The sequence below is a fragment of the Balearica regulorum genome, chromosome 3 (assembly GCF_011004875.1).
Source record: "Balearica regulorum gibbericeps isolate bBalReg1 chromosome 3, bBalReg1.pri, whole genome shotgun sequence".
NCBI classification, from domain to species: Eukaryota; Metazoa; Chordata; class Aves; order Gruiformes; family Gruidae; genus Balearica; species Balearica regulorum.
This window is the reverse complement of record NC_046186.1, coordinates 68216104-68288192: the sequence shown is the minus strand read 5'-3', so window position 1 is coordinate 68288192 and position 72089 is coordinate 68216104. Positions and strand designations below refer to the sequence as shown.

At 40.8% G+C, this 72089-nt stretch overlaps 2 protein-coding genes across 3 annotated transcripts; one reads left to right on the top strand and one right to left on the bottom strand.

The window, feature by feature from the left end:
• Positions 1-40849: 40849 nt before the first annotated feature.
• TMEM242 (transmembrane protein 242) lies at positions 40850-70289 on the bottom strand. Its single transcript, XM_075748340.1, has 4 exons — positions 70030-70289; positions 67798-67898; positions 62379-62516; positions 40850-42055 (listed from the first exon to the last, which is right to left on the bottom strand). Exons 1-4 carry the CDS (start codon positions 70163-70165, stop codon positions 41957-41959), a joined length of 474 nt encoding a protein of 157 aa, XP_075604455.1. The 5' UTR covers positions 70166-70289; the 3' UTR covers positions 40850-41956.
• LOC142601014 (uncharacterized) lies at positions 49055-57024 on the top strand. Of its 2 annotated transcripts, none has more exons than XM_075748339.1 (2): positions 49055-49539; positions 50616-57024. In XM_075748339.1, exon 2 carries the CDS (start codon positions 51920-51922, stop codon positions 53570-53572), a length of 1653 nt encoding a protein of 550 aa, XP_075604454.1. In that variant the 5' UTR covers positions 49055-49539; positions 50616-51919; the 3' UTR covers positions 53573-57024. The 2 variants fall into 2 exon arrangements, with proteins under 2 accessions (XP_075604454.1, XP_075604452.1); XM_075748337.1 differs by having other exon boundaries at positions 49055-49684.
• Positions 70290-72089: the final 1800 nt, after the last annotated feature.

The following is a 72089-nucleotide window of genomic DNA, read 5'->3' as shown; positions in this document are numbered from 1 at the left end:
AATGAAACACTGTCTGTAAGAATGTGCAGCTCCTGTTGCTTCATTTGCACACTGCTCAGGTCTCAAATCTATTAACACAGCTCCAGGAAATCTTGAATTTCAAATGTCTGACTGCATTGAGCTTTGCACTTGACTAATCAAGTCAAACATTGTCTCCTAATCAGATTTACAGGTGTGAACCTGTCAGCATGTGGGGATAGGCCACGTAAACATGCAAAGAGATTCAGATAGCTGCCCAGCAGTATCTGAAATTACAACCTGACCAAGAGAGCTGAGTATTGGATTCCTAGGCTTCAAGCACACTGATACAGGGATTGAGCGAATTATCCATATTTTCTTCCACATACTGTGCTCCTGATAACTGGTACTTTAAAAATTCTGTTCCTCGAAAAAAACCCAAACCTTCAATCAGTCCATACTCTTGGATACTCTGTACTTCCAAGTAATATGGCCAAAATCAGAGGCAAAAGCAAAGAATTATGGCCAAAGGAGGAAGAGGTTATGGGGTATCAAAAATGGAGAAGCTGTGAAAGAAGAGGCACTCTGGGATAAACTTCCCCTTGTACTGTTCACACACCGATGTAGTACTTACAGAGACAGTGACTAGGGTTCAGGGATTTTACAGATAACCCGGGAGTTATATGTGTGACAGCATGATAACTAATTTCCATCTGGATATTTCCGTGCTTTTTCTTGCTATAACTTCTCTATCTAGCTGCATCTCACAAACCCAAGAATTTTCTGCAAACAGAACTCATTTTGGTTATGTGCTTTGGACACTTAATTGGAGTTTGGCATAATGATGATGCAATCATACCAAAAAAAAGTTACTGTAAAACTTTTTGAAAGCAAATCAAGGCAGATTTACCTTAAAATACTTGCAGAGGCATCCATAAATGATGTATAGCATAGTACTCCAATTCCATCTATAGTTGCCTTTGATCATACTGTACGATCAAACATGTATGTTTTAATAACTACACATTATGAAATATCTCATATGTAGTCTGGGGGACAAAGTTGCCTTCCTGCTCCACATGTGTCACAAGTTAATGCTTTAAGATGCTGATCTAAGAGGAGTACCAGAAATGTAATGTAATCTGTATGGCATTGAAAAATATAAGCAAAATTATTAGATATGACTCTGGGTAAAATACATTTCTAGAAAATATTCCTGAGTGTAGCTGTGGTTCTGCTATATGGACAAACCTCACAGGTGAGGGGATAAAAGACACCTCCTCCATATTTATCAGAGGTACAAAGGATTTAACTATTCTATGCCTACATAGAATAACATGACCCATAGTCCATCGTGTTTCACTTTATTCTTTCATTCACTATAAAGTTGCTTTTCCTGCACTAAAAAAGAGTTCTTACTCTTAGAATGGAAGGCAATATTTAAATAGTGAATTCTGCCAACATAGACTATCAGCAGTCCAGGAAGCTAACTACACATAGAGGCAAGTGCCTGCCAGCGTGGAGATCAAGAGATAAAGATGGTCACGGGTCAAAATACATTCCCTTTGCACTCCTCTTCAAGTCTGGTTTACCACTGGCAGAGGTTGCAGTAGATCAAGGCCACCCCTTGCACATAATCCACAGCAAGGTTATTCTACTGCAAACTGCAACAGCTGAACGTTACTAGTTTCAATAACAGTTTAAACAGAGTCCATGCTTTGCTCTGTGACAACATTTTATGGAGCTTTTTTACATACAGAATTTAGTCTGCTGAGATCTGAGACATTTCAGTATCTCCTCCAGGACAATTATAGATTGCAAGTTTAATTGAGAAAGACTGACTATAAACTGATCCCAAGAATTATTACAATTACATTCCTCCTTTCATAATCAACAAACTCTGAAATATTTTGTACGTTAGGTGTTTGCCCTTATTTCCAATTAAAAACTATAATATGTTTTCTGGGGACAGGAATAAAAATTATATTTAAAGGCACTAATACAGTCTGATACCACCCTTAATATTATTTATTGTATAATTATTTGATAGACATTTTTTATGTTTGGGGAAGTTTGTAGAAAACTGGAGGTTAATACTGCCTACTTCACATTTCTCCATAACATCGGGGCAAGGGAAGGGGCAGAATTAAGCAAACCTCATTTCTCTTCCATACATAAAGCATACAGAGTGCATACTCACTGCTTTTTTCCAGTTTCTGACACAATGGTGGAGAGACGTATACAAATTTGTGGGTAATGATGAGTTCTTATTTTAAAGTAAATATACCCTGTCCAATACAGAAAAGATGTGACACATTTTGAATATTCATAGCCAGTCATACCCTGCCTTCTAGATTATGCATCTCTATTAATTTAGTGATGTTACAAAAGTGGTGAGGGCTTGATTTGACCTGTGATGGCCAAGCAACCCCCACTAAAATAGCTTAGTAATAAGACATGGCTAATTTATGATCAATAATTACTATGGACACTATTAAAATAATGCTTTGTAGAAGTGTTTAGCTTGACTGTATTAACTGTAATTGCAGCTGGCTAAAATTCTTTAAGGGCTAAAATTTCCTTACAATGTCTTTCCTTTGTGTTGTCCATTTGGGTTTTTTTAATGCTCAGTAATGAGATTGTTTGAGTTTTTGCATTTTTTCCCAGCAATCCATTCACAGTTTGCACAGATTTCCATTTCTTTTTCTGAAAAGAGAATTCACTAGATAGATATACAAATTCCACACAGCTATAGTTTTCCTCTTGAGATTGTAAACACAAACGCACGGTCATTCCCAGAAATGCGTTGCCAGTCCCAAAAAGTCTTTTCTGCTAATTTGGAAGGAGAGGTAGAAAAGAAGAAACATGAAATATACTGAAGATGAATAGAAAATCCAGAGTACCTGTTACCTGAACTAATATATGACACTGAACAACTGTTCTTGCTTCACTAGTTTACTGTAAACAGCTGAATCTTATGGTTTTAACTGTACAAACTGATAATGCTAAGCCAAGTAAAATCCCATGTGACTTGGACCTTGGCTGGTATCATGGTGTCATCACCTAGAACTCCTTCACTGGTTTTACAGTGAGGGTCTACAGAGGGTGGAAGCAAGGGCATGTCACCTGGGAGGAATACAGAGAAATTGTCCAAGTAGCCAGGGATCAGGTTAGGAGAGCTAAAGCTCTAATAGAATTAAACCTGGCCAGAGACATCAAGGGCAACAAGAAAAGCTTCTATAGGTACGTCAGTGATAGAAGGAAGACTAGGGAAAATGTGGACCCTCTCTGGAAGGAAACAGGAGACCTGGTTACCCAGGGTATGGAGAAGGCTGAGGTACTCAACGACTTTTTTGCCTCAGTCTTCACTGGCAAATGCTTGAGCCACACTGCCCAGGTCACAGAAGGCAAAGGCAGGGACTGGGAGAATGCAGAACCGCCCACTGTAGGAGAAGATCAGGTTCAAGACCATCTAAGGAACCTGAAGGTGCACAAGTCCATGGGACCTGATGAGATGCATCTGCAGGTCCTGAGGGAACTGGCAGATGAAGTTGCTAAGCCACTCTCCACCATGTTTGAGAAGTCCTGGCAGTCCGGTGAAGTTCCCACTGACTGGAGAAGGGGAAACATAACCCCCATTTTTAAAAAGGGAAAAAAGGAAAACCTGGGGAACTGCAGACTGGTCAGTCTCACCTCTGTGCCAGGCAAGATCATGGAGCAGATCCTCCTGGAAACTATGCTCAGACACATGGAAAATAAGGAGATGATTGGTGACAGCCAACATGGCTTCACTAAGGACAAATCGTGCCTGACAAATTTGGTGGCCTTTTACAATGGGGTTACAGTGTTCGTGGATAAGGGAAGAGCAAGTGATGTCACCTACCTGGACTTGTGCAAAGCATTTGACTTGTTCCCACACGGCATTCTTGTCTCTAAATTGGAGAGACATGAATTTGACAGATGGACCACGCAGTGGATGAGGAATTGGCTGGATGGTTGCACTCAAAGAGTTGCGGTCAATGGCTTGATGTCCAATTGGAGACCAGTGATGAGTGGCATTCCTCAAGGGCTGGTGTTGGGACTGGTGCTGTTTAACGTCTTTGCTGGTGACATGGACAGTGGGATCGAGTGCACCCTCAGCAAGTTTGCTGACAACACCAAGCTGTGTGGTGCAATCAACACGCTGGAGGGAAGGGATGCCATCCAGAGGGACCTTGACAGGCTTGAGAGGTGGGCCTGTGTGAACCTCATGAGGTTCAACAAGACCAAGTGCAAGGTGCTGGACGTGGGTTGGGGCGATCCCAAGCACAACTACAGGCTGGGTGGGGAATAGATTGAGAGCAGCCCTGAGGAGAAGGACTTGGAGGTGTTGGTGAATGAGAAGCTCGACATGACCCAGCAATGTGCCCTCGCAGCCCAGAAAGCCAGCTGTGTTGTGGGCTGCATCAAAAGAAATGTGACCAGCAGGTTGAGAGAGATGATTCTGCTCCTCTACTCTGCTCTCGTGAGACCCCACCTGGAGTACTGCATCCAGCTCTGGAGGCCCCAGTACAAGAAAGTACAATGACTTTTTTTTTTTTCAAGCTGTAGCTTTTGGCATCAGATAGTCAGCTTTCTTTTAAAAGTCAAATTTTTCATCTTGCAATTGTTGAATTAACGTGAAAACAGAATCCCTACTTTACTAGAAGTCTTATCCCAATTTATTATTATTTTTTTAACCTAATAATCTGTAATGCAGTCTCATATTTTCTTGGAACTCAACTGGATATTTTTTGTTGTTGTTTGCTATTTTGCTTTGTTTGTGGGGGGTTTTGTTTGTTTGTTTGCTGTTTGATAGTTCAATTGGGTGGAAATAATCTTGTTAATTTAGTGAATTTAACCAAATGGGCCAAGCAGCAGGACAGCAGAATGAGTACTTGTAGTTGTATCTTAGAATTTTTCTAATTATTAATAAATCTGATATCAGCACAAATTTACAATTTAACTCAGGCAGTGTATTTATTGAGCCTCCATCTCTGCAAGGAGCCTTCATCCTGTTACAAAAGGCAAGAGGTGGAGAGGCTTGAGAGGAGCAAAAAATCATTTGTGAACCCATGGTCTAGGGTATATGATTTTGAGTGCGTGGGGAGCATGGGGGTGTGCATCACGCATTATCCTATGGAGCTGCTAGGCTGGTGGCCATCCCCAGTGCTGGGCAGTTAACCGTGATTTAGGCTGTTCCTCATGTCTGTGCCAATATCATGGGCCACTCTGACTCCTGGGGTACAAAGGCGACGGTGTGCTACCCCTACCTCACTAGCAGAGTAGGAAAGATGGAGAAAAATGACAAGAGTGAGCAAAGGTAGGGAATGACTTCCAGATGAGAAATAACCACAGCAGGACGGTTCTGTCCGGGGAAGCAATGACTGAAGGTGGCGACAATCCAGATCTGTGACCCTGTGAGAGACACAGGGAAGCGGACAAAGGATTGTTGCTTTTTCCAATCCAAGAAATAGATGCTGCTATTGGAACTAGCAAATGGCCTGGTTGCAAGCCACAAGAAGAAATACTTTTTAACAAAATGTTGTAATTTGGAGCACCTCCTCGTGTAGCGGTCAGAAGCTTATATGAGTTCCAAAAGCAATTAGCTAGATTCCTACAAGAGGAGTTTGTGATGGTACCTCTGGCTTTAAAAGTACCTGTGTTATGTTGTGCTCTAGGCATCTGCTGTTAAGAGATGGCATTGCATGCTAGACAGATTTCTGTTATGTTCTCTCAGTGCTGCTCCTCTTAAGGTGCAATTGTAGCCTGCAGTTCAGATACATGATTGCAGCACGATGGTAACTACAGCCTCACAGGGTTTGACATAGGCTGCCGAGCCCATCAGGGATCCTGCATAATGTTTGGCAGCTGAAAGCTCTTATCTACAGGGGTTGCAGTTAAGCCTCTCAATTGTAGTGCGCCCTAGTGAATTCAACAGGCAAGTTCAGGCAGATCTAGCCAAGGAGAGGATAGCTATGGAGTGGAGCTGGCCTACACCGCCGCCGGAGGCTGCAGCCACTGGAGCAGGGGCAGCAGAACAGCCTGTCTGCACCTCAGAGGCTCAGTTCACAGCTTCCCACTGTGGCGCAAACCTCCAGTTACAATGCTGAGATGGGCTGAAGCGCGAGTGTGCATTGTGTTCTGCGTTAATCCAGGGCAGAGAGGTGAATCCAGACAAACATGGAATAACGTCCTCAATTGGTGCAGCTAGATTTATCAGACATCATCTGTCAGCTCCCTTAAATGCATGACCTTGGAAGAGTGCTTGTTATAGGAAGTGATCATTACTGATGCAGAGTCTCAGTGTTGCTTCTGCTGTGGCTTATAACGTTTTGACTGCTCCAGGAAAAGGGCTAAGCCTTCAGATTTTGCGGACTTATGTTTGTTGTTCATAGGATGCTGACTTACCTTTAAGTAATATACTGCCTTTCTTGGCATATTCCAATCCTCCACAGGGAAGAATGTGGAATGGCTTTTTCGAAAAACTGGGTGAATTTAAACTACTCACTGACCCTCTTGTGCTTACAGATCCGCCATGGTTCTCTTTACCACATGGTACCTGGTGCAGGCTATTAACAACTGGAGATTGTACTGTTAGCAGTGTGCATGCTTTCAGTTCTCCTGCACGTCATTGGTTTTCATCTGATTCTTGTGAGAATCTGTAATGTAAAAATTCACTTGGTTGATTTTAACTTCATGAGCTGATATTTCATTTGAGAGATAAACAGCGCCAGAGCCTCACTACAGAAGCTGCTGTATATCTTTCTCTCCAGAATGATACCAGTTTGTTGTGACACAGATTTCACAAGAGTTTCAAAGTTAATAAACCTTTTGAATACATTTTAGTAGCCATATTACAAGCTCAACATCTGTGAGAAGACAGGTTATTAAGGGAAAGACTTACCTGGCTGAGCACCAAAATAATGTTAGGCCTGTACAATGCAAACAGAGACTGTTTCATGTTATTTTTTTCCAAGAAAGGCAGTAATTGCTCAGCTGATCATATTTGTGATTCATAAACTATTTGGGGGGGGGGGGGGAGCTCTGGTCATCTCTGCACAAAGCCAAACATCCTCATTTCCTGAATTGTCAGTCTCCCTGTTTCAGAACCCAAGGCATCAGCTGAGCACATCACCTTGGGCAACTCCTTCAATCCCATCTTCCTGTATCCCAAATAAGTATAATAGTAACCTACCCACAGGATACTCAGTTGATCCATACAAATGTGTTATTACCTGCTCAGTATTTATTTTGTTATTGTAAAAGAGATGACATTAAATTTACGGTGCTTGGTGATAAGTTGTGCAACTAATTAAAAACTGGGGTGGGTTGTACTGCTTTTTTTAAATGCTTAATCAGTCACACAAATGCTACCTCCATTCATGAAAGCAAATGCTAAAATAAATAGCTTCTGATAATTTATGTTTTAAAATAATAAAAAGCCCAAAGAAGTTGTCAACCTAATGTTAACTTTGAGTATAAAACAGTTTGCTGAAACCAGGAAGCAATTAAAACATACTGTTTTATAGAGTCCTTTATAGCAAGATAGTTTTTATAGGTCTACGTCTGCTTTTTTGGAGGGTGAGCCACAGTTCAGTTTTGCCCAGGAAATAACAAATGGTATTAAGAACACATCAAAAGTGCAGCTGTTTTCAGGAGGTAAGTGTGTGGTGTTGGTTTTGCAGGGGGAGGAGGGAGTGAATAAATCCAGCACGTAAAGCTTGCCTGTACTGATTCATTTAGGAAGGGACTGCTCTTCTTTCAGGGCCTCCAATGTACTCCAGTGTAGACATACTTTTCACGCATACTGGCTCATCCAAAGCGTCCTTCTCACGCAGAGGGTATGGTTTTGAAGTACTGCCCTGTCTCAAAGCTCGGCTCTCGCCCTTCTCACCTAGTACTTAAGAGATGTGCTTTTCTTTGCTACCTCTAAATTAAATAATTGTCAGCTGTGCTTCTCAAGAGATACATAAGAATAATGATAAATCTGATTATGCTAATAAATATGAAAATCACATATAAGCAGCAGGCCAGATATAATTCCTTTTTATTTTTCCCCTTTAACACATATCTCTTATCCATGTAGGGAGCCAGTGTTTTCTATGGATTTAGACTTTTGGTATATGCTTTCTTGATGGGACCCCTGCAGGAACAAAAGGGATTTGAAATTAAATCATATATGGTATCGTAGCTGAATACAATATTGCTGTGCTGGAAAGCATCAGTGGCTGCTGTCACGTAAGCCTGTGATCTCTAGGCCATGGCAGCTCTAGCTAAAGCTGTGCTAAAACACCCCTAATTCGGGCTAAAGGGAAGGCTCGATTAAGCCCCTTTGTACAAATGAAATAGCTGGAAAAAGTAGGAGTTCCCTTCAGTAGCAAAAGGCTTCATGTTAGGGCCCAATTCAAGTTTAGGCTGTGTGCCACGAGGAGTTCTCCAACTACAGGTAGAGATATGGCGTGCTTGTTCGGCTTAATAGGGAACAGAAGAAAGGAGAAGACTTGCTGGGGCAGACTGGGGAGACAAACTTGGGAATTGTGAGCTTGAATATCACCGAGGTTTGTTCTGTGTTTGGAGATACAGGGCTGCATGTGTTTTCAATAACTCGGTAAAACTGCATCAGAGAACTGACCTGATTGCATCACTCCTTTCTCCTTTTAACAAAAGTGTTTCTTGGTTTTCTTTCGCTGCTAGCGCTAACATGTCCCTTGGGCCAAACAGCACATGCAAATGGCAGAGCTTACAAATTTTCAGACAATGAAAGAGTGTATCTGAATAGTTTGTGTTAAAATTAATTAGAAATGTGTCTGCTGCTAGCAATTAGTCACTCAACATGTGATTTTTGGGGACCCCCTAATAATCTTTACACAGAGTATTATAGGCTGTCCACATTTTCCCTGCAATTAAAGCTTACTGAGTACAGTGCATTGTTCGTATTTGAGACCCTTAGAAGAGAAAATATGGAAGGAAAAGTGTCTTATTTGTTGGTATACACTTCTGAAGTTTCCTCCTGTAGAGGCTGGCACATCATATCCGCAAAAAACCTGATCCTCTCTCAAAATCATTGCCATCTCCTCATTTTTTCAATGGGACAGAGAAACCTACCCACACATTCAGAATGACTTTTCTAAAATTATTGCTGTCACCCATTTTTCTCCATGCAACACAGATAATAGTCCTTCCTAACAAAGACTGGTGACTGTTCCCATTTGCTCCTTCTTGATGTGTCTCCTCCAGCACGTGGTGTCAAAAGCCAGTGTTATCCCTCCTGGATGCAACTTTGCTTTGCTCCCATTGCTTTAAGGGGAAAAAAAAAATCAAATAGAGTGTCCAGAAAGAAAAATAGGAGGCAGCAGTCATTTTGAAAGCATGTTTTGGAAAGAAAGCAATTCTTCTTGAGCTTTCCTGTATAGAAAAACATACAAAGATGAAAACCCCAAACTAGGATACCAAAATTATACTCAGTATTCTTCCACAATGGCAACCTAAATAAGGAATAAAAGAAACAACTCTTTTAAAATCTTTCTTAAAAAAAAAATATAAAAATCACACACTCTGATTTAATCCTATGTCTTTGATATATATTATACTTTATCACCAGTATGTACTCTCAGGCTTGATTCTTTCTTACTACATTGATTGGGAATTATTTTATATTTTTAGTTTAAAAGTTCTATATTAGATATTGTAGCCCTGTGCTATTAGATATTGCCATTTACTTCTGTTCCCTTGGTACATTAAATCAAAGAGATGCCTCATTTTCACTCATGCCACCATTCCTTCCTAGCACTTTAGCAGATTGTTGTCATATCCAGACCTGCAAAGAGTGGGGTCACGCGTGGACCTTACTCAAGGCTCCTATGAACTTCTGTAGAGTCATTCAGGTAAAATTAATAACAGTAGAGCAAATGATGTAGTAAATTTTATCGAGCAACTGAACCTTCTTCCTATATCTGTTCCCAAAAAAGTAAACTAAATCGTGCCAACAGAGTTGTAAATGAAGCAGACGCTACTATTCTCCATCTCGCTTGTAGGGACTACACTCTAACCCACAGCAACAGGCGGGCAGAGGATGGTAAGAGCAGAGGAAGCTGGAGTCTGGCTGTTTGCAACAGGGACCAGCATAACCTGTTAGCCACAAAAGCTCCCCTCACTTCTCTGGAACAACTTCACTCCGTGAGAATGAAGGAGAAAAATCCGGGCAAAATGAAAAACCAGGACAACTGAAAGGTGGAGAAAGAGTATGAGAGAGAAAAGGACCATAATGGAAAAGACAGAGTATATGGACTAAAGAAGGCATGGTAGAATTTTTTTTCTAACAGTGGAAAGTAATAAGAGCTAGTTAAGTACAACCAATGAAAGCTTTTCTACTTTTAAATATACATATTAGTTCTTAATGTTATAATTTTTACACCTCCAAATGAACTGACGGCATTTTTCAAACGTGAAGGAAAAGAATGACCTTTTACAGCCTATTGGCAGAACATTGCTAATGGCTGGCTTCTCCTAGGAACGTGTCCCATTGATTTTAATGGCACTACTCAGATGAAAAAGGTTTATATAAATGAATGCAGGTTTGCATATCTGAGTCTTAAATTAGAAAAGAACATAATGAGACAAACAATGAAGCAAGTTAATGAGCATAATAAAATATTTTAAGTTAATATGTTCCCCCTAATCTCATATTGTAAGGGTAAGAAAGGAATCATCTGCTCAGCTAGAAATTTCAAACATCCTTTTCCTAAAACAACCGATATGCTGCTATTTAGATTAAAGACACAAGCCTGAAGATTCAATGATCCATTCATCTTGAGGCTTTTGGAAAATATTTGTTTGCTTCTTAGATTTTGTATTCCAACTTTTCATTCAGTTGTCTTTCTGTTTTAATTCTCAACCTAGTTAAATAAAATAATTTAAAAAATGTTTGTATATATTTTGATAACAGCTAGAAATATTTTTTTTTCTTGTAGGAAAATATTGTCCCTGACATCTTTCTTATGGGAACAAAGAGCAAAGGAGGAATTACAGCAGCTATAAATCAGTTTTCTCTTTTTGATAATTTAATACATTTTTCACAGGTTGCTCTCTCTCTTTGGCAACCTCATAACAACTCAGTTGGCATGCAGCTTTGCAATCAATCTCATCTCTTTCCTCCACCCTCTCTTCCTTCCCAGTATCATATACTTAAAAGGAGTTTAGATTCCAAGAAGTGTTTTGCCAGGTGTACAATCCAAAGACTCATCTTTTAATCCCTGACATTTGCATGATCCCAATTCTGCACATCGAAAATTATTTCATTCTTTTATTGTATGGACAGAGCAAAGAATATTATTGTAGGGTTAGTAACTCTAAGAAGCTATGCTCATGAGCTAACTTAATCCTTTGAAAGGGGATAATAGGGTAATAAAGCACGAAGGAATAATCTTGGTCATGTCTCTCTGGTATTCTGACAATTGCACCCTGTTCTAAAGCAGTTTCCTGCAAAGCCACCGAAGAAAAAATGACTCTCGTCATCAACTGCACAGATGAGACAAACGTCCATGGCGGTGTCAGTCATTTTAATGAGTCACAGGAGGAGGGAAAGTGGAGGAACAAATTAAAAACAACAGTATTTTTCTCCCTTCCCCCCAACAGAAGAAAGTGAGAATAGTTGCAATTTCATTTGCTTTTAAAGCACAGCACTTGGGTAATAAACGTCCCCTGCAAATGTGCTGAGCAAACACCTCTGCATTCATCAATATGCGGGAGCTGTTTATTGCCTCATAAACTTGGAAGCAAGTGATATTGTCTCTTAAATCAATGGCTGCGTGGACATCCTAGGCACTGTAGGAGAACAGTACATCCAGACAATGCTGATACTTAAATTAATGGTTCTAGTAATGACTGAAAGGTGCTTTGTCACTACTAAAAAAGTTAGACATAGATTAAAGTATGCCTAGGACACAATGTATATATGTTGTGATAGGGATGTGTGTATGCGTGTGTCTCATTATAGTTTTTATTACTTTGGCATAAAACCGTACTACTCCATGCAGTTTTGATTTAAATGTGGGTTGGGCTGCCAGTATCTATAGGGTCAAACTTGGTTTAAGCCTAGTTTACGCACAAATCCAGTTTCTAACCCGAGGGGGGAGGTGGCTTGGCTTATGAAACTGTGTTAGCTTTATCAATTTCAAACCAGACTAAAGAGCCAATAATAATCTGAATTCCATGGCATCCATTATCTGAAAATGATTTATAAACACTACAGAATTAGCTGACATCACACTGTAAGTTTCTCATCTGCAGTGTCTCAAGCTGATTCTATCTATCTCCTTTATCTGAAAGGAAGAAACTAGGCAGCTGGAAGGCGTTGCTCCTGGTCTGCAACCGCTCCCGTTCAGGGTAGCAAGTCAGGCTGGGAGAAGCTGTGACAAGGACCGAGAAGGACTGACTGAGCGAGGACTGTGTTTCACCCTCTGCGTACTTGCGGTGTCTATATTGCAACATGAAGGACTAATTGCTTCCTGAGCAACCGTAACTTTAATAACAGCAGTGAAATGCAGTGGAACATGAATTAGACTCCCATGTAAACTAGCCGTCTAACTACATACCATGGGTCCCAGGCAAACGCGAGTAGCTTGTGTTGTTGTCCGTGCTGTTGAAGGAAACTAATTTAACCATAGTATAGGGACATTTACACTTGCTGCTGTCACATCTGCTCAAGGCAATCACCCATGGTGCTAGACCGTCCCCTCTTTTGCAGAGAAACAGCACAAAGCTAGTGAAGGAAAAAATATTCCTTCTCAGCCCCTTCTCATCTTTCGCCCTAGAATGATTTACAAATATTCATGTACTAATACAACACTAAGGGGATGTTTCCCATCTGCAGATTTTTCTGGGCAGACCCCACCTTGTGTATCTAAAGGGACAACAGTACTCTATTTGAAATAATTTATACATATTTATTTCTGGAGTGTTTTCTCCCAGTAAATTGCATTTCTGAAGATCCTATGTACGTATTTAGTGCCAGAACTTCCACTTCTGCAAGCAAAAATGTACTGGTGATGAAGTCCCAGGAGAGAGCTGTATAAACTCTTCACCAAGCCTAGGTACAATACAGATTTTAATCTTTAACTTCAAGTCCTCTTTGAATTAGTCATGTCCATTGGAGCATTAGAATTGTTTTCTAATTAGCAAAGCTGTTTCTTTTGTTCAGGTAGCTTAAGACCTGAGTGGGCTTTCTTCAAACTGTGTGAAGCAAAAACTTGTTTTCATTGAATGAAACTGTTAGCTGCAAAGGTAAATATTTGCTAAACGTCAGACCTCTCATAATATAACAGCTTAAAAATAAAATAAAGTTGTAATTTCTGGGTAAAGTCCACAGTAGCCCAATTCAGTTTTCAGATTTTTTTTTTAATGCCATCATTACAAACGTTCAAGCGGTGCTCGGAAACAACATAAACCAGCTGAATAGCCTTGTACCACCGTCTCCCATATTGTTAAGAGGTAATAGTGAACAGAAAATTAAGCGTGCATATGTAACATAACACAGCTGCAATGAAGTGTAGCACAATTTCAGGCTGCATGTGCAAAAGCCGTGCATCACTGAGCCCTGTCTTAAGAGCCCTCTCTGTGTAGTTCTGTTGTAGCCTGGCTAGAATACTAGGAATGTGTTTGATTTAGCGTGTGGCTAGAGTGAAGTTGATATAAACTAAAATAATCCAGAGAAGGACAACAGGAAGATGAACTGGCCTGGAAAAAATCACAGAGACAAGTACAGGCAACTTAGTGAAAGAGTAACTGAGATGAAATGTAACAAGTTGCAAATGTTTATAGGATGTAAATGCTAAGGAGAAAGGAAAATTACCTTATTGTAAAGCAAAGACAAAATCAAGAAAAAGACATTAGGAATAATGGAGTGTGCTCCCAGAAGAAGTAGCAGAAGACCTATCCACTGGGAATATAAACTACTTCTGACAAGACAATCGAAAATTAATATCAAATACTGTTCTCTGTTATCAGGATTTGGTTTTGGTGATGTAACAGCTTCCCTCTCTTGCTCCCTCTCAGGGAATTAAATTAGTGCTTTATTAGTGCTTTCTCACTACAGAGAGGAAAATAATAAATTTCTATTGCCTAGTGAAGCAGCAGTCTAATATTTGTATTTCTGCTTGGAGAAGCATGGCAAGATTTTTAACAGGTGAAATACAGCTTTTCACGTGAGAAGAGCTGCCCCTGGTGTTGCCTTCTCATCCTAGAGAAGGCAGTCTCCAGGCAGACTGCAGCCACGGCGCCCTTGAAACACGGAAGATGAGTGCTATGAATGCCGACTACGTAAGAAGTAGGTACGTTTCATACTTTTTGAAAACAAAATGTATTTTATAGCTACAAAGTGAACAGATGCAAAGCTATGACAATATTGTGTCAGGTTCCCAAGCACAAACACAGGGATAGCTCGCTCTCCCCAAAGACGCATCCTGAGCCTCACTCTTCCCTGTTCAGCCCACTTGGCAGCAACAGCCTCTGCTCTGCCTACAGTGGCGCCAGCTGAGTTCTCATTGCCCGCATCCTCCTTTTCACCTCCTCTGCACTCCCTGACAATTTTGATCCTCATCTGTTTCTTCCACAGTCCTATCCGGATATGCTTTCTCCTCCTCTCTTTCAGCCATGGTCCTTTCATCATCTTGCTCTACCTGTAGTTTCTCTGTCACTCCTGCCCTCATATTCATCAGCTTTCTGCGTTTTCTCCTCTGGTGCTTTTTTAAACCATCTAAATTAGATACATTCACACAGACAGCGTTCAGTCAGCTCCCTTTTAATTGGAAACTAGCTGCACTTAGCCCCACAAAAATTAAATGGATACGTTGCCTTTGACTTCAGTCCGGCCAGGATTTCAAGCTTACGCTTCTCACATTTCTTAACTGTCTCAAAAGCAGGAAACGATGAAGTCCCTAGGCAGTACAAATACAGTGATTTGTGCCATGCAAAATGTTGCCTGATTATAAGACTACTACTTGCTTGGCTTTTTAGAACTACCAGAATACTTTGGCAGGCTTTCTGCTAAGGTTAACAAAAGTTAGATAAACAAGGGCTTGGTGCACTTAGATACTTTATCATTCCGTAATGTGTCTCGCTGTATCTGTGTATTCAGCCAGAAGAATGTTGGCCATGTTCCTGTCTCATTTCTAAATGCTGGCAAGCTAACTGTAATCAAGGTATTCCTTTTAACAGGATTGATTTAAAGCTAAATGGAGCTCTCTACTCCTTGCAGCTTCAGGTCCACAAAAAATGAGGGAACATTGAACTTGGGATTAAAAGTAGCAACACTGTAGTTTTTTCCCCCGCTACCCTTATATTCCATCCTTTTTCTGTGTTATTTATGGAAACCTTCCCTCCTTTTCATAATTGTTACTCTACTTTGTTCTTTCTCATGCTTGAAGGCTCTGTAAATTCATCCCTTTTCTCTTCATTCTTGATGCCTGATTTCTCTTTTCTCTGGCCATAGCTACCATCATTTTATCTCGTTCTCTAACCTTGAAGGACAGATTAAGGGGGAAGAATAGAGACAATAGGTGCTCAGTACAAAATTTGAAAAAGAGTGGTTGCGACTTAATCAGAGAAAGAAAAGAATGAGAGAGCATAAAACAAAAGTGGTTGAGAACACCTAAAGAAAGAGGAAGAAAATTGACACCTAAAGGAAGAAAGCAAAGAGGAAAAGAAACAAAAAAAGAGGAAGATGTGTTAGAAGTGGGGACTGTGATCAAAGTTTATACAGAAGTAGTCAAACTTTATGCAGAAGGAAAATAAACCCGAGAAAATGTAGGAAAATCATGGAGCCCCCTTTCTGGTCAAAAGAAATGGGACGGAGCAAAGAAAGAAAGAGGTAAGGAAATCAAAGTTCAAATCATTGCATTGTGTTTCAGAATTTGATGGAAAACTTACATACACAAGATCTGTACAAGATAATAGGCATGTATAAAATCGTAAAAGATTTAATTATTATTTATGCAAACCACACATGTAATTTTGTCCCTGATTCAACACAGCACTCACTCAAGCACTGGCTTAATTCCCATGAAGTCAAGCAAAACTAAGTATCTTACTCAAAATGAGCCTAAGCTCCCCCCAGATTACTCAAGATGTGTTGGTTGAATACCCTGCACTGAAGGTTCAGGATTTGCCTTGTTCAAACACAAGAGCCATCTCAAGGCTTCTCAGTGATTTTAGCAAAATAAGTAAATAGGAAAGGGTTTGAAAGGTGGAGCTGGACTGGATAATGAAGGGTACAACTTCCTGCTCATGTAGCCCCAGGGGGGGCGAATTTGCTCTTTCCTTCTTCCTCCCAGCAGCACGTTACTCCAGTGTCTCCTTGGTGGCCAATCTTGCCATCCAATGCTCTGACATAGTCAAAGTAGATGGAATTTTATTGCTACATGGTGTTCCCAGCCACCTGTACTCTAGAGTAAAATTTTTTACAATGAGAACAATCAGCCATTGGAATGATTTTCCCAGGGAAGTGGTGGATTCCCCAGCACTGGTCACTTTGAAGATTCAGCTGGATGGGGTACTGGGCTGTCTTGTCTAGATGGTGCTTTTGCCAAGACAGAGCTTTTGCCAAGAAAGTTTGGACCAGATGATCCTTCAGGTCCCTTCCAACCTGGTATTCTGCGATTCTATGATCTGCTGCTGCAGGCCATCCCTATGCAGTGTTACTGCCTTGCTTTCCTGTGTGCTCCCATCCGGCTTTTGTTCCATGAGCCGACAGGAAAGCTGTGCACCAGGTCTGACAGTCCCGGGGAACGCTTACTGCGCTAACACAGAATTGAAGTTCACTGAATCCTCGTCCAGCTGAGCACTAACACAGCACTGAGTTGCATTTTTATCCTTAGAGCACTTCTAGTCCCTTCTGCACCCAAAACCTACTGGGGATGCCACTGCCCAGTACTCCGTCTCTGCATGGGCTCTGGGTCTATCGTACAGAGACCACCCAATAAACTGTTTGCTATCCGCAGTTATTCTGCACGTGAAGTCAGATTCAGCATTTCAGGAATTAAACTGGTACCTGGTTCACTCAGGTATGATTTCTTTTTCTGGGCTGGGTTGAGCAGAGCTGGGAGCTGGTTTTGGCAGAGATGAAGTCACAATCACAATAAAAGCGAATAAATGAAATTCCTTCTATTTATAACCAAAAAAAGACATCAACTAAGGGATTCCACAGGACAGTTCATGCACTAAACCTCACATACACCTCAGCACAAGCATTGCTAAGAAATTCATAAATGATTCATGGTGTTCACGTCAGCACCCATAGGGGTTGAGGGTCCCTCTGTCCTCTGAATATCAAGTCAGTATTTTCTTCCTATTCCCAAGTGAAATGAGGGTGACAATTTTACCCACTGGTCACTAGTTGACTACCTTGAAAAACTGTAGCTGTCTTGGACTTCTAAAGATCAGGAGCTTTCGCTTTCAATTGAGTGGAAAGGAAGTTTTTCAATGGGCAGCATGAGAGATAAGAAATCTTCTAATAAAGATTTCACTTCTCAGTGAAACAGGCATCCATGCAGGCAGGAAGCAGGTTGAAGGCATACAGGCAGCAGATAAATCCTCCAGCTCCACTTTCCTTATCCCATCTCTGCAGCACAATGCATTGAGTTGTCATCTGCCATTTGTGTATTCATTCTAATTCTTTCTGCCTTGTTATTCTGTCAATTTCTTAATCTATTTACACTGACTTTATTTGCAGTGTGTCTATTGTGACAGCAAATCCTAGAATTGCCTTGGGTGTTGTCTGAAAATGGCCATTATCAAATCATAATGCCTACCCAGATGAGGAACTGTAAAGGCCCCAGGCATCACTAGGAGTCCTTAACAGCTGCCTGCAGTTTAGACCTGCATATCAATTTCCACCTTGGAGGATCTGCTGCAGTATTATAAGGTGAACAGGCACTGTGTGTATTAAAATTTGGATTAGTGGCTCGCCCAAAACGTTCACTTCCCCTCCCTCTCCCTCTTTCTCTCTGTCTCTCTCTCTTTTTTCACATTAATAAACTTGCTAACTCCATCTTTTGTTGGTAAACTATATAAAAATGCAAATGATCCAGAATCCAATTAATTTCTGGAAGGTTGCAGCTGTTTTGGGCCCTATTCACAAAGACATGTGGTGTGCGTGCGTGCGTGTGTGTGTGCATGCATCTGTATGCATCTGATTGCTAAGAAAATCAGGCCTTATTATTGAAGCCTTGACTCTCAAAATTTGAGCTATTGTTCATTGCCAGTGCTGATGCAAACAGATAATTTCCAAATTGTATTCCATGTTTATTAAAGTGGTAGAAAATGTGGCTAATTTCAGACAAAGCTGAGAAAAGGTGGAGCTTGAGAGCTGAAATAGGAGATCTGGGAAATCTGTTTCTATTACAACAAAGAAAAGTTTATCTAATATCTCAAAAAGCATTAATTACTGTGAGGCACAGGCGAACACATTGTGGATTTCTTCATTGGTTTTGTCATTCTTCATTGCTTTATTCTACTACTGTGAATTGTTTGGCTTCATTTTGTGTTTTGTTTTTTGGGTTGGTTTTTTTTTTTTTTTTTGCTTATATCTAATGTGTAGTTATGAAATTGAGACCATCCTGGGAATATTTTTCATTACCCCAGCTCAAGCTTCAAACAGAAATTTATCTAGACCAGACAGTTTGAAGCAATGTATGTAATTGTTCCCATCATTGGTTGAACTTGGGCAAGACACTCAGGACTGATTCTTTCATCTATATTTTTATATGAAGGGCCTCCATTTATGGCTGCCCAGTTTGCACCTGCAGCTGGAACCACAAACATCAATGCACACAAAACTAACACCATTGTGAGCACATAGGTCTTGATTTCCTATGTATCTGTTCCCCCACATTATCACGTTATCCACGAGCAACAAATCAACAGCATCTAATTTTCTATGATATTTATGTCTTCATATGCTCCTGTTTGCCTTCTCTACTGTCTGATACAGGTTAAGCATGCTTCTGTCCGTGGGATATTAGTAATCTCTCTCCCCTACCTAATGAACCTCAAAGGAGCTTTATATCCAGGAGACCTCTTCCCCTGTGCCCTTCTATCTGCTTGTTTAAGTTGGCCAACAGTTCAAAATTTATGCAAGCGAACGGAGCCAGAGCTGATGACAGCATGATCATATACCAGGCTGAAAAGTGGATCTTTTTCTTAGCTGTAAATAGCCTGGCAATCTTATTTCATTTATTCTTAAAATAAGGTTTTGGTATTTTTCTACAACAGTTACTAAAGAAGCACAGATGCTGCTGACAATTAGAAACAAAATTTGCCATTTTTATTGTGCTACAAAAATTTGGTGACATTTTAGCCATCATGGAAATCCTACATTTAAGGTACATAGCAGCCTATTAGACATATGTAGAACAAGCCCCCCTCGATTTATTACAGTCAGCAGTTTCAGCAGTGAGTGCAGAGAGCCTTGCGCAGAGAGATTGTGTCAGGTCAGAGCACCATATAAATCCCACTTGAGCTCTAAAAATAGAATTCCAAAGCAGAATTTAAAGCCCTGTGATAGTGTCTGGTACAAACAAGAATTTAACAAAGAAGAAACATTTTTTTTTGCCACGGTTCTGATACCTGCTCTAAATACAGTCTTGCAAGCGTCGATCCACCGAGGCAGCAACTGGGGCAGTTTCACCGAGCGTGGCTATTCATTGAATAATGTGCTGAGGTGCCTTGATTAATAAGAACAGGCTCCTCTATGGGCAATAAGCTGAAGGCTGCTCTCTTCCCTGGGAAAGAGCCAAAGCTTGTGATCAGATAACTGGGGGTTTAAGTTTAATATTTTACAGTGAGAGCTTTTTTTCTTTTGGCTTTGTTGTAACTGATAATGCACAGAGATAATGCATATTGGGAGAGCTGATAACAGAAAGAATAAGCAGATCTATAGCAAGAAAAATTGGAAAGAGGCTCCCATCTCAAGCACTGTTCTGGAAAGACTGGGAGTAGAGATAGAATCAATAAGGTTATGTGTGGATCAGCTGTAACAGCTTGTCTTGCTGCCAAAGCAACATTGGATGTTAGAGCCTTGCAGGTGAGCTTGCTGTTGCAGGGCAAAATCAGTGTGGCAGACCCTGGGTGTAGTCCTTGTGTAGGGTACTTTATTTCCACTATACACATAGTAGTCTCTTTGAATAAAGAGCAGTAAGGGTTCAGGCAACATCTTCATTCAGAAGCCCCGAGAAAGCACCAAAGAGTTCCCAGTGTAACAGCTCTGATAGAGACACTAGGACAGACAGCAAACTCCCCTGCTGCTTGCCATAGTCCAGAGCACAGAAATTATTTCACAAAATTATGCAATATATAAGGTCTTAAAACTGAGAAGGTCCTTGCATGCAAAGAAGGAGAATTTAGAAGACTGTAAGTAACAGCTCCATCTGGTGATGCCATCTTTATAGCACTTTATTTAAGTCTCTTTTATATAGCCTCTCCCTCCCCCCCAGTCTTCTTTCAAATTTAGATCCTTTTCTTCTTTCCCAGTTGGCTTCATTATCTGAAATCATTCAGATTTCATTATAGTGAACAAAGTATAAATATTTCTTTAAGGTAGCGACTACACTGGAAGATTATGGGAGAGCCTGGCAAATTGTCCCAGATCACTAGATAAGGTGATCTCTGTCATAATTCATTTGAGAGTAGAAGGAGGAAAAGTGTCTCTCTCTGGTATAAGAAATGTCCTGTTAAAGTAATCAAAGAAAATAAAGAGATTCATTCATGTGAGTTAAGAAGAAATATGTGAAGCTATATAATTTTCTTAAAGGGCCTACTTCTGCAAAGTGTGCATTGCCTTCTGCCAGCTACTAGTTATCTTTAATCTGTATTGACATAAAGTTTGAGATACCTACCATTTGTCTGAATTGTATAATACATGTGTTATTCATTCCCTTATCTTTCTCCTCTCATCTTAGTCAGTCAACCACATTTTGAATATCCCAGATGCGGCAATCTGTTAGAAGAATGTAAGATCACAATAAGAGCCATTGCTAGTAAGACCAAAGGCCCATCTAGTCCAGCACCTGTCTCTGTGTGACACTTGCTCTTGCTGCTCTCCTGGACTCCAGCTATGTTCATCCTGAATAAATGTAGTCTCTGTATTTTTGGTAACTCTCAATAGATGATTGATTTACTTGTCTAGTTTCCCTTTTTAGTCCGTGCATCCACAGCACTATCAGGCAATGATTTTCACAGGTCTACCACTTATTGTACAAAGAAGCACTTGTGTTTGCTTAGAATGTGGTCCTTATTATCTTCATTTGATGTTCCCTAGTTCTCATGTGGGAAGGGTCAAGATCCATCCTCTTTGTTGTGTTCATGATTTCTCAGATTTTTGTCATATTCTTACAGGTCATCCTTTTTCCAGGACGAAGTGTGCTAGCATCTCCTGTTGTAGTTGCTGAGTAGCTTTTCTTAATAGGAAGGCTGCTCTGCAGCTTTGATCATCTTTGTTGCTTTCCTCTGAAACTTTCTGTTTTACTTGTATCCTTTTTGAAAGAAGGGGACCCGAAGGTATTCAGCGCATGGTATTCACTGTGGAGTTGGGTGATGTTTTTTTGTAGCAGCACAGTGATGTTCTCTGCTTTGTTCTCCATTTATTTCCTAATATTTTCTAACATTCGACTGGCCTTCTTGACTGCTATTAAGCATCAGGTTGACATTTTCATAGGACTATCTATCATAACCCCAGATCTATCTCCTAAGTAGTAATGATCAACTCCATCATATTAATATGTGGAGTTAGAATTGTTTTTCCCATGTGCATTGCTTTCCATTTATCTACAGTGAATTTAATTTGTCATTTAATTGTCCAGCCATTCAGCCTCATAAGGTTCCTCTGTAGGAATTTTTTGGTCACTGCTTGTGTCCTTGCTATCTTGAATAACTTTGTTCCATCATCAAACTTCCCAATTCCCTACTCACCTACTTTCCCAAATCATTTATGAATACATTGCCTATTCCAGGTGCCAGGTCAGATCCCACTGGAACTCCAAGGGTGGAACACACTCTGTTGCAAAACCTATCTATTCACTTTTCCTCTCTGTGTCCTGTCCTTTAACCAGTTACTTGTCCATGCAGGGACCGTTCCCTCTATCCCATCACTGCTCAACTTTCTTAAAACCTCTTGTGAAAGATTTTTTAGAAGGCCTTTGGAAATCCAAGTAGATTATGTCAACTGAATTAACACCATCCACATACATGTTGATTTCTTTAGAGAACTCTAGCAAAATCTGGACAAGTGTCTCCATTGTAAAAGCCGTATTGACTTTCCCAAGTGGATTAAAGTTACTACCTGCTTTTTCTTAGGTTATTACTAATTTTCTCAGTAGACAAATATGGTGTATTCAGAGTTATTCCAACAAATATTTCTTTAAACTTTATCTGAGATGGTTGGGCAGGAGGGCTAGTAATACGTTACTTGGTATATATTCTTTTTCCATGTTGAACCCAGTACTCTACTACGTTGTGGATGCCACAAAGATGGATATTCTAGTCAGGGTGAAGGAACTACAGGTATCTACTATAGCACTCACTGCTTGGGGGCATGTGCCTTGGTGATCCCATGTCAGAGCTGCATGCATCCCTACACACCAAGAAGATTAGGTCATCTCAAATGACTTTGTGACTTCTCTTACCACTCAGTTTAGCAATAGGGCTGTGGTGCAAAAAGTGATGTAAAAATCTACTTTAAAAGATCGTTTGTAATCCATGCACCCCACGTGTTATGCTAAATATTTCTGAGTATTAAGCACTTTCACTACATCTATTTACTTTTTCCATTTTGCATAATGCAGCAATAACCTATTGATTTGTCATGATATAAGTTTAGCTCTAGGATTAAGGCCTCTCTGTTAAATCTACCACCATTTTATTCAGCCTGGTAGAAAAGACATAGGAACAGTGATGAAAAATACCAAGAAAAAAAATACAGTTTGGAGAGTTAGTTCTTTTTTTTTCTGTATGTCTGCACCCTATTAATGTGCCAGCTGCTGCTAGGACATGGATTCATTTACCATTACAGTGTTCTAACATGATTACCTTTTTTTCCCCTCAAAAGCCACAAAAGGGCTAAATATAGATTTACTTAAAATTCTAGGGAAAGAGGCGGTCCTTGCCCTAGACACAATTGTTCTCTTGATTTTGAGAGCATTACCACTAGCATTAAGTGTAATTTACTTTATCTGATGACAGTTTGCTGAACAAGATCTTAAGTTTTAATAGGATCAGGACATAGATGGTAAGTGGAGAGAAGAGAAAAGCATTGCGGGTGGAATTCATCCCACCCCATTACCCCTTCCTTAACTAAGAACAAATTGAGCACAAAGATGAGATTGCGCCGTCTCCAGGAGGTGGGCCAAGTTAGAGGGCATCAGCACATCCAGTCTCCAGGCTGGAACAGAGTCTGACGCCCTGCTGCGCTTCCCCTGGGGGGTTGTTGCCCTGTTGTAGTGCAGTTGTGAATTCACTGCTCAGGTACATGCGTCTCTCCTCTCTATTCACCGCTGCGCTCCTAATTACCCTCTAGTTTACGATAGTTAGCACAGGCTCGTGCAGTTGCTCAGGGTACCTGTTCTGTAAGCCGTCCACCCTTTACACAGCACAACCTTTTTTTTTTTTTTTTTTATGTCTCATACTATCACGGGCAAATTTCATAGTATGATAAAGCCCTTCACCAATCAAAGCATCTACTGTTAGAGGAGAAATTGGTTTCTCATTCAGAGTTATGGGACTATTATGACCTCCCACATTACTGCTGGTTCATTTGCAATCAGCTTTTTCATTATCTTTCAGCTACACCGGACCAGAATTATGTTAATTGCCCATTAACTACAGTTGGGTGATTCATTTATTCTTTTAATTTAGAGTATCGAAAATGGATCTAACCTCTATTTTGCTTTTAAAACTTTCTGATACAATCTCTGCCATTACTGAGGTGAAAGTAAAAACAAGATATCAATAAAGCTATGTCCTTTGCTGGGTATAGAGCCTCCGTGGACAGCACAAGATCCTGTACTTCTTGCAAGGTATTCTGTGAAGAACAACAAATGAGTTTACGAGAAGAGTTCATTTCTTTTTCTATTCTTTTCTGCTGGAGTAGATTTTCCTGCCTGTATACCAGAGTTCCTTAATTTTGTTTTTCACTGTGCTATTGCTGCCTCTTAAAGGTGTTTGCACTTCAGGGTTTAAATCATCCTCTACCTTGCAAAAAATTTGGATAAACCTTCTACGTGGCAAGCTTATCAAGCATCTGTGGAGTTTTTTGCAGTTGGGATGTGTGGCCAGTCTCACCCAGAATACCAATTCCAATGTTGTTTTTTTCCTTTGAATTGTTGGGATTGTTGAGCTTTGTATTCCTTTGCAGGGGTGGGGATTCTTTCAGATGTTATTACCTGAATGTCTCATAATTGTGGACATTCTCATGTCCACAGCATTCTCATCTCTATTATCAGTAACAGATTGTATATTAAAATTTCCTCTGTAGCAACATGTAGGTGTTTGTGATAGTTGATGAAAGTAGAGTTCTCAGTGGAAGTGTAGCTGCAGTCCTACAAATACTTAAGTATAACTTTAATGAAGTGAATTAGCCTAACTTATATGACTCTGGCACTTATCTAAACAAACATATCGCTTATATTCATCCTTAGCTAATTGTAGACTCTAAAAGAAGAAGTTTCTACATTTTCCCAATTTGTACTATCATAATAATATCTAGGAACCTTAACCAAGGATCCAGATATCACTTTACTCAATGCCGTACAGGTTAGTAAGAAAGAAAACGCACAAAGCCTCTGAGAGTTTATACTCCACGTGGGAGAAGACGAAGGAGGTGCCAGAACAGGCAAAGTGGTTTGGGAACAAGAGGAGCACAAGGCAAGAGAGGGCATTTGTACCCTGTGCACTGGAACGTGGTTGAGAGGGCTCTGGGGTGGGGAGCCCCAGAGTGTCCGAAAAGAAGGATAAAGAACGGACTGAAAGTAGGTTTGAGGGAAGCCAGGGGTCGGTGTGGGGTGGAGTCACCAGGGCAGCTGGAAGGCCTGGGGAAAGTGTAAGAAACTCTGAATCGCAGCAGGAGGAAAAAGGAAGGTCACATTGATTCACACGGGTGTTTTGGTGTAGGCAGGGCAAGATTTCACTTCTTATTTTTATTGGACCAAATCAGAGCATTTGGGGGCACGGGTGCACCTGCAGGTTTGAAAAAGCTGAGATTTCAGCATGTCAGCTTTTCTGGTTTTTAAAGGAAAAGTAAGATGTAAAAGGAGGAAGCATTGGAGTATGAAAGAAGCAAATAGGCAGTGTTTTACTTTATCATTCCTGGGGGATTTAAAATGACTTAGATTATTAGATTACAAATACTATACACTTAAATCATAATCATTTTCAACAGAAAAAAAGCAATGAAATGGATGTGGGTTTTTGAGTTACATAGATGGATCTATGTATTTATGAAGAATGTCTAAATTTTACAATTTACAGAGTCAAACTTTTTCTTCTTTTTTTCATGCCATCCTTTTTTTCCTCCCCTTTTTAGTATTTTGCTTTATTCTCTCTCTTTCTTTCTGCATGTTTTTGTTGCCCATCTTTCTTTAACATCTGTTTTCTTTTCAATTAACTTCTAATTTCCCCTTTCTATACATCCTCAGGCCCTGGCTTTGCAAACCCTTGTACAAGACTATTCACATTGAAATTAACAGTATTTTTATCACATAAATAAAGTTAGTGTGGCAGGATTAGGAACAAAATACCACTGACTCGCTATTGAACCCTAGTTTTTCAACAGAATTAAAAGCATTATTATTTTTTCTCAGAGAAAGATTTGCAAATAAACTAGGAGTGTGTAGACCTTTATTTTTCTGAACACTGAAGGGTTGCCTACACAGGCAATTGAATTTTTGAGGGTTTTTCATGTCAAGATATTTTTTTATCAAAAAGACAGAGCAGAAATATATTTTATGTTATATTCTCATTTCCACAGGTGGCATGTTTTATCATGATTTTGCAGTATGGCAAAAACCACAAGATCAGTAAATCTGATAGTCAGTGTCACAAAACCATACATAAAATTCACAAATTTGTTCTCTGCTCAGTCAGCTTCTACCCATTACCATGAATTACATCTATGAAAAGCAGGTGTGTCTCACACAGCTATGGTGCACTGTGTAAGTCCAGAGATTAATTCAGCACCTTGAAACGTGGCTGTTGATTCCAGAAGTCCCTTTAACTCCTGTTTACGTAGCATCCCTTCCCAAACTCTTTTTTGATCTCCTAATCACAGTTGTTGTCTTCTTGGAGAGGGTAGCAGCCTTGTAGATTAATCATCTCTGTATCGTGACTGGAACATCCACGCCACTTGCCTGTCCTCCAGCATCTTTATAGTGAATGGCACCACCCCATCTGTAAAGTTAAGCAGTATCACATTGTAAAGACATAAATTCAGACACAGGGACAGCTAGAAGCTAGAAGGACGGAATACCACAGATCAGCAGAGTAGCTCCAGTGTGGCTCAGTCTCTCCATATGGGCAAATTTCTTGCAGGTACCCTCTATTAACGCAGCTAGATTAGATTACTGAAAGAATGAAACTGCAAAGATAATAAATGGAAACAATTAGGCTCCAAGAATTATACGAATTTAGCTGCTTTTGCATAGATAGATTGTTTCCCCACTCCCCTTTTTAAAAGCCAAGGGCCTAGAAGTACTTAATAAAGCTTCTCAGGTGTGTGTCTGCTGAAACACTCGTTGTCTCATTGATTTTATATACACACAGATACACACGCGTGTGTTCAACACCTTCTGAATTGAGGTCCCACTCCCTGATTGGGATTGATTGATTTACCCATTCCTAAACTGTCTATATTTAATCATCGCAGTAATCAATGTTCTAATACTGTCCGTGTTGTAAAATATGCAGAATGCAAGATACGGAGAGAGTTCAAGTCAACTTTGCTTCTGGAATCTCAATTATTTCCTTGCTGATAATTTTCATTCAAATACGTAATCTCACATCTTGACTTAACGTTTTTAATATAAAGCTTTTCCATATTTTATTAAGCGTAAGAAGGGAATGAACGAGTAAGAAGGGAAAATGCTGCGATTCCCAGGTTTTGCGAAAGACGCGTCAGAAGGCCCCGCTGAGCGGTGACATCAGTTTTCCGTATACGAATGCTGCCCTCTGCTGGACAGCCGGCACCTTACACCTTCGTTACTCCTCTGAGTAATTTTTCCCCGGCTAACTGGAGGTGCCAATGGTGTGGATGTGATGTCCCGATTCCCGGGGTTGCTTGCCCTGAAGAGCCGCCCTGGGTGCCCCCCGCCGGCAGGCAGGGCAGCTGAGAGGGCTCCCTGACTTCGCTGCAAGGCCGGGCAGGGTTACCTCTCACGCAGGTTTCTGCAGTTCACGTGCGTCGCGGTTTTCCGCTGCTGCTGAGGAGCTTTGTAATGGGAGGTTTAGTTACTTGGCTGTGAATGCTGAAGGGTACTGGCACATTGCTGTTGAATTAATAAACCGTACCAGACTGTTTCCAAAACTTCAGCCTAAATTTGGTCCTGTAGCTGGATAACATGGCTGCCTGAGGTTTGTCCCTGTGCCCGTGAGAAGAACCACCACGTGGTGGTGACACTCCACGTAAGCCCTTCTTGCCTTCACCTCAGCCCTGCACCATCAGAAGAGGCTGATCCAAATACTGACTTTCCTGCATCTTTCTATACTTGCATGGAAAGGATCTACTTGGATCTAATTTCACTTCTAGTTGTCCTGAAGTCTATTCCCAGTTTATCTTGTTGGCAGCCTACCCTCTTCAGCGTAACTGTCCCGTTCAGGAGGAAAATGAGCTGAGTGGACCTATGTATAAGATTAGTACCAGCCATTGGGATTTCTAGCTCTGACAGTCAAAGATTTCACTGTCCCTGAATTCAGCTTAAGCAGGACGATTTTTTAGTCATAGTTTAGAGGGTAAGAATAGAGTAGAGCCCTGAGAGAATGTAACGCAATGCTATCAACATGCCAAAGAGCCAAAACAAAGTAATTTATGCCAATTTGCACTACCTTGATGGATAAGCCCAGCAGACTATATTAACAAATGATACTTCTACAGGTTTCTGGTGCCATCTGCTATAATTTAATGTATAATTATGCCTTTAGTACAGAATGCTAAAGGATGGTTTAAAACCCTATATCAAATGTATCTCAGAATTACAGTGATTTCTATTGATCCCAATTATGTCTCATGAAGCACTGTTGTTGGGTTTTTTTTCTTTCTTAAAGTGTAGGCTGTTTTGGTAAAGGAGCGTTTGATTCTGGTTTGCAGACTTCATAAGCAGAAGGGCTCATATCACAATCAGCCATATTTATCCCACTGCTGCAATACGTATTCCTCATATTGGGCAGAAATAAAGCAAGGTTATTTCCTGTATGAAGACTCATTACATGTAAAGGTATAAAATTTTGTTTCATATTTTGTGATAAGCACAGAGCAACCAGCTTTCTTGCAGGACTCAGATCTGGTTTTGAATCAGCCTGTGCTGTTTTAGAGTTTGCCTCAGAGCCTGCGTGAAGTTTATAATTTTAAAATGGCATAAAATATGGAGGATTTTTATTCTTTGAAATTTTAAATAAAACTTGATGGGAATTAAACCACAGGAAAAATGTGCTCTATCATCATTAGAAATTGAATTATTTCTACTTCCCCTTATAGCTTCATGTTACTGGTTTTAAATGTTCTTGCTCCTATCTTTATCCAAGTTCTTGTTTACCTTGTGCATCAAATACAATGTGGTCCCTGCAATCACAGGATCTTGAGAACCCAGGAGGTCTCTTCCACTACTGTATTCCTAGAAATAAGGGGTGCATTTATACTGAGAGCAGTTGACTGTAAACGGCCATGAAAACTTGCTGAAAGACGATTCTAACATTTAATCCTGGCACAGTATTTCTTAACCTCTCCCTTCCCATGGTTTTCCATACCAAACCCCTCCTCTTAGTAGGACAAGATTAGAACAACCTTCAGGCATCCATGTGTCTTGATACCCAGTCTTAAAACCGCAGATCAGGCCATTGGATTGTATTATATACACCATAGCAGTGGATTATCTCCTCATGACAGAAGTTTTCTCTAATTAAAGGGAATTGAAGATTTACTTTCTGAGCACCAACCAGTAGAAAGAGCAGATTCCTGAATTGCCTAGAATGGCCCTCCTGTGACCCTGAGATATGTCTCCTACACCCCCTGGATTTCCAGATCCCCCCTGAATCTTGGGAACATCACTGGGCCCCAGATTTGGATTCTTATCTACCAGCTTTCCTTTTCATCTTTTAAAGTACAAAATTGGAAGGATTATGATCAAACCAACTGTTGAGCTAACTTTTTGGTTTTGGAAGGTACGGGAAGAGACATCCCCAGGTATGATGCAGAATAATCTCTTGCCCCATAAGCAGATCAGCTGTAAAACCTTCATCTGGATATTAATTTCCTCCTGTGGTCCATTTTATGGTGGCTGCAAGATATAAAAAAGATGGAGTCTGTCTTCATAATGCCTTTCTTTTTCCCCATCTGCATTTAGCAGATTTGAGCAGGCCTAAAGGTCACTCTGCATGTAGCCACAGTAGCTTTTTAAAAATCTTTGAATGCTAATCCAGCTCTGAACTGCTTTACATTTGCATATTTGCTTAATCAGAAGTGTGTAAGGTCAGCACGGGAGCTTCATTAGGATATTCACGGCTAAAATTGCTCTCCTCATCACTTCTCCTGCAGTGTGCAGCCAAGCTCTGCACAGGTTGCAGACCTCCCTCATGCCCCTGCGGGGAGCGACAGTGGGGATAAAAACAGATTCAGAATTAAGTGGGGAGGCTGGAATCCTCCAGCAAGTAGTGGGGCAGAGGGAGCTTGTATCATGCCAACCGTGTTTCAGGCTGTGCTATTTTAGCTATTGAGAAAATCAAAACAAAGTCTATTTGAGAAAGCAGAAGGACAAAGCTGCAAAGATAAGGAAGCTAAGATATGCAGATGGCTGGGAACAAGTTGTTTTGAAGAAACCTTAATTGTTAGACAGCAACGATGGAAGAATGCAATGCCTCTGGGGCTGGGTTCAAATTTAGCCCTGGAATATCCCTTCCAAGGAGGCAGTATTCTTCAGAAATCTGCAGCACCGCCTAATAACTGACTGACTCCCACTCGTGTAGCTGCGCTATCGAACGTACCAGTGTCTCTGACCAGGGGCAGCATTGTGTGAAAGAGAACCTCTGCATGTCTTTCCTTTTAGTACCTCTTCAGGAAAAGACAGCATCCTTAGTCTAATCACCCTTCACATTTACCTGCTGCCTTTCTAAAGATTTGCATCTTACTGGGGTCATCATTTAATCCATGTTCTTTGCCCACTGCAAACATCCATTTCTTCTTTCCTCTGCTGTTTCTACCCCTATTTCTTCTACCAGCCACAGGTACAAAGCCTAACTGTATAACTGTTTTATACAATAGGAGAAAATTTGGAAGTGGGAAGAGAAAATGCTAACAGATACATTAAAGGAAACAGGTACATGCCTATTTTAAAAAGCTTAAAACTTATGAATGTCAGGAAGCAGTTGTGCTGCAATATATGCCATATAAATGTTTGACCTTTCATACGTGTACCTACCATATGGGAGGCATGCATCCTTTATGTTCATTTGGCTGGCAAGATGCAAAATGGCATTGTGTGATACTTCCCTTACTTGTTTTACTATTAATCACACACATTGGCTTCTATCATGTGATGCAAAATAGTGGAAAAACTATTTCGGTCCAAGTGCAAGTACTATCAGATACACTCAATTTTTTCCTTACCATGTGAACAGACAACCCATTTCTTTTGTGACAGCTTGGAGTTATAAAGATAGCTAAGGCTTTCAATTTTATATTTCAGAATAAATGGCGACTCCAGGGATTACAGCCACTGCCCATTAAGGATAACTGCAAAGGCTGTTTTGTGAGGATGCCTGAACACTGTTTCCTCAAAGTAGGGAGACGTCAATGGAAGCTTTCTATTCAAATTTTAAGAAGATGTTACAGACACTGTGGAGGCAATATAAGAAAACTTGTAGTTCTGAGAGTACAAAGCCCATTAGTAGAGTTGAGAGGAATTACAAAACATACATGTAGAAAAACTGAACATCTGCTAAGGATGAGAAGATTTTTTTAAATGGAAAGTGGAATAATGCTAACAGATGGCCAGCAGGACAATTAAAAAAAAAAAAAAAGTAAAAGTTAATGCCAAACATTGTCTTACGAGATGAGATTCTGGTGTTTGTTACATAATATTTTGGTCAGATTTATTTTTCAAGGTTTTTCTAAAAATCAATTATTGTGCCTCTGCCGTTGTCATGTCTTGCCCCCTTCCTCGCTATTCACCCTTCTACTAAAGCTTTAAGTTTCACTGGATCAAGCTTTGCCTGTCTTTTGGTGAGACTTCATTGACTGCAGAAGTTCTGGTAAAAATTGACTAAAGCCTGCAGAATTTAGCTCAATGTGAAAGCAACCACGGAGGACTGTAATGAGTTTTCCTGTTCATTAAGGTCATGATTTTTACAATCAAAAGCTCCAGATCTTTCTTCAATGAGATGATGGTTTGCTTGCCCAAATATAGCCCCCATCCCTTCCCTACCTCGTGCGCTGTGCCAGCACAAGCGGAGGAACTGTGAGGCACTAGGTCAGGGAACCAGAGCAGCTGGGAAATCATCCTTTGGGGAGAAATTGTCTTTTGGCTTGAATCTGCTCCGGATTTGCACTGTCACTCATCTGCACAGCTGATGCTGCTAGCTCAGCTGAGGGGTGGCAAAGGATGTGGCTGCAAGAAGAGGAGGCTTACAGGCTACTTTTTCCTGCAGCAGTATGCCCTTAAAGAAATGTCCCATAAAAGCCTCGAGCGAAGCTAGCAGGAGTTTTGACAGGAATAAGCAAATGGTTCAAGGTTGGCACATCGCTAGAGACTGGTCATACGTAAAACTAATACATCTCTATTCTAACCCAAACCGTATCTTTTGTCAGAGCTTAAACTTGGAAGCAATTTGTTTTCTTAACAACATTTAAAGTGACATAATAGGAAAAAAAAAAATCATCATTCTTGAGAGATTTTTGCCCTTGAAAATATTTGGGCTGAAGCTTTTGCAGTTTCTGTGATTTTTGCCATTATCGTGCTCAGACTGCTTTCGTCATTTAGCCTTGAATCTGAACAGCCAAATACTGGCTCTGACTACTACCTCCTTACCATCTGAGCACTGCCTCCCTGACCTGTGAGTAGGGGCAGGTCCTCCACATCTGACCAATGAGGCAGACTGGACGAGTTTTTCATACAACAGGGTCTAGATTTATGAACCTTTAGGTTTTGATAGAACTGTTACTTTATCATGACAAATTAACAAAGAAAAGCTTTAGAAAATCTGAAACATAATTTTTTCTCTTAGTTTCTTTGACCGTAAAGACGTATTCTTACCATGCAATTCGGGGATCTCCGATGAACAAGAAGACATGATGAAACATTGCTAAAAACTGCATACATCCATGATTAAGTAAGCAAATAGATAAAAACTGAAATTCCACTGTTTGGTCAAATTTTTTGATAGCGGGCTTTAGATGAAAAACACTCTGTTTTCACTTACACAAGATGGTCCCAAGATTTTTTTCAGAGGGAATGTGGGCTTCTCTATTAAAAAGGCGTGGGCAATATTGCAATAAGCTGCTTGTGTAATAAAGGATTTTTCAGGAACATGTCTTTAGTTTAATGGTAATAGAGCTTACAACAGCTAAGGATCTGGCAACTCACAAAGTATTCCGTCTGTCTAGAGCTCAGCAAGGAAGACAGTTCTGAAATAGAAATCTTTTGATCTTAAAATGACAAGATCTGAATAGTAAAACCCCCTCTCATAAGAAAAACAGGCTGTAATTATGACACATCTATTATTTAAAATGTTCTTGAAAATTCACATAAAAGCTGTTCAAAACAAAGTAAAGCATTAGGTCAGGATGTGGTCTGTAATACTGGGAACATTTTTAAAAATAAGTTTCTGCCTTCTTCACTCAAGCAAGTGTTTGCTTGCAGTAATTGCCATGTAATACATAAAATGCTTGGTCCAAGTGGGTTCATCCTGTCCCTGTAAAAATAGATTCTAATGTATTCTATTTTGTTTTCAAGAAGACCCTGGGCATGCACGTGCAAAGTGTCTGCTGAAGCTCATGTCTTTCCCTTCCTATGCAGTCTCCTCCCTGGACAGCTGAGCTGTACTTGTGCCTGATAGCTAGCAAATCTGGCAGAGTCACTGTTAACATGTTAGCCACAGCTATTATAAACAAAATTCTGCAATGTAACTGTCTCAGAGCAGACATCAAATAACCTAGGAAAACAAGTGAGCTGGAGCTTAGTCATATTTGATAATTAATGTGTGATGGTTTCCAACCAAAATTAATTTAGTGATGGAGTAAAACATATGGAATAATGCTTAAGCTTACATCAAAGGCAAATACTGAATACATTAGGATACATTATCTCTACTCTTTCTGGAGTACATTATGTTCTATTAAGATGTGATGTTCTGAATTTCTGCCTGGGCTTCTCTGAGAATTTGTGTGATGGCTCACAAATGTGTTCCCCAGTGCCCTCCTCTCTAGCACTCTTCCAATTCAGCTATCATTTTTTGTTTCAAATGAAGCATTAACACTCATTATCTGTCAGTGGAATAAAAAAAGAAAACAAAACAAAACCAAAAAGACCCAACAACACTTTTTTTTTAGATGAAGCATCTTTCCTGGGTGACACTTCTGATGTTATCAGTAGGAAAAGCCTTCAAAGAAAATGGGTATCAAGCCTGAAACATTACATAATGCTGAGTTGAAAGACAAAGTGTTTTCTGGAATTTTAATTTTTTTTAAGCAGCTGCCTTTAAGTGAACACAGCCATCACTGTTATAAAATATTCAAAGCCTCATACATATCAAACAGAGACACAGTTACTAGGGCAAACAATCTCACATATCCATTAAACAAACACTTGGAATTTTTCCTGAGCCACTCTAGGTCCTCACAAAGCCTCTAGTTTTAACTGATTTTTATCCGGTATCCATTCGTTCTCTTTTTTTTTTTTTTCTGGTAACTTTCAACTTTCCGGGACCCTGCTAACTTTTTTTTTTTTTGGGGGGGGGTGGGCAGGTTGGCATGCAGTTGTGGGAGCCAGAGATTAAAAGACTTCTCCGTGTTAGGTCATTAGCCATTCCACTCGCTGTACCCCAGCTCATTTTCCCATTCCTAATTGATCACTTCATTGATCAGACATTATGGAGATGGCTTAGTAACCTAAGCCTTTGCTTTGAAACGCAGTAGAGACTGCAATTACCTGAAAGTCTTCAAGGGTGCCTGCAATTTTCAGACAGTCGGAGACTCAGTTAATCAAAGATTCTGGCTAATGGAAAGGAGGGAGAAGAGCTCTTTCAGCTGGGTTCCCTAAGGCCAGGATTTTCACGAGAGATCTGGAGAGAGAACAGAAATGTGCCTATAAAATTTTCAGTGCAGAAGTCTTGTGGGGTACCAGTGCATGTTTAGAGGAGACGCAGAAGCCCCTGTCCTGCAGACGGGTTGGCGTGGCTGAGAGCACAAACACCTGCTGAGCCACCCCCAGCGTTAGGGGCTGTTGCACCCAGGAGTTTGAAATGGTTCACAAAAGGCCGTTCTGCCCCCCGTGATCAGGTTCTTTCCTCCACTCGCCGCCGTATTTGTCTTAACGCATACCGTCTGCCTTGCAGGGTCTTGAAGGGTAGAGGGGCCCGGGGTGTTTGTTACGTGGAAAGCTGAGGAGACCCGATGTCTGTGATGGGCGCAAGGCTGGAGCAGCCCGCCCACGTCTCTGCGAGCTGAGGACACGGTCGTCACGCGATGCGTGCGTGCATGCATGCTCGTGCGTGCAGGCGCCGCCGCGATCCTCTGTGTTTTCCTCTCGGAATCCTTTACGGGGCAACAGCTTCCAGGGATGCAGACAGTCTCAAACTGACCACATGTAGTGGCAAACTGGGAGTGAGGTAGTGACTGGGACTGAAGTAACGTGCTGACAGGCTGCCCTTGCAGTTCCTTGAGTCCCCTAAAGATGCCTCTCTTTCCAGTTCAGATAAGCGTGCCATTATAAACTGAGGTCTTCACTGTTTTCTCTGGTATTATAGATCCTGCCAAATAATGCGTTCTTCTGTATTTGCTAATTATTGCCCTACTGCCCGTTAATATACATCATGCTACGGGTCATCATCTACTCTGAAGACTGGTTTTCAGTGGCGTGCACATTGTGGCATAGAGGATAAGATGCTTCCCTTTGAAGGCAGTTTATAAATCTTATTGGGCTTCTTCATGATGAAAGGCACTATAGATATATAAGAGATCAAAGCTGCATAAAGATCAGTGGTATTTGTTTGCATGAGGCTTCTCTTTCTGCTCCTTCTGAGGATTTTGAGCTTCAAAGTTTCAGCTTTAAAGAAACTCAAAAAGCAGAAGAAAACCCTAGCGAAACCCACCGTGTTACAGCTGGTTTGAGGTCAGGCCAGCCAAGGGCCACAGGATTCTGACATAAACCCAAAAACTCTTCTCCAACATTCTTCTATCTGCCCTCAAAAGCTGGTGCAGAGAAAATTTTGGGGTTTTCTTAATGGCGGTGAGGGCCCAGAGCAGTAAGTTTTGGAGAGGAAGAATGCTGCTTAACAACAAAGAGGGAAAAGCAGCTTAACTCAACACACGAGCGTTTCTGTTGTGACTTCTTGTCAGTCTGCTAGCAAAATTATTATCATTTGTGAGTATACAGTAGCAACTGGCCTAAAAAAATCCAATTAATTTCTTATACAGTTTGTGGTATATTTTTTAAGGTGCACTCTATTTTTTACTTAAGTGTTTAAATATTGAGAATTTCGATGTATGCTTCTGCAGATGTCTAGAGGAATTGGGAATAGAAATCCAGTACATTCATTGAAAAGCATTGGCTGCAGGTAATATTGGCTTTGACTGCATTGTACTTGAATATCAGATTAGTGTTTAGCATCGCATAAGTCATCCCTGATACGTGAGCTTTTATTTTTCAACAGGATCATGCAGTAAATTTTCTTTACTTCCTAGTGCGTTTGCACAAATAACATCAAAATAAACCCGTAACCCATAAAAACAGCTTTCTGTATTAGAGCCACGCTGTGGTCACACAGAACATACAGATGCATTACATAATGTAATAAGCCAAAATAAATTTTAAAAAGGCAGGTGACCCTGTGTGCCCAATCTGAAAATCCCTCTCCTTTAAAGGGCTGCAAAAAAGTGTTGGTCAGTATTGTCTGTCTGTGCATCATCAGTAAAGCTCTCACTGTGAGCATCCAAAATCCACACATCTAAAATGACTTGTCTTTTTGTTTTTCATTCTTTTTGAAGAAAAAAATGATCTAAATGAAAGGGGAAGGAGAAGTAATAAAGAACTGGTATGGATCTACGTGTGTCACTGTAGAACAACTGGAGTACGAAAACGATGAGCTAGACCTAGATATAGGAGTGAATCCCAGACCTTCTGCATATCATCTACACGCTACTCTTGAGATAAGTTGTACCAAATAATATATAAGCTGTGTAGCCAAGCAGAGCAGAGCACAGTAACCTGTCCAATACATTTTATCAATGTGAAGTCCAACAGCCAAGGGGAAGGATAGGAATCAGGAACTGAGTTTAATCAGTTGCTATTGCTTGCAAAAACTCCAGAGGCCTTACAGAAGAGACGAATGCAAATTAAGTCCAGTGGCACAGGATAAAAATAAGTTCAGTCTTGACGTGAAAATGTTTCTTTTTGGGGAGAATACAGGAAATGTTTTTGTACTGGAAGAATCCAACCAACCATCAAAATAAACGTTCCCATTCTGAGTTATTGACTCTATTTTTTTGTAAGGAAAAATATATACGAAGAGCAACGCTGAAAGCATATAATTTGAAATAGGTCTTCATGTCCCAGGAGGCTGTCCTAGGGAATACCCCACGCAGGAAGCATCCCTCTCCACTGTCAAAGCTGTCCCCCTTTATGTTAATTATTCTTGAACTTTACCCTTTCCTATCCCAAGTGAATAGCTTGACCACAAAACTGTCATATCAGCTTCTCAGGTTTTTTTTCTCTTTCTCTCCCGTGTAATAACTATTGTATTATTTACATTAAATGAAACAGCTTCAGCAGGAGCTATTGAGGCAGGTGGTGTTCCTGCGCGTTCCTCAACCCTATGTATGTAATAGAGTTTTGGTTTGGGGAACTTTCCTGTGTTTGAGAAGACTGGGTTTCAAATTGCTACTGCCTGTCAGGTCACATAGCTTTTTAAAATGTCACCCCAATTTAGACTCTTAGCCATTGGCAATGAAGTTAAATGGAATAAAACATATTTATCTGTTACATTATGTCTAATGGCTGTACAAACCTCTCTCGCTCTCTCTATGCATATATGCATCCACATGTATGCGTGTGCATGTCTCCACACACGCAGATCTTCAGGTACCGGCCCTGCTTTCAACAAACAACTCGTTCAGCTCCACGAAGGGGATCCCACCAGCGTCAGGTTGCGCTGCAGAGCCGATGGCAACCACTGCTTAAACTCTTTGGGGAGAGAGCGACTGCTGCACCTCCTCCCCCGCGAGAGGAAAGCCTTGCACCGGCAGGCGAGGGCCAGCACTCACAGGGGAAGAACTGTGGCCGTACCCAAATTGTGCATCGTTAACTATCTCCTCCCTGCTCAGCTGATGATCAGAGTAACACATCAAACTGGAAGGCAAGCAGCATCCCTGGTTGTCAGGTTGATGAATAACTGAACTGGTTCTCTTGAAGCTCCAATTAAGAGCAAAACCTCTTTCATAGAAACAAGCGTTCAACCAATTAAAACTGATGATTTTTGGACATGGAGGATTAAAAATTTCTCTTACACTTTATGCATAACCGTCTACAAAAGCTGATTTGTCCCCTTCTAGAATTTCAGGATTAGTCCCCAAATATGCTTGACTAAAGTCTCCGCAAATAGCTTTATTTAGATGTGAAAGGAAAAATAACTTGTCTTGTTCACTCCATTCTAAGTTTCTAGTGCTCAGCGCCCATGAAATGGATTGCTTATGGGGAGATAATGTCTTTTTTTGTGCCTTCCAAAGTCTGTGAAAAATGTCTTCCTGGTTAATAGCTTGATTAAAACTGTATATGCTCCAGAAGATAAATATGATTATTTATCATACTTGCCCAAGATAATGACAGTAAAGAAGACAAGGTTGAAATTCTGTACTATTTCCTCTCTTCCACATCCAGGGACATTCAGCACACAATACGCAGATGGTGTGCCACATAAAGGATCGCATTAACTGTTAAACATTTTTTCTTCCCATTAACTAATTTAACAATATGTCCCTGCTATTAAAGAAATAGACAAATTACAGAAAACTTCTGTCAGCTTAATCCTGATTGCTAAAATAGGCCATTTGCCCAGATGGGATTGTTTTCTGGCCTATCAGGTTCGAAGCGTCTAGAAATCCAGCAACCACCGGCCCAGACTCTTGCAGTGTTGATTCAGCTCTTCATCCTTAATTGAGTTTCAGGCATATAACCCTCTGGAGATTTTTGAATGACAGCCTAAATATCGAGGGCTACTCTGCTCTGCGTGTAAGTTAGGTGACCTGCATTTTCTAAAACGATGAGCTCTTAGGAGCCCGGTTTACGTCAGCAGATGCCGCAGGTGACAAAAATCACAGCAAAAGCCCCTGAGACTTTTTTGCCGGAGTGGATAGTGGACCAAATTAAACAAGCATTTCCAGCTTGTTTTCATTTGCCATGTTCCGCAGCAAAGCCACTGTTACTGACCTCGGGGCGGCGGCGGTGCGGAGGCTCCCTGGGTGAGCACAAGAACGGTGGCGTAGCTGGCCCATTGCTGTTTCTTGCACAACCGTTTGCCACAACTGGTCTCTTGTCATCACCCGTCTCCTATTCCAGTTTTTGCTTCTAAGCAACATAGTAGTATGGAGGGAGCTCACGTATTATCAAGTATTAGCCTACAGGCTAATTTTAGGAACACACATAGCTGCCATTATTCCTATAACGAAATGTGACCAGAAAGCTGGTGAAAAATCAATGTAAATGAAACACAGAGGTCAGTGGAAAAGTGACTTGAAAAGTGACTCACTGCGGCTATGCTACGGCACCCACTTCGAATAGCAGTGTTGCAAACATCCCCTTATTTCAGTGTAACTTTTTGCACAGGAAAAGTTGAAAATGAAAATAAACTTTCTTTTCCATGTTTTATTCTTACACTCCCTTGATGCAGAGAATAAGCAATTTTTTAAATAACAGAGAAAGCAATTAGGGAGCCACTGGACCCACCAACTTCTTTTGTGCCAGTGTCTACTTCTAGTGTTTGTCTTGAAACTTGATTTATTTTTTCAATGTGTATTATCTATTGTTGTTTTTTGCCTAATTTTATTTGCCAAGTTTCGGTAACTACATACACTATGGTATCTAGCTGCTATTGGTGTACTAGGTACTTTTCCCCTCTACTTGTTCGAGGTTTTGTTGTGGTTTCCAGTAACTCTGCCAAATATTTTCATACAGAGAAAAAAATGAACCATCACAAAACCAGCAGAACGTTCACCAACTGAAGAGAGCTCCACAGTGCAATAAAGAAAATCCAAGATCTCCTGTGTTTTTCATGTGGATTGAGACTTGATTTACTTTTACATTATGCTTGCACTCTTCTACACAAACCCTTATCTAGAGAAAACCCATTTCCAGCCAAAAGCACACAATAAAGCTTGGAATAAGATGATCTATGAATTCCTCTCTCTTGGGAAGATGTTTTACGTTCAGTGTTATACCTCAACATGGATTTACTTGATCACTCTGTGCTTGCCCTGTGTGAGTTTATTTTAAAGCTTTCTGTCTGTATATTTCACTATGTTAGGATTTTTTGAAGAGCACCATCTGGTATGTCCATATAACTGGGCACCTCCAGATTTAATTAATCCTATCTGTCATAAGGGATTTTTTTTTTTATAATAGAGTTACACTGATCCGATGGCTAACCATGCCCAGAAGGGACGGCTCTCTTGTGCCAGGACTAGCACTCGTCTAACCCTCAGAGGTGTAAAGCACAAGCAAGCCACTCATTTTTCTCCTGAGCTTCTCCTGAACTACGTTCTCATGCAGTCACTGGGCTGTGGGAGGTAAGCAAGGGTACAGCGGCTCTTTTCAGCGGCAGCCAGCAGGTAGGTCATTCAGATGCTTTACACAATTCCAGGAGCAGCCATTCGTTTTAGTACGGTGCCAGCCACCCTCTGACCAGTCCTTTCTCCCTTGACTGTGCAGGGAACTTGGATGACTGTTTCAGGTGAGTAATTTAATCCAGATAAAGACAGACGACCTGAATCCCACCTTAGAAACTGAAGGTAAGCAACCTTAAGGACATCGTGCAATTTGCATTTATTTACTTCAGTTTAGCATTTGACCAGTTTTAATGACGTGGTTACTTGTTAAACTTGGTAACTCAGCTCTAATGTGCGTAAGCGTAGGCAATATACATGTATCACCATGCGCACAAACTAACACTAATATGAAAATAGTACCGTTTTTCATGTGCATATGATGGCAGTATTCACCACAATTTATTTAATATTGGATTACAAGCATCAAGCTATGGAAAAGATGTCAACTATTACACTTCAATTGCTTTAAAGATATTATTTTAATGCTGTCATGTTTCATAGGAAAACCATACTTCTCTATTATTCATCTGACATTTAAAGGGGGTTTTTTTATGTTCTTTCCTAGGAATATAAAGACTTAATCACAAAAGACAGGTTTTAAGAGGACTTTATTAAATCTGACAACTGACTAATTGGACTGTGTGCAATTAATAAAAAGACCTGATAATTGAGAATTCAACAAAGGATTGTTCACTGATAGCATTTTTTTATCTCTGCATTTTTACAGATCTACAGTTCTGCAAATACAATGTTTGAGTAAGACATTACTCTTCCTAGTTTACGCCCACACTTCATGAGATTACTGCAGTGTGGAAAATGTCACATTGCTTCTCTTGGTAGAAGAACCACAGGAACCACTGAAACACAAAAAACCCAGCCCTGCGCATACATTTTTTTAGCTGAAAATATTTGTGTAGGACAGACTGGGTGTCTCGCTATTTTATGCCTTTTTCACTTGCAACTTAAATTGCTAGAGAAATATAGTAGAGACTTTTATGCAAACTATTGGATTCTCTGTTGTGGGATCCAATTAAAAAAATGAATACTGAGAAAACAGTGCACTTTGTAGAGATCTCTTCTGATGCTCTACAGAGGAGCTCAGTAGGTCACTACTTGCATATTGGATGTTTTAAACTTTCCATTCAGACATACAAAAATAGTTTGGTTTAGGTGTTTTCTCTGTTACAAACTGAAATATCTCCTTTATTTTTAGAAGAGTGCCCTGTATGCTTTACCTTTAGGCTCAGTAAAAGATCCGTTATAATTGACTTGATGAAAGTACTGTTCTTTGTTTCCTAGAGAAATTTCCTAAAATTTCTCTTAATAAGTGGGCTGGGATAAGAAGTTATTGGGGTTTTGTCCTTGTATTTACAACTGAAGATCAGTTTCTTCTTTAAGTCTTCAGAAGATAGAGTCTTTTTTCAAGTTGGATCCAACTTATGTTGCAGGGTTCATTTCCTCACAAATCAACTACACCAAGCAGGCTGAAAAGTACAATATAAATTGCTTTTGGGTTTTTTTGTTTTGTTTCATTTTGAATTCCCTCGCTGCTAGATGTTAATTGGCATCCCCAGGTTCAGTGACCTCAGTCAGTAGCTTGCTCAGTCTGTGTTTTCTTCTGTTTTTCAGATGGGAAACTTCTGCTACTTCCGCTCCTGTTCTTGCTGCAAGAGACATCGCCAAATGCCTCTGAGTCTTTCACTTGGATTTAAGTAAGTCTTCCCATTCAACGGTGCACTCACTATTTTTAGGAATTGCTGGAAACATTGACTGCATTTTAGTTCGGAATTCTTTCATCTATAAAAGAGATTAAAAAATAAAATCAGTTAACTGTTAATAAGGAGCATCACGAACCCTGGGTTTATTCCACAAAATAAGCCGTGTGTGGTAACAAAGAGGTAAAAAGACTTTAAAAATAACAGAAAATTAAGACTTTCCCTCTGATTATATTGGTTCAATTAACAAAGTGAAAAAAAGTGTGAAGGGACCCACAACAATGGCCCCTTCTAAAGCACCAGACTGGGGTGCCTAATTTGGACCACTTGCCTGAATAATTCACTACTGCTATATGAACCACTATACACACATACACACACATTTAAAATATTTTTGTTTGGAGGAAAATTATCTCCATAGAATGTGCCCATATTTTGACTGCAGTGCCTTTTTCTACACTTGTAATGGATTAAAAACCCAGTAGGTCTGTTCAAGGATTTTAAGACAAGGATTAAAAAAAAATACTGGTCAACTCTGACAGGGTAAGTTTATCCCAGCATATGGATACAGGTGGCAAAACAAAGTCTCATTCAAATTTATACATTAGTAGGAAGGAAAACCAGATTCATAATGATACATAGGACCAACCTTTTATTTCATTATTGTTAAATTAAAATGCTGTGAAAGAGGAAGTTTGCTAGTTTTATATTCTGCATATCAATACATTAATACCAATTGCCAAATCTGTATTTATGATAACCATTTTATCACCAATGTCTGATTCAATAGTTCTGGCAGGCAAGAACTGAAATTTAATTTCTTTAAAAATCACTTCTGTTTGAAGCTCATATTTAGATTTAGCAGGTTTCTTTCTTCCAAGATTTTTACATATAATACATTTTTAAAGGATAGGCATGGAAAAATCAAATAATTGAAAATCCTGTTATACAAACAGCAGGATGTACAGGGGAAGTTTTGGACTGCTATTTTTAGGAAGCTCCACAGAATCTATGACATTCACGCAGAGAAGACAGGATGTGGTATTCAAGCACTGGATGCAATAATCTCTTGAAGACCAAATGCTGTCTCAGGCAGAATGTCCCGCAGAGAGGTTCCAGGAAATCTAGACATTCTAAACAGCCACACAGGCATCTTCTCTAATATGCCTACATTTTGTGTGTTATGGGCCATCAGGTTTTTTACAAATACCTTTGGGCCATTTTCTGTTCAAGTCCTTCTGCGTATGAATAATTCTGACAAAGAACTGGTCGTTTTTTAGAGAAATGTTGCTGGAATGCAATTTTTCAAGTTACAGCTGATACAAAGAATGAAACAATTCACAAAGAAATTACCAGTCCTTTACTAAGACAATAACTAACTATGATGGATTAAAGCATTTTAGAATTCAAGTTTTTGTGTACAAATGCCTGGGTACTGGTAATCAAATAAAAATATGTGTTATATAAAGTAGGAGGAAAATTCAAGCCAAATTATCCCTTTTGTTTTATCCTGATTGTGTTCTTATGAAAAACTAATTCATTGTCTGCTTTAAATTTTATTCTGATCAGATAGCTGTTTTCATTAATTATTAGCTCTTGGTTTTTAAAAATCTTGGCAATCACCCACAATTGTTCCTAAACTAATATTTTTGCTTCTTATTTAAAACTGAAAAGCTCTCATAGAGAGCTAATATTTCCAAGAATAATAAACACCAGTATCAGAGCTGATGTAGGGGAACAGCCCAAATTATATTAAACAATTGCTGACAATTAAACGTGAGTATTTACAATAGGAAATGCTTTAGGAGCTTTGGCTTAGCTGTTTTTTCCAGTCCTCTGTAATTAAGTTGCCCCAGTTCTCTGATGTGTGGAAAGTATTCGATTACTTAATATTTTTTACTTCCTAAAGAGTTAACCAACTCTCCTACTCTTTCATCGGAGTACTATCCGGGTGTTTGATAACACATGAATGGTCAGATCCTATCCTGATGTAAACCACTGTAGCTCCATTGGTATAACTGGAAATAAAACATTTTACACCAGCTAATGATCTGGTGCAACACGGATTTTTTTTGTTTCTAAACTCTCACTTTGAAATTTCTTTTAGTGTCAAATTTAAACGATGCACTCGTATGCCCTGCAGGACACCTCTGTTACTCCACTGAAGATACACAAAACCCAAGGAAAACTGAAAGAAATTATATAAAGCCTCCAAAAAGAGAATGATGGGGGGGAGCCATTCAGAAAACTACAGTGCTTCCTCACCTTAACAGCTACCTTACAATTACTAATGTGGCAAACCCTAACCCTTGAATGCAAAAAGCAATCTTGTCTGGGAAATAAAACACTACAGCTCTGTTCTGAAAGAATAAAGGTATTTATTTAGAAAGCACTAAAATACTGCTAGCAGCTGCAAGTTTAAGAATATTCAGATTCTTCTGCCCTCAGAATGCTAATTTATGTTCTGCAGGTAAAAGCAACTCATTTCCTGGAAAAGCAATTTTTCCTTAACTCGTGGACTAAATCTGAAATATTCAACGTCTTCCTTTTGCTTTTAAGACTCCCTGAGAAATTTCCTCAGCCTCATCTTCTCAGATTTTGATGCTTATTTGTAAAACCACTTTGCAAGCGATGCTAGACTCAATGTCTCATTTACCACTTCCTCTCTTGCCAGCATCTATGCCCTTTTCCACAAGCCCCTTCCCACACAAAAACCAGTTTTTCATTGCAATTCACAACTTCGACCATGTTTTATATTTTTTCACAAACTTTCTTCATGATTCCTGGACAGCAAGCTATTTTAATAAATCACAATGCCAAGCTGATCACCACTGTGCACTGCCTTCTCAGCGTCATGCTTTAGGTTGTCAGCTAGTTAAGAAGGACATTACCTACAGTGACTGGCATGGGCCTCACCAATACGTAATGTCTTCACAGTGGGTCTAAATGGGGCCAATTTCTTCATGATACAAATCTCACAGCTACTAACGCTTACTAGAAGCTCTCATTTCTATACAAGTTAAAAGATACCGCACCCTATTATTTCTCTCCACAACAGTTTTTGAGTTCTCAGTAATAATACATTAGGCAACATAATTAGTACTAGTCACAGATTTCTATTTTCCCAGTCTCCCTCTCCTCCCAGTAAGAAAGTGCAGTACAGGATTTCATTAGGGCTTTGATGTGGACTTCTAAGGTATCTGCCCTTTCTCTTCTGTTCCACTAACACCGCCAGCTTCTGAGTTTCTTCCTCCATTTGCACATTTGTGCTTGTTGCTATCCTGAATGGACTTCCAAATCCCAGCCACTGTCCTCCCTGCACTCAGAGCTCCACTAAAGCTCACTTGCCACGCTGCCTAAAAGCATGGAGAAGACTTTGAAAAATAACTATTCTCTGATGTAATGGAACCAGTGATACATACACAAATAACCATGGAAATGGCATCCCAAAGTTCCTATCCCTTCTCTCCCAGTGCCAATGTCTGCCTGCTTATCAACCCTTCTAGTATCAAATTTTAGGCTGTGACTTTTTTCAGGTCAATATCCTGGGCCTTGACTGGCCAAATTCTATTTAATATATTTATATATTTAGGACTAAATTTGTCCTCCAAAGTAACTCACTGGCGTCGGGGTTGTTCTTGCTTGCATTTGGTTGACAGTATCATACCAGGCCCACTGTAACTTCAGAGAATCCCCTTCAGTGAAGGTAAAATTTGTTCATTAAACATGAAAACTAGCTGTCCTCCAATGAACTGGGCTTACCAGTGTCCAGTCACCTGCTGCAGCGTGGTGACCTTCTTGTGAAGATGATGAATCTAGTTTTGTGTTCCATGAATACTGCACACTTGAGGTGCAAGAACTGGGACCTTGGCTTTACCTGCTTTACCTCTTGGGGACAAGCACACTTCCTGATGAAGAAAATGCTGCAATTAGGAATGTGTGTCTTGCCTTGCCTTTTCTTTTTAGTAGGCATGCCACTCAGGAGGTCTCCCTCTCTGGAAATATTCTCCTGTATTTCCTCCAGATTCCACAATACACATGCCAGCAGTCTCACATCAAAAGGCATTAATTTAATTATGAAAGCTAATGTGCTATGTACTAAGTACTGGAATGTTTTGAAATAATTCACTGAAATGGCAGCCTCTTTATTACTGTCAGCCACACTGACACTGGGGTTCTCGGTTCAACTGTGATAATGTCTTCAATTAATAGTGTAGTAAACCGAGCACTAAAAGCTGAATGTATTTTACCTCTTTCTGCTGCCTTCAGTATCATGGGCCGCTCTCTCAGCTGCTGCTTCTGAACCTAGTGGTACATGAACGATTTGTAATACATTTCTTGATTTAACATTCCAGCATGCTCTGTTCCTGGAGGCAACTCTCTGAAGTGAATTTCACTCAAGTGATTTTTTTTTTTTTATCACAGATATTGCAAAGCTTGACACTGTTTTTTCCTGCCAAATAAATTACAGTAACTGTTCCACCTCTGACTGTCAGGCTTCTTTCTAAAAGGGTATCATCTACCTTACTGCATTAAATAATCTGTAATAGCTACAGATCACTGTTATTTTCTTATCTTAACCTAATGATCCTGCCTCAGGTGGCAAAAATATGGGGACCTAAAAGCATCTTCCATTTAATAATCTCTTTTTAATGTACATCGTTGACAGAATGTCACGCAAAAATTGGGATTGCGCTATTACTGAGAGTACTTATGTGGCCGTTCGTATTAAAATGAATGGAAGAGGGGCTAAAAGAGTCTATTTGAATCCTAGAATGAAAGTTTTATGAAGAAATGTTCTCTTTAATGTCTGACATTCATAATAGGCCAACCCAGATTCTAGGAATTATTAGTTTCCTATTTCAGTGCTCGTACCAGTAAGAACTGCTTACATTAGCTTCCAAGTGAAATGAGGTTAGATGCCCTGAACTGGAATATCGACTGGCAGCAGAATACGGTATGTACATGCCCTGCGTTCTCCTCAGCCACCTTCCATTTCACAAGGCATGAAGATGAGACAGGCTGCCCTGAATTTAAGAGCATCAGAGAGGATTATTTTTGCCACCTTTTCCCAAATCTTAAAATGATTGCTGTTGCCCTTGTTAGCAAACAATTACCAAGGTCTGCATACAGAAATAGTGAGTTATTTGTAGAAAACGGCAACCACTGAGCCCTTGGAGTACTTGAAGAGCAGAGCAGACAGCCTGCTGACTGAAGGTGATTCTCTGATTCTCAGTGTAAAATGGCGCACTCACTGCAGGTCACCCTGTGCTGGTTTGCACACTGACCTCTAAAATAAGCATAGAAAATAGAGCCCTGGTTCATATTCATAGATCTTACACTTCATTGGCAAAGGTATTATGAATGTTTGGATTATTCAGAACTACAGGTCTATGAAAACAGTCCTCAGAAGGTCAATCCTGGCAGTATACATCCTAATATTTAACTCTCTTACATCATACTGGCATAGTGCACTGTTCACAAACTGTTTGCTGATGCCAGTGTTTCAGGCTTACCTAGAGAAAAGCAGCAGTAGAATTTTGTTAAACCATCTAGAGAAATGAAGAGCTCATATTAACCCCCTATCCCATGGAGACTTACACGCATGCTTAACCTAATGCAGTGTTGAATGCTCTCTTTGAAATCAGAGGGCCATTTACAATGCCTAAAATTAAACAAATGTACACACATATTTTTCCAGAAACCTATCTCTATAAATCCTGTGTAATTGGGTAAAACATGTCCTGTACTTTTTAAAAGAAAAACAACATGAAAATAACCCAAGTGAACTTTACAGGGAGAGGCGGAGAGGACCGTCACTGTTTAGAGCAAAGCTGTCACAGTTCCCAAACCATTATACATATGTAGTAGCCTCCCACGGCTACTACATATCCTGTCTTAAATTACTGTGAGCTACTGAGAGCTGTCAAGTCACAAGGGTCAGGCAGTCTCTTTTCCAATGATTGGGTCACATGAAGAGATAAAACACATGAAATACTTCCCTCACGTTACTTTTCCAAGTATCACTTTTCCACGTCACTCATTCATAAATGAATGCATTTCACAAATGGCAAGATAGCTGGTCTACATCACAAACGTGTTTTACTAACCTCACTCTGTTTGATTTAATTTCGGTGTGAATGCTACTTAGCTCCCAAAAGTGGGATTGTTAACTGGTAGCCTCAAAGTATCTTTCTATATATCTATCATAAAAGGAAGATGCCATTCCAGTAGAAAAGCCTAAAAAACCCACAACTGTTCTGGTTTAAGGCTAGATTATTTTGAATACCAAAAAAAAGGGAAATAATTAGCTAATTATGATCAATGCGAAAGACAGCTATTAACTTATATACACCAAGACAGTAATTTTGTAAACCACAATCTGAAAAAAAGTAATTTCCTTAGGGAATTAGGGAAGATACGGGAATATCCTTTAAAATTTTATACATTCCATGTTGATCTTTTCTGAAATAAAATGCCAAGAACTTAAGTTTTTGGAGTATATGCTATCTCAAAGTAGATGCAGTCAGTGTCTCATTCTCAAGCCTATTCTCATTGACTTCAGTGATGCTGCATCAGGCTTCAAAATAAAAGTAATGGTAGAAAGTTTGGATTATACTATCTTGTTGTAAAAGACTTTAATGCCATGCAGAAAAATGGAGTGAAATACTATTGATATTACTGAGGAACACACCATTTAATTCTGTTGCTTTGAAATCTGGGTGCCCTGAAAGGACATCCATGTGATTAGTCTATTACAGTATATTAGTCATTGCTCCTTAGTCACCCTGCACAATTTGAAAAATTAATATTAAAGTAATTTAAAATATAAACTAGTTAAATATCTAAACATATAAAGCAAAGTTAGTTAATGGCCCCAAAATCTCAGTATGAGCATCCCAACTCTGTAAGCTCTCCTGTGCTGTAATGTGGGTTTCTGAATTAAATTAAAAATATAAATTGTCTGCAAGCAGGCAGTTCCTGAAAAGGGCAACCTGAGCAATTTTTTTCCTCTGTATGTCCAGGAATTCATGGTATGTATCACAAGTAAGACTGATGGCTGGGAAAAGAGCCAGCACAAAACCAAAACTCTTCAGTGATGCGTAAGCCTCGACGCCACGACTGGCGCTGAATTCCACACAGGAAACCTGTGAGAGCCAGTGTGACACCCAGGGCCAGGCAGGGACGGCTGGGTGCCCCCAGGCAAGCAGAGCAGCTGGGGTCTTGGACCAGAGAAGCGTCAGACAAGTGTGGCCAACCCAACCACACTTAACGAAGCACAGGAAGATCCCCTGGGACTAAGATGTAGCACAAATAATTCGCACCTATCAGATAAGTTTTTATTCAGATTGCAGTTGTACACGTATAGTTTGCAGTTACGTGCAGCTGAGAAGCGGATCAACCCACTTGTCCACTTACAGCGATGTGGAACTGCTCCACAGAGGCAATTTCAAACCACAGGCTGAACATGGTTTTATTCTTTCCAGCTTCTTAACAGGTTGGTGGCAGCTAACAGCTACAAGTCTCTCCCAAGACACAGCAGAGTAATTCCTCAAGACAACTACAGTTACAGTCTTCCCATATTCTTGAAATACTTACTTACAGCTGTCCCTACTCATAATGCAGATGTAGCAGCTTTCCAAGAGGAAAATGATGATCTTATTCCTTGAATAAGCATTCTGCCTTATCAAGTTTACCGAGAAGTTCACAGGTTACTTTTTTTTTTTCTTTACTTCTTGGATAAAATACTAGCAGTACATATGTGTGGAGGCAAGTCTTCTCTGCACCAAACTAATTAGGCGATATAAGCAGTACAGAAAAACCTTGTATAAAGAGGAGGAGGAAGTGCTAACTTGTACTAGTACTCCATCTTCTTTCTACAAGCTTGAATTTAAGTAAGTATTGAGGAAATAAAAGACCGTTCAAAAAATTGGACAGATCGGATTTATATTGAAATGTATGATCATGAAGTAGCAAGGAAAAGATATGCTTTTGCTATGCAAACTTCACGAATAATACTTAGGTGAGGACTAAATACAACTAATATTAAAAAATAGTAACAACAAAAAATGTTGCTTTTATAGCAACATTTATTCATTTATGAAATAACACAAAAATTTCAGCCACTGCAATGTGCCTATACTTGGCTGAGATCTATAGATCTTAGTACTATTTACAGATGCCAAAACCAATAATTTTTGAAGACTCTGTGTCCATGTTCTCATTTTATTTTTTAAATTAATCCATGCTTAAAGCCAATACTCCTTTGTATTTATACTGTACCTATGACTATAGTCTCACAAAATTATATCAAAGACCTCTCAAAATAAGTGGAGAGATGTTGTTATTTCTATGCTTAAAATGGTGATTTAGAGGTTAGATTTCCTCTAGAGAAAAGCAGCCCGCCTAGGAAATGTCCTTACCAACAAAACCACGGCGAGCATATACTCTCTGTATTGCTTTTAATTGTTTTAGATGTCTCTACATGGCTGTGCAATTGTTTTAGACTGTTAATATTTTAAAGTTTAAGATCAATGAAAGCCAGGATATTTCATTAGAAGTCACCATAAAAATGATAAACTAATATTTTATAACTATATTAGTCACAAATTACTAGGCAATTTTTCTCACTATTTCCCCAGCTTTCCATGGAACAGATGTGGAAGCAACAATCAGAATCTCACAAACCTACATATGAATCGTCCTGGCCCTTTTCCTATGGGAGAAAGAATGTTTTTCTTTCTGAGAAAACAAAACCTAGTTTATTGAGGGCATGAAGAGCAAAAGGGCTCTTAAAGCATAATTTATCTTGTTTGCTAATTGTTGTATGCTTCAGTCTTCAAGGGCTGAGGTTATTGTTCTGCTTTTAAAAGAAGGCTCATAATCGCTGATAGTTTTTTAAAAAAAAAAGAACATCAGGCATTCATAGGTATGTTTTAATACCCATCGAGTATTCTATAGCTGCAAGTTTAAAAACAAAAACGTTCTTATTTAAAACATGGGTTTACAACTCAACTGTAACTCCTATAAAATTGTGAAACTAACATTTTTCAAAGCAACAAAAAGGTGTAGTGGATCATAACACCTATAGAATAGGCAAATAAAATAAGTTTTAATTTTTTGAAACTTTCATGAAAATACTTGTTTAGGTCAACTATAACAACAAGGGTTTTAAGATCATTTTGAATTTTTTAGTTTTAAATTTTTTTTACCGAGCGAAACCACTTATTCTACAACTAAAAATTTTAAAACTTCATTGAGCATTTCATATAGAGAATGCTGAAATAAGATGTTTCAACTTGTGGGAATTGCACCCAAGAGGTTAAAAACACAGGTGTCCGCTTATCTCATACAAACATTGTGGACGGAGATCCACAAGGTTGGTATGAGAAGCAGCCGAAGGAGGGAGTCTTACAGCGGCAAGACGGCCCTGTTTTGGCTAGAGAATGCGGAATAAAAGATAGACGGTTTCTACATAGAATTTTGAAGGCCACGGTGCCCGGAGCCAGACCTTTTGCTTCATTATCCACAAAATGAATATTAAAGTTGACACCCCTAAATATGCTAATGAGCTAAAAGGAGTACACGCTAAACATATATGACTAGAGTACTCGACTCTCCACCCAAATCATGTTAAACGTCACCCCTGGGAGGGAACAACTAAGACTGGAGTATAAAGGATATTGAAGAAGTTACCCCTGGAGGGCGAGAGAAGAAACTGAAGACCTGGAAGAGGCCGCCAACAGGCTGTGCTCCTTCTCCTCCACCCAAGACAGGGACGCCTTCTCGGTAAGCAATTGCGATTTCATCCTTTCGGTGAGAAGGGACTTTAGAAAGCAAGGGGGTCCCTTCTGAGCCTCGTGACTCAACGGGAGGGCCCCCCTCAGCCACGCATCAAACTTTACCTTTTACATGACAGAAAATTGGCATAGTCGGCAGGATTGCCATGGATAAACTGCTGCGAAAATATAACAGTACACCATCCCAAGCGGGAATAGAATGGGCCCAAAAATATTGGAGAGATGAGGACAAAGTGGTAGAGCGGACAGAACTCTGCAGAATTGAGCAAAAGATCAAAGAAGGTAAAGGCAAAGGAATTGTTTGTGCGGTGTTGGGGGCTTGTTTATCTTGCGCGCAAAAAGAGATCAAAACGTCCCCTTCCCCCGAACGAATTGCAGATGTAGAATATGCCTCTCTAAAGTCGGAAAATGAAGTATTGAAAACATCACTGACTTTAGAAAGGGAGGAAAATGAGAAACTGAAAACATCATTAACTTTGGAAAAAGAAAACAATGAGAAATTGGGAACACGAGTAGATTCTCTCATGTCAGACAACCAAAACTTAAATATGGAAATTAGGGAACTTAAATTGCTAGTAGCCACATTTGAAAGGCGAGAAAAACAGCTGCAGGAAAACTTACTAAATTTCTTACTAGATCAAATGCCATCCTCAGTCTCAGCTAAACAAGTCCACAAATTAATACACTGTGCAGACCCCGAGACATGGGATGGAGACATTTGGAATGATAATGACAATGATGAATTGGTGGCAGATTCCGTTCTTACCCCCAAATCCGTGCCTATGCGACCGTTAATTAAAAACAAAACCACAGATGAGGGGGATGACGATGTTTGTACTATGGTACACACCATTCCTTGGTCTCCTGCTGAATTGGCCAAGTTGCAGGAAAAGTATTCCAGGCATCTGGAGGAGTCTGAGACAGAATATGTGTGGCGAGTCTCCCTTACGGGGGGGGATCGAATCTTACTGAGCGAGGTAGAAGCTGAAGGCTACTGGGGTCCTGGAGTGTTTTTAACCACTACACCGGGCGATCATAATTATTCATTAACAATGCGGGCTGCTAACTGGGCTGGCAGCATAGATCCGCAAGACAGAGGAGAACCCCTTGTTATCAAAACCTCAGGATTCTCTGACTTGGTTGTGTCTGTACAAAAGGCAGCCTGCATACAAGCGATGTATGAGAGGGATATGTTGAGGAGATCCCCAATGCTAGCCCCTGTTGATCCAGCACAATTAACTCCCCTTATCCGTGGGCTCCCAGATAGTCTAAAGACATATGTAGCCAGTGTCCAGGACAGGATTAGAGCCACTCAGGAGGCTAGTGCTGGACCTTACCATGCACGCCGAGCAGGGAGACCTAATTATAGGAATCAGCAGATTCCCACCTGGAATGAGTTTGTACAAGAGTTAGTGAGTTATGGGCGCCGCATGGGCTGGATCGAACCGACCACCGGGAAAACACCACAACCACCCCCTCGGCGAGTTCGTCAGGTTCGTAGCACTAAGCTTAAACCAGAGTGCACACCTAAGTTTGATAAGGAACGTAACGACCTGTGGCGTAGAGCCCTGGCGATGGGAGTGCCACGACAGATACTATATGGCACACCCACCACCGACCTCCGAGCTCTGGTACATTCACTAAGCCAAAGAATTAATTCAGCAGGGAGTAGCCAGACAACAGGAAAGAAACCGATTCCTGCTAGATCTGTGCCCTCAGCCCCGCAGCACAACTTGATTGATTTAACAGATACCCCTGCTGCCCCAACAAAAAACTTGCATCCCCGGGGAGGGCAGTGAGCCACCCTGCCCAGTGAGTACTAGCTATGCAATGGCTCTCTAATAAGCATCACAAACCTATCATTGCTATTCCAGTAGGACCACGGAGAATTTTTACAAATTTCGTCATTGATACGGGTGCGCAAATGGCAGTAATCACCAAGGAGACCGCGGAATGCCTAAATATAAAACCCGGTTGCTGTAAGGCAAAATTAACAGGGATTGATGGGATCATAAAGGAATGCCCTAGAGCAAAAATTGCCCTGTGGCTCCCAGGTGAAAAGAAATTGACCCGCACTGAAGTATTGGTCGGTGCTGCTAGTAGTAACATATTGGGGTTTGATGTGTTGTACGGCAGAGTGTGGAAACTCCCTGATGGGTCAGTCTGGAGTTTTGCCAGACAATGTGATGGAGAAATAGTATGGCTTTAAGATGATGAGCCTAAAGCTATAAATTTATTAGAAATGTCTGTACCTTTACCCCCATCGAAAATTACTAATGTAAAGCAGTACCCCTGCCAGCAGCCGCACATTCGGGCATTGACGGGGTAGTAACAGATTTGGAAAAAAGAGGTGTTATTACTCGCACACACTTCCTCTATAATTCTCCTGTCTGGCCAGTAAAAAACCCGAATGGACAGTGGTGTCTTACAATTGATTATAGGCGTCTGAGTGCCAATATTGCACCTTTAATGGCAGCCGTACCAAACACTGCAGAATTAGTAACCCAAACTTGGGAAGCGAAAGACAGCTCTGGAAAACTCCATCGAATCAGTACTGGATGGATAGTACCCATTTTCTAATCTATTATCTGCCGGTCAAATCAAGACCGAGCACTTCTTCTTTTGTGTTCACAGGTACTCCGAATACCAGGAAATTGCACCAGGGATCATGGACTCCCCTATACCAGTCTAACATGGCACACTGAGGAAGGGAAACATGTCCTATAATGGACCCCTAAGGGAAATGGAACCATAGGTAACTGCAATATTACTAAACCACCAAAGTTTGAGACTGGTGGTGAAACAACTGGGACAATCTATCATCCTTCTGGAGACCAGTGCACCAACACACCACGGGGAATGTGTATACCCAGGGTGTGGGGAGCACCCCAACATGGTGACTGGGCTTATATGCAGATTACTGACTGGTGCATTGATTGGAATGAGACCATTGGATTACCAGACAATTCCATACATGTCAGTGTCCGATATGCAAACTTTAATATTTCTTGCTTAGATAGTCCAAAAGGTCATAACTGGAATTGCACTAAAGTTTATAATTGCAGTAGTCCAGAAATTGAAATCCAGAGACCGGGCCCGATAGCTTGAGCCCTCTGATTAGGTTGTATTTGTCATAATTACCCCACTTCAATGACACTTGGTCTCATTTGACAAACAATGATGCCCGTTTTGATATAATTTGTTCAAAACTCTGTATACCCTCTATGGGACACACTGTGTGGGTTAGTAGTGACGGAACTTGGACCACAGACTTATCCGTGGAGGGCCAACGACGTCAACACACACTGGGACTGTTAACACTTTACCCCTTCTGGAGGAAGCAACCTCTCGTACCAGCTCTGTGGGGATGAATCAAAAGACAATCAAAAGACCCCTGGCCACATCCGACAACAGGAACCATGGTTGGATGGGTTCGGGAATCAATTTTCACACCTCAAACAGCAGCATTCCAGAATCAAATGATGTTATATAACCTCACTAGACATTCTGAAGCATTGGCTACTGCAACTTGTGTCGGGTTGGAAGAATTGAATACGCAGCTACAGGGTACATCAAAAATGGCATTACAGAACAGACTGACATTAGGTTTGTCGTTATTGCATGAACATGGAGTGTGTGGATACTTGAACTTAGCCAACGACACTTGCTGTATCCACACACTAAATGTAACACAAAACCTTAATGAACAATTAGAGCATACGAAGCATGTAGCAAAAGCATGTAGAGGACGCATGGAAGTAGGATGGTTGAACAAACTTTTACATGGTTTAGGATTCTCACTATCATGATGGCTTGCTTCTTTATTGCAATTCATATTGATAATAATCATTATGATTGTTTTGGTTTGTGTATTATCAGCTTGCATCAAATCCATGCTAACCCGGGTATTCATTCATCAAGTACATGTGGCGTCTGGGTGGACGGAATTGGAGCTACACCCGAGTAAAGAGGAAAAAACTTCAAATGTAAGGGATACTCCCCAGATAGACTTTATACAAACATGATCTGGATCTTGAATCGAGTGACTATAGTCACGGGGTGGATGATGTGGGAATTGCACCTAAGAGGTTAAAAACACAGGTGTCCGCTCTTGTACAAACATTGTGGATGGAGATCCACAAGGTTGGTATGAGAAGCAGCCGAAGGAGGGAGTCTTACAGCGGCAAGACGGCCCTGTTTTGGCTAGAGAATGCGGAATAAAAGATAGACGGTTTCTACATAGAATTTTGAAGGCCACGGTGCCCAGAGCCAGACCTTTTGCTTCATTATCCACAAAATGAATATTAAAGTTGACACCCCTAAATATGCTAATGAGCTAAAAGGAGTACACGCTAAACATATATGACTAGAGTACTCGACTCTCCACCCAAATCATGTTAAACGTCACCCCTGGGAGGGAACAACTAAGACTGGAGTATAAAGGATATTGAAGAAGTTACCCCTGGAGGGCGAGAGAAGAAATTGAAGACCTCGAAGTGGCCGTCGACAGGCTGTGCTCCTTCTCCTCCACCCAAGACAGGGACGCCTTCTCGGTAAGCAATTGTGATTTCACCCTTTTGGTGAGAATACCCGGGATAGTATTTTGCTGGAATTATAGTTATAATCATAGACATATATTAGCACTATTGCAGTGAGTGCATTTATCAACGGCAATTCCAAACTCTTTAAATCTGTCGCTTTAATAAACTTTCTATTAGTTTCAACTTTGCAAAATTGAGTTGGTGTAAGTTCTTTGGGGGCTCTGACAGGCAAACGCTGACTCTGGTAAGAGGCTATATATATAATCCTTTAGACATGAACCGTTGACCAAGCCTGAGACTAAGACTGGACCTAGCTGCACCTAGGCTCCTCTCTGAGAAAGAGTTTAGAAAACAAGGGGGTCCTTTCTGAACCTCATGACTCAATGGGAGGGCCTCCCTCAGCCACACATCAGACTTTACCTTTTACATGACACTACTACTATTTAACTTTAAAAAAAAAAATCACAAATTGGCTAAATCCATTCTTTTCTATAAAATTTATTTCAATACCTGTGTGTTTTGCATCAGAAAACAGCCCACTGCACCAGGAGTGGACGGCTACAGAGTTCTGAGGTTGCAAGCTCAAAACCCCACAAGCCATGAAAGATGTCATGATGTGGAAGTTATTAAATAGCACATACACTTGTTTAAAAATGTGCCATTTTGTTTCAAGTCATATGTCAGTTATTAAACTTGTGTTTAATGTTGCACACGTCCTTCTATTTTGTGAAGTGCCTAGAGAGGATGGCTGTGGGTGTGCCTGGACAAGCCCAGGGTTCAGGTCAGGAGTGCCCTTTGGAATCAAATCTCCCATGCTTACTGGTCATGAGTTTGTGTACTGCTGAACAGTCCCAAAATGCATGAACTGGGTTTCTTTAGGGTGACACAAAACTGAAGATGCATTCTAGGAGCACACATAACATACTCGCACTGCAAATAGGCATTCAAGCCTTGGAGCAAGGCCAGAGTCAGTTCAAATTTTAAAAATGCCTTGGAATGGTCGTAGATGTCAGGTCCTCAGCCTCAAGTTGCTTCACTGGCCCAGTGTTGTTGGTCAATGTTACTTGCTAATACAGACAGAGCTTCAATGCCCAGAGATAATCAAAGGTGGACTGATTTTAAATTATTTTCCTAAGAGACTGCAGGAAGAGAGTTTAAAAAGTCTGATTATTACTGACAGCTGGTTATTTTCTGCAAAAGGTACAATATAAAACTAGATAACCACCATCTCCTAGGTTCTGAAAATGAAGATTTCTCTTTTACATTATCGAAAAAGAGAACTTAAAACATTATCAAACCAAGTCCTCACTGATCCATCACTTCTCCGTTTAGGGATAAGAGTTGACTGGAATTTAGTAGGGTTTACTACTTATCAGCCTGCCCTCAGATTACAACAGTGGTAACTGCAGTCAGGGGATATTAACAACCCAACCTGAGACAGCGTAAAATCTTTTATATCCCTTACCAAGATATAAAGATCAGTTACCTACTACCACCCCTGGGTTTTCACACTGGCATAAAAAGCAGCAGATTGTAAAGCTACGGGGAACCACCTTTAATAATAAAGCCACTTAAAAGCTGGAAGCAGGCATTGCCACAGCACCAAAAAACCCACAAAGATCAAATAAAAATCTAGTATCACCAAAGCTGGTGCATCACCTCAGCGTCTGGAACAGATCTTAGCAACGACTTGCTTCTGCGGCAAATACAGGCTGTCTCAGAAGGTGTACGGACAAGGCACCCTGAACTGTGGCTTCAGTTTCCTTCCACGAGACAAACTGCTGAACAATCGTGATGCTGCTTCAGAATGATGGACATAGATTAATTACAGCAATTATAACTCATCAAGGAAATATTGTGCCAGTTTGCTCTTGTCATTTCACCTCTGACTTTGTAAGTAATGACAAGATAATTTAAACAGTCACAAAGCTTAGAGTAATACATATTTTTATCAATCACTCACTATCCCGTCGATAATTTATGCTCATAGGAAACACATCCCCGCACATTAAAAATCATTGCATTTCAGCAACGATACCACGTGAAACCACTCTTCTGGGCTCTAACTAACGGTTAGAGCAGTTTTCCACTACTGCAATGCTTGTTTTAAAACTCCGTGCGGCTATAGGACGATTAAACCCGTTCATTCCGTCAGCGTGAAGAAGCAGCCGGGCCGATTCCCGCGCACGGGCCGCCGGTGCTGCTGCTCCCGCCAGCGCCAGCAGGTGGCGCCGCGGTGCAGCAGAGCTCCCCCCGCGCCCCCGCCCCGGGGCACACCCTGCTCTGCCCATCGGCGCTCGGCAGCTCTGAAGAGACATACAGGCTTTCCCCACCGCACCCCCCCCCCCCCCAAAAAAACCCTACCAGAAATCGTAGCGGCACCTTGCTAGTTTAGTTCTACCCTCTCAGGTGCGTGGGTGATGCTTACCACCTCTTCCTGTACGCAATGTAACAATGGATTTACAGCGGGTTCGCTGACATAAGGACTAGGACAATTCAGTGACGCCACCTGAATGGTCCATCGTTTCAAAACAGGGCATGGCTAACGTGAGCAGAGTTCAAGGCACAAAGAGCACTGAGCACATCTTACACTGCACCTCTCCAAATTCAGCTTTGCTGTCCTCCTGCTGCAGAGCCACCCAAGCTCTGCTGTGCACCAACTTCAGCCAGTCAGGAGTGGAACTGCTCAACAGCTTTCCTGGCCAAGCCAGCTACGCTTCAAGTTCTCTCGCTCCTATTCTTGTGATTCCTACCAACCCATCACACCTGATTTTTCCACTGTGGCTTCTTGTATTTTTCTCTTGGAGATGCCATGAAGCATTACACAACATGTAGCAACTCAGTCTTCCTTGACTCAGAACTCCCCTCCAAACTCTGCAAGTGAAGGTCAGCCCTTTATTTGCTAAGATCCCAACCAAGATAGTCACTGGGACAGAGTAGGCCACGGATTTGAGAGAGCACGGAAGTTACTGTAGTCCTACGTCTGACAGAAGCAGCTTTCTTGTTTGCTAAATGAAACATCTGCCGTGCTTACAATCAGAATTTTATTATGCTTAACAATTTAATGTCAAGAGAAACAATTTAATATCAAGAGACTATATTAGCTGTCAGTAATGTTATCAATATTACCAGTAGCTCTGAAAGAATTGAAGCTGCTGTCCAGCAAGGCCAGACCACTAATTAGCAGGTCCCAAAGGCAGCTGGTTACTACGTACAGGCAGTAAGGTGAAGAGGCAGCGCAGAACCTCTTCTCCGTCCAGCTGCCAAAGCTTTAGTTATTAAGTTCACACAGATTCCTGGCATCAAAATGAGTCGTGTCCCCTCAGGCCATGTATAGTATAGTGCTGTCAGAGGAGAAAGTTTGCCTTAAGTTCATAGTTTTCAAATCTAGATACCTGATGCTACGTTTGAAACTCCAGCTTCTACAGATACTGGGAACCTGCGTGTACTACAGAGCAACTGAACTCGCAGCACGCAACCATACTGAAGACTCAAGGCATTTTTATTTAGGTACATCTGTGAGAGCCTCTTTTTAACATGTTTAACCGAAATTAAAATGTTCATTTGAAAATGTTGGCTTAGTGTAAAATCTATGGTGTCTTCTGTGGTCTGAACAGCTAATGTGGAAAGGAATTTTACTTCTCTCAGTGATAACTTGAATAAATAGTTTCCCACACATAACACTTTATTTTTTGCGGCCATCTAATAAATTACTAGACACAACATATGTGTTTTTAAAAATTAGTATTTTAACTGATTGTTAATCTATTATCTCTGCTTACATGATAGCAATTAAGAATTTTCAAAAGTATCACAAAGTTCCCCTGAAATAAGAAAATAAATAAAATAAACAGGCCCTTCTTATGAGCATATGTTTAAAAGTCTGAAACTAATAATGTACCAGCCACCTTATAGCCCTTATTTAATCTCAGCTGTTCAGGAAAATATTTAAGCACAAAAATACTGTTTTTCAACAGTCAGTGTTTGCTCCTGAGTGTTATGTTAAAGCAGTATGCAAAAAGCATCAACAACAATCAAAAATCAAAGATTAATTCTTCTAGAAATACATTTTTAATGCTAATGAACCTCTTCACTTTGGTCAGAATACTTCATTTTTGTACCTCCAGCAGTTTTAAACATATATATATTTGATTTTAACAGATATATAGTATAACAGGAAAAAGAAACGTGTAACAGGAAATTTACAAATGCTGATTTTTGATTCTGCTATAATGAGTAGCACTATTGTACATGTTTCCTTTCTGCAGTGGGAATTTAAAAGTATATAGGGAATGCAATAAATATATCAGTGGAGAGCAGGGAGAGAGCTGTTCCAAATCACATGCAGACATGGTCTCTTGACAGAAATCTGCTTCTTTCAGTGTCTGCAGTTCTCACTGTGCAATACGGTGAAATGTAAGCACTCCACAACAGAAACCAATACTAACAGGCATTTGCAAGAGCCTCTTAAAACAGAGTTTCCCCCACCTCTGTTCAACAGTAACACAACACAGAAATATAATAAGGCACAGCTTTCTGACTACAAATGCTCGAGTCTCATACAGCAGCGTGCTGCATGCTTCTGACACAACAGCCACTGCTGTCAGGTAGCCAGAAGCCCCCCATCAGACTCTGACATGTCCCGGGGCTTGGTCATCTCAAGCTTATGTGGCTGTTCCCTGTCAGGCAGTCTCAAGGAAAGCAGCCTCATAGGGAAACCAGGCAACTGTGGGTCTAGGCCAGTACTTCTCAAGGAAGTAAAAATTAAGCTTACTGAGAACAGTTAACATAAATTGCAGACTAGGGGTCAGATTCCGCTGTCCTTTGGCAGGACGAGAAGTACTCTGACAGAACTAAAATAAGAATCAGCAGCATAGTGTGAAATGAATCCTTTTGGCTGACAATATAATTGACAGTAAACTGAGTGGACTGTTCCAGCTCAGCGTGCAGAGTACAAACTAGTAGTCCCAGTCTTTCTCTTCCTTCTCTGCTATTCCACTGCAGCCTCACAAGAAGGACTTGAGTTTAAACAAAATGTTATATGAACCTCCTATGCCCTGCTATGTTTTTGTAGTGTTCTACCTTCCTTTACTGTCTCCTATTGAGAATCACCATTGGAAACTAAAGAATAAGGGATTGTGTAGTGCTGTATGTTCGGACTCAAATCATGACCTACAGGATACATCAGCAGAGGAGAAGAAATGAGAACTTGAATAAAGATATTACTGAGAGCAGTACTGGGATGGAGTAGTATCTTCCTCCTTCTAGTTTTGGGAGACACTTTGCTCAACATATATATAATTTGCATGGAAGGCAGTCTATTCATTCCTAGTCTTAAAGAGGATGCAGACAGTTCTGCCAAACTTATAGCTGCAGGGGACTCTTAAGTCATGGCTCATTAATAGGGGCAAACAAAAATGCTCAGATGAACTTTAGTGTTCACTCTCAACACTATGAAACACTGGAACATAAGCAATTTACTAAAGATAGCCTTAGCCCCTTGGGACATACAGATTCTTCCAGAGTTCCTTTGCCTTGATGTGGCATGTGATTGACCACCACTGTATTGGACATGAAACTCAATCTTTTGCCCCTTTGCCCCTTCCAGAAATGCACTAGAAAGCAAGCTAGCTTCCTCTCAGTTTTTCTTATGTCCCCAGTGTCCTGATGCAAAAAATAGAACTTGGACAAATAAACAGATTGCTCTAAAGACAGGATTTGGGGGTAGCCTTCAATTCAATAAGCAAAGGATACAGAAAGCTTGCAGCTACTATTTTAGTCTCTAAATTAGAACACTGGCTCTTTTGTGAAGAATCTGAAACATCTGTGCAAATAAACATAAGCAGGACAAAACTGTTCCTCCTCCAAAATGGTCTCCTCCCACAACATCCCATTTTTTGCAGATGTAAGAACGCCCTCCCTGTGTGCACACAATCTGGTTAGTCCCTCTACATGTGGTCATAGAAGGTGTAACCCCTAGGCTGTAGTAGTATAGAGATACCACCCCAAGATGCATGACCAAAGGAAGAATACGGTATTTGAGGGGATCATACTTGCTACTCACACTGTGCACACCCAGGGCCTTCCAGATGGCAAAACTGAGCAATCCAACTCCGCACCACGCGTAGAGTGAGCCCCATCCTAGGGCTCGTAAGGCCAGTGACGAACCACTCTCTGGTAATGTAGCTGTGGCAGTAATCCCCTATAACCAAAAATAAAGTGATCAAGAAAAAGTGAACAATAATTGGGAAAAAAAATGAACTAAAAAAAGTTAACTTAGTGATCTAGAATTTTTCCTGACTTGCCAGCTGTACTAGTGCAGCCACAGAAACTGTTACAGCTGCCAGCAGACCCAAAGAGCCAAGCAAGCGGGTGGATGAGCTGCCTTCCCACCAGGAGCAGCTTTCATGGTTGCCAGTACTGCCCGGGGATGATTTTTATTACCCAGAAATCCTGAAGTCAACTTTTTCCTGGGCACAAGAATCTGACACTCAGTTATCAAAATACCAGTCAAAATACAAAACTGAATCAAAACCAGTCACAAGCCCTTATGCCACTGACATCGGAACATAATCATTGTACGTCACTGATTTTGGTACTTTTTGTTGGGACAGCAAGGGTGGTGGGCTACCGTTGGCCTACAGGTCTTTAGCTGCACTCCTGAAACAGCAGATTAGGAAACTGGAAGAACCTGAGTAACTTTCATCTTGACACAGAGAGGGTATAACAATGACTGAGAGACTACTTTTGAGGGGCTGCAACTCTGAAGGAGCTCTGTAAATTATTTAGGAAAATTTTGTAAAGAGCAACAACAACGCTGAACCCATTCCCCTGCACAGTTCACCAAGTGGCAACATAGAAAATGCTCTGCAGTCTCCATACTTCTCATTTCTGTCAGAAAGAAGAGTAGGTGGTTCTAACCATTTGTTAAGATACTGCTGCATAAGTGTCTGCCACGAGGTGTGTCCTGAAAACACAAAACACTGTCACTTGGAAAAGCCACCTCAGGCCAAGAAGAACGGAGCCTCAGCCATGCTGGGGTTCCAACCACAATGAAACCTCCTCTGTCACAGCACATAAATGCACGTTGCAGCTACCAAGGGCATCAGCTACCAAGGGCATAAGCCACGTGCTGGCTGACATCAATCAATTTGCACCGCACCATTAGCCAGCCGTTCTCATCTCACAACACCCACCTTACTGTACCTATTTGGTACAGGACTGCTTCAATCTGTGTAGCCCGCAACAGCAGTAGGACAGACACAATCCTCTTGCTCATAGTGGTAAATGTGAGCAAGAGGGTTTAGTTTTTTCCCAAAGGATCACTGTTCAATTCTTCACATGGAAACATAGATTTTAGATGGTAACTGTTAAAGACTGGCGTCTATGATCCTTACACAACTGAACAGTCCTACTTACTTACTGGGTATCTTGGGAAAAAATTATTGCTCAGAGGTAAACATAAATGAGACTGCAAGCATACAAATATATTCAATAAAGAATTATTTCATTTATAGTCTAAAATACTGAAAAATGGAATTAACTTGCGGAAGGATCGAAAAAAATTTTCTCTAAAACATGCCAAAGAGCAGCACTTTTCTATTTATCACAAAAAGTGGGGAAAAATATCTTTTGTAGTCTTGCTTTTAAAATACTTTTTTTTAATGGTTTTCTTTCTCCTTTGATATAATTAAACATATGTAGTGTCTATCACTATGATATCTGGTCAGTCAAATAGCACCAGTAGTTTTTTTTTTCCTTTTGACTTTGTATTTATTGAAATGTTAAAATGATCCTCAGACACTGCTCAGCATTAACCTTTTCTTTAGGATTTAGGTGTAGGCAGTTACGCAAACACACACTTGCAAAGGGCACAAGCAAAATGTGTCTTGATCCTTATTTATTCTGATTTGAACATCCCACAGTGGAAGCTGTTAACAAAACAATGCTCTGTAAGCATACACATACATGCACACAGACACAAACAGCAGAGATCTCTAGTCACACTATTATACCATGTCCTATTATTTCCTTACCACAGCTAATGAACTTTCATAACTCTTTCAGTAGAGACTGTTTTGAATAGATTTAAAATGCTGATGATTATTTCTGACATTTTCCCTGCTTCCATGGTCTAATCATATACAACACGCAGAAAAATTTCTCCCATTTGAAAGATGGGAAATGAATGGACAAAAATATCCTCTGCACAGAATCTTTAAATAGGAGTCATTATCTGATAAAACTGCTGGCAAATAAACAACTACACAAATACTATTTAAATGCTTGATTGTCCCAGGAAAATAGTGGTAAATGGAAACAATCGATCTGGTTTTACTGACAGCAGTCAAACAGCATTCAGTCACAAGCTGATTCCTCAGGCTATTAAGTACAGAGATAAGGATTTCTGTAAACAAGGCAGTTTGTTATATGATTATCAGATATGCTGTTCAGAGCATCAAGAAAGCTGATTAATGAAACGCTAAGAAATTTCAAAAGACAACAGTAGCATGGGAGAAAAAGATGTCACCAACAAAAGAACATTTTTAAGAGAACTGAGTTTTATTCATGAGCCCGTTATTTGACGCACAGATTGTTTCCTCTTCATTACTGCTCCTATATTTTTTTTAAAGCAACTCTTTAATTTCAAAAATAAGTTATTAAATAATACTTGAGTCTTTCTAAAAACCAGGCCAGGAACATATAGGGCAGAATTAGCTGATCTGGTTACCAAAATATATGTTTCATAGTTCTTTTTTTTTTTTTTTTTCTGGAGGATATAAGCAGGAAGTAGGATAAGGAGAAATTACATTGTTTTTTTCAGAAGTGGGTCTCAATCCTTTAACTACCCCCTTGTGGATAACAGTGTGCCTGAAAGGAAGCAGTGCCTAAAATAAATAGTGTGGTCAACTGTTTTGGTTGATTGTATTCAGCATGTTCACTGTTTTGTATGACCTAACCCATTATAAAACTAAACACCTGGATAAATGGTGGTAAAACTGGACGCTTATCACAAGGCGGCTGTGGCATCTGAGCATTTCGTTTTAACACCCCTCCCAGCCATTTCTTAACTGAAGATCTCTGCAGTGGTTCATCACTAAACAGGATTATGTAATCTCAGTTTTGAGTCAATTTGGGTGCCAGTCCTACAAATGCTTACATTTACTTTACTTCACTACCATGGAGGAGGTACAGTAGGTGCAATTTCAGCTTTATCTCTTGCCAGTAACGCTAATGCTACTCTACAAGAGTAGGGACTCATACTGTTGCTTCCTGGAAGTCTGAACGCTGTCATGAAGCCACAATGCTGCAATGCTACAGCTTCCCCTCTAAATTGCTATTTTTTCTCTGACAAAACTATTTAAATGTCTCAGGCTGTATTATGTTTGCTTCCTGTTATTACCTGACTTCCATGCTGCCATTTCACAGACAGAAAAACTGGCACAAGCCAGCAAAGATGCTGAAAGAATAGGTCTCGCATTTCTTCCCAACACTGAGCATCAATTCTTACTCCTTCAGACCTTACCCCAAGCTTGTGCCAGCAGAGTCACAGTAGCTGTGCAGTGAAGGGGATCAGAAGACTGTTTCCACTAAAACTAATGCAGGTAAAAAAAATGTAGAATTAATCACTACCATCTCACCAACCCAGTAGCACAAGTATTGGTCCTTTACAGGAGCAAGAATGAATTGTCAGAAACTAAGGGCTGGTAGGATTACTGCTTCCAATAGCAATGCTGGCTGATGTTTGCTCAAAGTATCTGTCAAACTATGGCTTCACCTTAACGTGGATAAAAATAATATTTAGACATTGAATGTCTAAGAAGGATGCGATCCTCTGTGGTTATTCATAGTTACGCTTTTGCTATTATACATGATGTGTTATTGAAAATTACTTGCAGTAAGTAATTATAAATTTAAGTAAGAATGCTACTGCAAAACTGTTTACCTCACTGGTACCTCAGAAAGCCTCTATAGACAGTTAAGTCATTCTCAAAGTCTAGCCTTTCCTTTTGAAATTGCTCACCTACACGTACCATGACAAAAAAGCATCTTTCTACACTTCGCAGTATTTGAGGGGCCCAGCAATCACGTATTTTTGCTAGCAAACTGTTGTAATTCATTTGCGCAGGCAGTAGCAGATACAGGTTTTCAGAAAAAAAATCGAAATGGTATGTATCACTTGGTGCCATTTCCAGCATATATATTCTCGGGTGTCAATGTAATGTCACTCTCGATAAATTTCACGCTGGTAACAGGACAGCTCAGACAGCCAAGAATACGTGCAAGCTGGAAAAAATGCAACACTCAGGAAAAAGGAAGTTAAAAATAAAGATATTAAAAAAAGAGAGAAAACTTCCTTATTGTAATCTATTTCTACAGCTTGTGAAATAACTTTTCATGGAGTTTTCTATTTTGTCTATTTCAGTAAAGAAATACGTGTTTATTGTTGCTGAAGAGGCAGTGGATGAGTTATGCCATGGCAGCCTACAGAGGAAAACAGGATGGCAAAGGAAGGATCTCACGCTCTTTGACCACAAAAGGAGATTGTGAGTAATCAGATACAAAGGCTCTGATACAAAGTGCAATGGAAGATTTTTTTTTTCTCTTGATATGCGTTGTTATTGAATTAACATTTTAAAAATAACCACAACTGATGAGGTCTCAGCTCCCTAAAAACATTTTTAATACACATTGCATTTTACGGGCTCAGACAAGACTGATCAATTTAAGGGCCTACTTTTGACATTTTTGGCAGTAACAAAGCATTAGTGAGGAAAAAAGCATTCTTCAATTAAATATGCTGTATTTCAGATTAATATACCAACACGGTATAATTGATAGCTAACACAGTATAATTGATAGCTTTGCTTTGCAATTTTTTTCTTCAGAATGCTCAGGTGGATCCTGTTAGTAACTGCATGAGATCAGATTATTTTTGGTCATCAGATCTCATAGCACCAAGCCACTTCTCACTCTCATCAGTCCCCTTACACTGTGGGAAGGGAATGGAGAGCTTAAATTTTGACTAAATGATTCCACTTACATATTCCACAGCTTACAGGCTTTCTACCTCCTCATTCCCATCCTCACTGCAGTCACCTCACTTCCCAATTCATTGTAGCACTGCGGGACTGTGTGGTGATCTGGATCACTGAGGTGATACATGCTCATCACTGAAGTGTGTTCACATCACAGAATCAAATCAGACCAATTATATTCCATTCTATAGCAGCAGTACGATTCCAGCAAACAGTGTAAGCGTTACGTATTTCAACTAATTTCAAGTACTAAAGTAGTTAGCAGTGCCAACTCTGAATTGATTTTTAAATGAATCCTACCCCTACTGACTTCAATTAAGTCTAGTGCTCTTACCATCAACTTTGTACAGCCAAACTGCACATATATCAACACTTCTATAAAGCATTTGATACATTCTCATGTCTTGCGTATGACAATTGGAAAACAGTTTAAAAGGAACAAACCTTACTGAACCAGTCTGGATTCTTCTTTTTTGTCATGGCAAGTGTGGTGCCAAAACCTGCTATCATTCCTGCTGTAGCAACGGTACCTAGAAAAATTCCACCTGCCAAGAAAAGTTTAAGAAATAAAAATTAAGATTTTGTTTCTTAAGGGGAGAAAACTCCCACAAACATCACAAAACCAAAGCTGTTTTGAAAATAAAACCTGAAAAATTAAGATCTGTCAGCACATGCTGAAGGGAAAGACAGTTGTCTACATTATTTACATTAACTGGGAAGAAAGCAAGAAAGAATATTTTGAAATAGAGCATTTTGGAAATTAATGGCAAGTGTATATATTTCCAAGCCACACACACAAACAAATCATTCAAATCCCAGGATGCCTTTTCACAGTGCTTTGAAATTTCTCTCTCACTCCAGAGCCAGGCTACTAAAATCTTGTTCTGTAGCTACACCTCACCCTTCCCCAAAAGGAAGATGTAATTATTTGTTGCATCATTTGTTATTTCAAAGGGCCACCTGGAAATCCACCAGTACCTCTAAAGACCATTCCATAAGTAACATTTGTTCTTCAGCTTTCTTCATTTTATGTTCTAATGCTCTATTAAAAAAAAAAAAAAGAAAAGAAAAGAAGATTACACTAGCAGGAAGCTTTCCCAAAACAGAAAGCATTCCTCACTTTTCAGTTCTTTCAGAGTGTTTCCAAAGTCACTTGAGGTCCCTTGACCCCTTCTAGTTCTTGCATCAAAGGCACATGTAGCCATACCTGCCCACTTTTAAGGAAAAGGCTTCTTACAAAGACTAGGTACACTGTACAAAACCATCTGATTCATATTAAAATTAAAAAATTTCAGGGGGTTAAAAGTTCTTCCTTTGCAACTGTTGATACCCAGCCTGTTTCCCCTTTCCTAAAAGGTAATTAAAAAAACTGGTCTGAATAGGAAGAAGCAAAACATGTTTATGTTAGGTCTTGCTTGTTAAAAATTAATTATCCTGCTATTGTCATGGAGAAGTTTGCTGTACCTGTGTCAATGAAATCTATAAAGTATCTCTTCTGCCTGGGTGCAGGAAGACATCACACACAGTCTGAGCTTTACATGCCCACTGCGTTTTACATTTCAAGGTCTACTAACCAACATTCCCCTGATTTCAGAAATAATAATTGGTCTTAATTTCTCCTCAAAGAGGAGGAGCTCGATGCACGGCCTCCCTGGAGGGGCAGGGGTAACCATTGCAAGGGGTAACCAAACTGTGTGGCGACAGGGAACAGTGCCCCCACATTAGCATGCTCATAGAGACGTTATTCCCTTGTGCCCGCAGGGAGGTACGGTACATCCGTCTGACCGTGCTCTGCCTCCCTTCCCTCCTCCTTCCCGCAGGACTCGCCGCCCGGCGCGGCGCTGGGACGGGGCAGCCTGGGCGGGAGAGCGGGAGGAGCTCCGGCCTCCGCTCCGCCAGGGGGCGCGGGCAGCCCGGGCGGTCAGCGGGAGCGCCGGCCGTGGGTGCGTGCGGCTGCGGAGACTTTGAGTCTGCTACGAGGCCCGGCTCTCCCGTCGCTTCAGCTGCCGCGGCTGGGATCCTGCCCGGGAGAGCCGCTTGTTTTGTTACGGAAACTTTGCTTTAAGGACTCCTCGGCGCTGTCGGTAACCCCTACGAGCCGCCTCTTTCCCAACGGCTCCTACTGCCTCAGGGCAGCCCGGCAGGGCTGGGCGCGGAACCCCGCGCGGCGCCGCTGGCAGCCCCGCAGGGCTGAACTCCCTTAACCCCTCGCCGCCATCTCTCTGCGCGGCTCCGCTGCGGGGCAGGGGAAGGAGGCGGCTCCTCTCAGTGGCTGCGGCCCCCGCCCTGGAGCGGGCCCACCCGCCTCGGGTCCCCATTGTGCCCTGTCCCTCTACCGGGCCGGGTGGCTGAGGGGCGACGGGTGCCGCCACCGCTGAAGGGGAGGGAAAAGGCGAGCGGCGTTCTAGGGGCTTACTGCATGCAGCAGCTTTGGCCAAGGCCGTCCCCATACGCCTTGACTCCTCCCCGGGGACGGGGGAGTCGGGCACGACTTCGGGCTACGGCAATGAGGGCGCGGGAACGCCTTCCTCCCGGCCGCTGGCTCCGCCGACGCTGCGGCACGGCTGGCCGGGGCAAGCGGCACGGCCGGGGGCGGCCACGGGGCTCCCGCACCCGCTGCTGCTCGTCCCTGACCCGTGCAGGCAAAGGAGGGGAGGAGAGGAGGGCTTTCTGCACCTTTGATTAAGAAGAGCTTGTCCTGGGACGCCGCAGGGCTCCCGGCCCCTCGGGGCAGGGGCAGCCCGCGCCCGGGGTCCAGCGGAGCCGCCGCCGCTGCCCCCTCCTGGGCGTCCTCGCTGACAGCCGCCCTCATGGCCCAGGGCTTGGGAGGAGGAGGAGGAGGCGGCGGCGGGCCGCAACCCGGAAGGAAACGGAGCTGGGTTGGGACACGCAGCCGCCCTTCCTCCTCGGAGTGGTGGGAACCCGCCACCCCCAGAGGCCCGGCTGGCCGCTGTCGCCCCCCAGCGAGGCCGGAGGAGGTGCCGGCGAAGAGGGCGGGGAAGCTGGGGCACACCTACCGAGGAGTGGCGTACTGGTGGCTGAGGGAACTGCGGCTCACCTGGGAGCCCGGGCGGTAACCTGGGGCGGCCGGTACCCGGTAAAGCACCCTCTCGACCACCGGAGGTTTTTCCTCAGCCGCCGTTATCTTCGTGTGCCGCTCCCAGCCCCCCGTCCCGTCCCCGGTACCCGGCCGTCGTTGGAGCCACGCTCAGTTTCCCGAGAGCCCAAATCGCACAGAGGGAAAATGGGCAAAAGTTGTCAAAGCCTCTTTTAAATCAAGTCTTCTGTAGCAGGCTCATAAGGAGTTTTTTTGTTTAAGTCTGTGGGACAGGTAACGTCACGGACTTTACTAAATAAAACGGGAAAATTCTTACTTCCCATGAATTTTACTAAGCTTTATCTTGACGAATGGTGTTTTCTAAAGTACATCTTTGTGTTCAAAATTCTCATTCTCCCAAGTTATGTAAATAGTTCTTAGTAAACATCTAAATTTTGTCAGAATGGAATCATAACACTACGAGAACCATACATTTCTGTTTTCTTTCATGGCTGTGCCACAGTAATTCTCAGTTGCCATTGCTGATGGATATAAATTGCTGTGCAGTTACCAATCAGTCAATTTAATGTGTTCCTTTATCAAACGGTATACTAACTTCGCAGGATTCAGTACGGGCAGGTAAAGTGTATTTTTATTTATAACAGTCAGTACTTTAACAGCAAGCAAAGAATGTAAATAAATACAAGTGTTTCTTCCCCAGCTTCCTTCTTTGTATCTTTTCATCATCATTTATAGTCTGTATCTAAGGGTCTAATTATAGGGGCTTGGGTTGCTAGGCAAAAATTTAGTATTTTGGGAAACTTCCTGTCCACAGTACTTCTGAAAGCCAATCCAAAACCATTTCATAATAGTCCATGTAATGTGTCAGTTAAACAAAATTTTACGCAGTTAAGCAGTTATTGCAAAAAAAGTAGGCATTATCTCTGCTGTATAGCTGACCTATCATCACTAACTCTGTTTTTCTAATCTGGACAGCACCTAACTGACTTCAAGTCTTCTTCCCTTCTTTGGAAAAAGCACCTCAAAACCCTGTGTCTGTTTTGGAATAGCATTAGACTTTGCCACAAATAGTAATAAAACCTTAGTAATAAAAGCTTAGAAAAGGTGGTCATAGAAAAACTGCACAATGACAATAGTAAAAGAGGAAATTACTTTTCATTTTATCTTCATGTGGAAGTGTACACAATTATATGAAGTATTTAAATGTTATTAGTGTGCGTAAAACTAAAACAACAACATGCATGCCATTTTGATTGTAAATTATATTAAGATACCATTGCATCTACTAGAAGAATCCTTGAACTGTGAGAGGTGTAACCTATTTTTTATGTCTTTGATGGTAAAATCCTAGATTTTCCTCTCCGGATAGTTTTTTGAGTTCACATCAATCAAGACATCACTTTCTTTCAAATCTTCTCCAGAACTAGGAGGAAAGAGAAAAGGTATAATGATGTTATTTAATCCTGGTTTGAACAATGCCAAGAATCTATCTTTAAGAGAGTCAGATAAGATCTGACTCTATTAATCATTCACAGACACTTAAAGTAGGGCATAAAATCTGTGAAGTCTGTGAAGTCTTACTAAGTAACTTTAAATTCTTAGTGTTGTAAAATAAATTGTCCTGCTTTAAAAAAAAAAAAACAAAAGATGTTCAGCAGAATTGCGTCCATTTAGGTTG

Bases quoted from the DNA above. Each gene is read 5' to 3' on its own strand.
- LOC142601014 (XM_075748339.1), top strand. From the start codon at position 51,920: ATGGATAAACTGCTGCGAAAATATAACAGTACACCATCCCAAGCGGGA.
- TMEM242 (XM_075748340.1), bottom strand. From the start codon at position 70,165: ATGAGGGCGGCTGTCAGCGAGGACGCCCAGGAGGGGGCAGCGGCGGCG. The intron at 67,899-70,029 runs GTGCAGAAAGCC...TTTTCTTGGCAG, and splicing joins CAAGCTCTTCTTAATCAAAG to GTGGAATTTTTCTAGGTACC. The intron at 42,056-62,378 runs GTGAGTAGCAAG...TCTCTTTTATAG, and splicing joins AGGCCCTGGGTGTGCACAGT to ATGAAAGAATTCCGAACTAA.